The sequence below is a fragment of the Salvelinus namaycush genome, chromosome 39, assembly GCF_016432855.1.
Source record: "Salvelinus namaycush isolate Seneca chromosome 39, SaNama_1.0, whole genome shotgun sequence".
In the NCBI taxonomy this organism is placed as follows: domain Eukaryota; kingdom Metazoa; phylum Chordata; class Actinopteri; order Salmoniformes; family Salmonidae; genus Salvelinus; species Salvelinus namaycush.
In genome coordinates this window covers 20,541,508-20,602,455 of record NC_052345.1, presented here as the reverse complement: position 1 = coordinate 20,602,455, position 60,948 = coordinate 20,541,508, and the positions used below count along the sequence as shown (strand labels likewise).

The 60,948-nt window shown below is 42.3% G+C and overlaps 1 protein-coding gene, 2 long non-coding RNA genes and 1 pseudogene across 4 annotated transcripts; 2 read left to right on the top strand and 2 right to left on the bottom strand.

Annotated features, from left to right (window-relative positions):
• Window positions 1-499: 499 nt before the first annotated feature.
• Window positions 500-2,596, bottom strand: LOC120032561. The gene is made up of 3 exons (XR_005473839.1): window positions 2,550-2,596; window positions 1,433-1,527; window positions 500-545 (listed from the first exon to the last, which is right to left on the bottom strand). It is a non-coding gene; the product is annotated as an uncharacterized LOC120032561 (long non-coding RNA).
• Window positions 2,597-27,286: 24,690 nt separating this feature from the next.
• Window positions 27,287-28,449, top strand: LOC120032551 (annotated as a pseudogene).
• A 21,388-nt stretch (window positions 28,450-49,837) lies between these two features.
• Window positions 49,838-51,822, top strand: LOC120032558. Of its 2 annotated transcripts, XR_005473836.1 has the most exons (4): window positions 49,838-49,887; window positions 50,558-50,702; window positions 51,024-51,205; window positions 51,563-51,822. It is a non-coding gene; the product is annotated as an uncharacterized LOC120032558 (long non-coding RNA). The 2 variants fall into 2 exon arrangements; XR_005473835.1 differs by having other exon boundaries at window positions 50,558-51,205.
• LOC120032554 (piggyBac transposable element-derived protein 4-like) lies at window positions 50,846-51,562 on the bottom strand. Its single transcript, XM_038978696.1, has 2 exons — window positions 51,371-51,562; window positions 50,846-51,222 (listed from the first exon to the last, which is right to left on the bottom strand). The coding sequence occupies exons 1-2, from the start codon at window positions 51,510-51,512 to the stop codon at window positions 50,987-50,989; spliced, it is 378 nt and encodes a 125-aa protein (XP_038834624.1). The 5' UTR covers window positions 51,513-51,562; the 3' UTR covers window positions 50,846-50,986.
• Window positions 51,823-60,948: the final 9,126 nt, after the last annotated feature.

Here is a 60,948-nt window from a genome sequence, read left to right as displayed (position 1 = left end):
TGTTTCTCTCCTGTGTGTGTTCTCTGGTGTTTAGTCAGACAGCTAGACCCAGTACAGCTCTTCCCACATTGAGCACAGCTATAAGGTTTCTCTCATGTGTGTGTTCTCTGGTGTTTATTCAGACTGTTAGATGTAACAAATCTCTTCCCACATTCATCACAGCTATAAGGTTTCTCTCCTGTGTGTGTTCTCCGGTGTTTAGTCAGACTGCTAGATGTAACATAACTCTTCCCACATTCATCACAGCTATAAGGTTTATCTCCTGTGTGTGTTCTCTGGTGTGATATCAGGCCGGTTGACCAATCAAAACTCTTCCCACATTGAGTACAGCAATAAGGTTTCTCTCCTGTGTGGATTATCTGATGAATTTTAATGCCTGCTGATGAGGTGAATCTCTTCCCACAGTCAGAGCGGTGAATTATCTTCCCTGTGGGTCTCTGCTGGTGTTTCTCGAGGAGTTCTGATCTGGAGAGACTCTTCTCTGCCTCGTCAGCATCATGAGGTTGTTGAGGCTCCCCAGAGGATCAACGATAGTCACGTCTCTCCTGCGTGAACAACAAAGTCAGACAGATGGTTCAAGGCCCACAAAATGAGCAAGAATAGTCATATTTTGTCTTGTTTTCACATTAGTAGTAACATCGATGATTGAGTTATTCAAGTTATTAAGGTTAAATATTAATGAGGGTTTGTACACTAAGTGTTTGCCAAATTGGCACAAAACTTCACCTAACAACAACACAGATCTACTGTAGGACCCATAACTTCCCCTAACAACAACATAGGCCTAATGTAGGACCCATAACAACAACATAGACCTACTGCGCATACAGAAGTAGGACTAGTCTACCTGGCCTGAGCGCAAATGGAGGCCTATAAATGTGCCTATTTGGGGATGTCTGATAGTATTTCTGATTGTCTTAACGCACCACCACTAATGAGCTGAGGAGCTTCTCAAAGCAAATTTCTCTTCACCTCAAACAGCAAGTAAACAAAGTCTAATCAAAATCAATTGCAAATGAGAATATTTCCTTAAAGTATTTGAAAAATATTTCCAGCTCTCGCCCTTTCGATAACCACTCGGCACAAAAGGGAAAAACGTAATGCGCTGATCCAGTGGAAATGTCAAAATACCTGATAACTTCTTATCCCTTTCACAAATAGCCTACAGCTGTGTCGGTCGAGAACTCACTGGCAGGGGAAACTGAGGGCCCAGAATTATTTTAAACAATGTTTCAAGTTCATTGTAGACAGGCCATGTGATTTACAGGATATTTATTTGCAATGTTTGTATTTGTTGCAATTTTTTACTTAGTTGGCAATGGCAATAAAAGTTACTTTAAGATTTGTATAATTTTCATTTAGATTTATATAGAATTTAGATTAATCACAGACAATGATTTTGAGATACTATTATCAATGAAATGAAACTGACTGCTTGCTTGTGTAGCCTATTACCAGCAACGGCAGAATTTCTGAAGGCCAGCAGGAGAAGGTGGTTCAGGAAGAGTTCTCTCTCTTCTGGTTGGGCTGTATTGATGTAATGGCATGAAAATAAATTGGCTGAATATTATACAATGACTTATCAACAGCTCTAATAACTTGACCCCCACAGGAAATCTTCACTGGCAATTCTAGAATATACTATATATCCTAGAAACCTGGTTAAACTATCATTATGACATCATGGATGGATTCTAGAATATACTATATATCCTAGAAACCTGGTTAAACTATCATTATGACATCATGGATGAATTCTAGAATATACTATATATCCTAGAAACCTGGTTAAACTATCATTATGACATCATGGATGAATTCTAGAATATACTATATATCCTAGAAACCTGGTTAAACTATCATTATGACATCATGCATGGCCAGTCGTTGTATTCATAGTGTATTGAATTCAGGGGGTAGCCCTGAGCTGAACTCAAACCTGGGTCCAGTGACTGTCAAGTCAACACCTTATAACTGTTACGCCAAGATGTCTAAACTTCTTGACGAGGTCGCTAGGTGTTGGGTTACGGTTTCTACAATAGCGTTCTCTATGATTTTGAGAGTGGTTACACTTCTCCTTCCCCCATCCCTCAGCTGTTTACCAAACCAAGTCTCTGGGCAGCCATTTTGTTGCTGTTTAAAAAACCCACACAACCCAGCAAACTGTAGTTCAAACAATAACAAATCTGTCATTCCACCACTGTTATGGTAATAAGATGATTATGGGGTTGGAGAAATGTAACTACAGACAGACCTATGGATGCAAGGACTGACCATCCAAGATATCAACATTATCGTTTCAACCATGATGAGGCGATACAGTGTTGATTTACATTGTTCCTAAACATTGAAGTAAAAAAAGCTTATTTGGGGTTCTGATGGGGTACAACAGTTGAACTAAGCTCAAGAAGCATGTGTTATATTCTTATATAAATAAATAATTTAAAAGTCACAATATGGATGTAGCAATTGCAGATTTCCGCTTTAACACCACACATCAGTTCTACAACTGCAGAGTTTGTGCCTCTGTTTTGTAAGACAGTACTTACTAGTGTTAATCAGGGAACGGTTTCTCAAAACCATCTTATGGCTTAATTCATCGTTAGAACCATTGGATGCCTTAAGATGCGTTTGGGAAACCGGGCCCAGATATCCAGTTTCCTCCTCTTCTTCCTCCTCCTTTTTCGATGTAACAGTCATCTCTCCCTCCTCCTCTTTCACTCCATAAACTGCATCCTCTTCTCCTTTTACTGTAACATCCTCCTCCTCTTTCACTCTGAACGCGTCTTTTTCTTCTTTCACAGTAAAGGCCTCACCTTCTACTTCTTGTTTTACTGTGATATCCTCCTCTTCTGTAGCAGGAGGAGAGTAGCTTAGTGACCGCATGGTCGGGGATGTTAGCTAGGCTAATGCTAACTTAACCATCCCGCTAGCTGACTAATAACAACACCGTAAATATGAAATTAAATCGGATAACTAACTAGACGACAGAAGTGGGTTTAAAACACAGTTGCTACTATACACTAAAGCGTCTAAAGAGCTTTATTGGTTCGGCTATTTTGTCTAGCAAGCTACCGAGGTGGCGGACTTACTGTTGCTGCTGTTGAAAGAAGCGTTCCGTCCACTAGATTATACGTCACACAAGCAGCATTTCCTTAAAGTCACAGACCGCCATCTGCTGACTGGAGTGGGTAACGCAGTTGAGTAAAATGTACATTTTATCTTCAGACAACAAGTTAAAGTGTAGGAAGCATGAGTTTTTACTCACCAGTGTAACAAAACCGTGTGGTTGAAGCCTTGGTAACTTAGTTGTATTGAAGATCTGGTTACCTATAAGCACAAACAGTTATGTTTTTGCGTCATTACATATTTATTCACTTATTTCCAGATATCTTCTAAACTACCCACAATGCACTATTTCTCAACGTCATATTGAGTATGTACTCTGTGCTACAGAGTGTGTATGCCAGCTCGGTAGCTGGCTCAAGCTTGCAAATGTTAGCCATAGTGTTAACATTTTTCATTTTCAACAAATGCACTGGGTTGGTTGAAAAGTGATACTAAACTTACATACCAGCACTATTTTGACATATTGGAATATTTTTTTTTTAACATACAAGTTTTTATTATTTATTATCCCTAATCTATCCCCTTAAATCATCTAAATTTTCCCCAGCCCTAAACCTCCCTTCCACTTCTCCCGGGCAGCATGCTGCCCCCACTTCCTCTCCTCCCTCTTCATCCTCCCCCTCAAAGTTCCTTCCATCCTCCTCACTATCCCCTCCACCCCCAATCTCTCCCTGTCTTTGACACATCCTTCCCTGTCAGTTTAAGGATCCACATTAAGATAGTCCTTCCAAAAGTTTCACGTCTGAATGGCTCCATCTCCTTGTCCTTCCACGCAAAGCGAACCGTATTCGCCAGCCCGATCCCAGGGACCGACCTATTTGAAAATGTTTGCTCCATCTCCACTCCCGCTCTCTTCCAAAAAAGGAAAAACTGAAAAGAAAAGCAAAAACAGCTGAGAATCGTTACCCCCAAAAAACTTTCCTGCCCTCCGGCCTTCGACTTTCAGCTAAGAGGTTACGGTACCTCAGTACCCAACTTGAACTTAGCCACACAGGAGAGAAGCCTTATAGCTGTGATCAATGTGACAAGAGATACTCTCATTCAAGTGGTCTGATTAAACATCAGAAAATACATGCAGGAGATCCACGAAGTGTGGAATGATCTCCAACACCAGACCTGGGTAGTAGAACACAGAGTGTGGAATGATCTCCAACACCAGACCTATATACATCAAATCACATTTTATTTGTCACATACACTTGTTTAGCAGATGTTATTGCGGATGTAGCAAAATGCTTGTGTTTCTAGCTCCAACAGTCCAGTAATATCTAACAAGTAATATCTAACAATACACACAATCTAAAGGAATGGAATTAAGAATATATAAATATTTGGACGAGTGATGTCAGGGGGTCATAGACTAAGATACAGTAGAATAGGATAGAATACAGTATATACATATGAGATGAGTAATGCATAGACTAAGATACAGTAGAATAGGATAGAATACAGTATATACATATGAGATGAGTAATACATAGACTAAGATACAGTAGAATAGGATAGAATACAGTATATACATATGAGATGAGTAATGCATAGACTAAGATACAGTAGAATAGGATAGAATACAGTATATACATATGAGATGAGTAATACATAGACTAAGATACAGTAGAATAGGATAGAATACAGTATATACCAGAGGTGGGACCAAGTCATTGTTTTACAAGTCACAAGTAAGTCTCAAGTCTTAGCACTCAAGTCCCAAGTCAAGACAAGCTATGGGGCGCAATCGGGCGATGTAGGCTTGTACACAATCGCCCAACCTTAACACACATACACACACACACACACACACACACACACACACACACACACACACACACACACACACACACACACACACACACACACACACACACACACCCCCTCTGTGTGTGGTTACAGTAGGCTAACGTATGCCAATGGTTTTAGGAACAGCAGTAACATCAGGCAGGATTTATGCAACGCTGGGGAGGCGAATGGTCAAGTCGTACGTCCTCTGAAACATGACCCGCCAAACCGAGCTTCTTCACACCCGCTCGCTTAACCCGGAAGCAAGCCGCACCAATATGTCGGAGGAAACACCGTTCACCTGACGACCGAGGTCATCCTGCAGGCACCACAAGGAGTCGCTGGAGCGAGATGAGCCAAGTAAAGCCCCCCCCGGCCAAACCCTCCCCTAACCCGGACGACGCTTGGCCAGTTGTGTGCCGTCCTATGGGACTCCCGATCATAGCAGGTTGTGGTACAGTCCGGGATCGAACCCGGGTCTGTAGTGACGCCTCTAGCACTGCGATGCAGTACCTTAGATCGCTGTGCCACTCGGGCAAAACATTTTTTTTACCAATTCTGATGGTTGTTAAAAGTGGAATTTTGACATTATTACCGTTATATCAACACACTAAACACTCCCAACACCCCCAACTATCAATCTCTTTGGCACCGTAGACATCTAGTGACCACTTGATTCCATGTGACCAAACATTCCTGAGGCTGAGTCTTAAATAGTCGCCTGTCCCTTTTAATAGCCGGGCAATGGCACACATAGCAAATACATTTAGGGTATGACTTTATGAAACTGACTTAAAAAAGCTGTGGTAAAAAAATAAATATTCGCACTAATCAATCAACACATTCCTGTCTTTGTATGTCTCAATATAATAGTATTATTTAATTAAATCCATTTAAAATAATCTTTGTCTGAAAATAAAATATGATCCTCAACTGCGTTTCCCCTCCAGTCAGCAGACGACGATGTGCGTCATTCAGGCGACGCTGCCAACGTGACGTATAATCTAGTGGACGGTTCTTCAGAGACAGCTCGTCAACCACCTCGGTAGCTTGCTAGCCAACATAGCCTAAAGATTCAAGCTATTTATACGCTTTCGGTGTATATTAGCTGCTGTGTTTTAGACACACTTCTGTCGTATCTACTTGTTAACCTATTTAATTTAATATTACGTTATTGTGTATTAGTCAGCTATAGTAGCTGGCTGGTTAAGTTAGCACTAGCCTAGTCGCTAATGATAGCTAGCTAGCTAACATCCCCGACCATGAGTTCAATAAACTACTCTCCTCCTGTTAAAGAAGAGGAGGTCTGCTGGACGGAGAAAGAACCTCTGGGGCTGAACATTGTCGTGAAAGAGGAGAAGGAAGAGGAGGATGTTACAGTAAAACAAGTAGAGGGTGAGGCTGTTACAGTGAAAGAAGAAGAGAAAGACGTTTCAGTGAAAGAAGAGGAAGACGCGTTCAGAGTGAAAGAGGAGGAAGATGTTACAGTAAAAGAAGAGGGGGATGCAGTTTTTGGTGTGAAAGAGGAGGAGGGAGAGATTACTGTCACACTGGAGGAAGAAGAGGAGGTTGGAGATCTGTTTAACATCAGTGAGTACCGTTTCTGCAGTCGTTTAACCAATATGCAGTAAAGGGGTTCTACACTTTAATGTTGTTCTGTAGGAATGGCTGAAGCTACACTGTAACGTGTAGAACATCAAGAGTGGACCATCACCAAAACGTTAACAATTGATCAAATGCATCCAATGACAATGCCTGAAATACTGTAGTCCTCAATATCTCTTATTAGATTAGCCCAAGATGTACTCTTAGAGGGGCAATCAACATCCATTTTGGGACTTATACATTCATGATATGTACCCATTGTTTCTTGAAGAAATCACTTATAAATGCCTCATGAGCTTAGTTCAACTGTCGTACCCCATCAGAACCCAAAATATAAGTTTTTTGTACTCCTATGTTTATCAAATGTGTAAACAAACACTGTATATCCTCAAAACATGATTAATCGATTTATTTGAGTCTCAAGCATTTCTAAAACATTTAACATTTTCATTTAATTCTTTAAAAAAAATCTCATTTAGAATAAGTAACGTAACAAAATGTGGAAAAAGGGAAGCGGTCTGAACTTAATGAATGCACTAGGACCCCAACTAAAAAAAATCTTGGGTCAACCAAGAATCGTCTTTTCTTTCTACCAACCGACTGGTAGAAATGTTATAACGTTTATTTTTCCATATATAGACACACCCCATGTGTTTTAATTAAATCAACTATATGTACTGAACTGGTCTGATGCTTTAAGCACGCTGTTTGATTAAATAATTAAGACACACAAATGACTCGGGAGCCAGAGATCAAGATAGCCTAACCATCAGAAAAAAACTCTTCCTCCTCCCGCTGCTGCCGGCCTTTGTAAATTTTGATGTTATGCTCCTATAGTTTCTGGTAATAGGCTACACCAGCAGTCGGCGACCTTTTCCATTCCATCCATCCTTTGGGTTCCTTTTGGCAAACTCCAAGCAGGCTGTCATGTGTCTTTTACTGAGGAGTGGCTTCCGTCTGGCCACTCTACCATAAAGGCCTGATTGTTGGAGTGCTGCAGAGATGGTTGTCCTTCTGAAAAGTTTTCCCATCTCCACAGAGGAACTCTGGAGCTCTGTCAGAGTGACCACCTCCCTGACCAAGGCCCTTCTCCCCCAATCGCCCAGTTTGGTCGGGTGACCAGCTCTAGGAAGAGTATTACATTTAACAATGATGGAGGCCACTGTGTTCTTGGGGACCTTCAATGCTGCAGAATTTTTTTGGTACCCTTCCCCAGATCTGTGCCTCGACATAATCCTGTCTTGGAGCTCTACGGACAGTTCCTTCGACCTCATTGCTTGGTTTTTTCTCTGACATGCACTGTCAACTGTGGGACCTTATATAGACAGGTGTGTGCCTTCCAAATCATATCCAATCAATTGAATTTACCACAGGTGGACTCTGAACAAGTTGTAGATACATCTCAAGGATGATTAATGGAAACAAGATGCACCTGAAAGCAATTTTGAGTCTCATAGCAAAGGGTCTGAATACTTATGTAAATAAGGTATTTCTGTTTTTTTACCTGTTTTCACTTTGTCATTATGGGCTATTGATGACAGCCTAACCATCAGAAAAAACTCTTCCTTAGCCTACTCTTCCCGCTGCTGCTTGCCTTCGTAAATTCTGATGTTATGCTCCTATAGTTTCTGGTAATAGGCTACACCAGCAGTCGTTATGCTCCTAATAGTTTCTGGTAATAGGCTACACCAGCAGTCGTTATGCTCCTATAGTTTCTGGTAATAGGCTACACCAGCAGTCGTTATGCTCCTATAGTTTCTGGTAATAGGCTACACCAGCAGTCGTTATGCTCCTATAGTTTCTGGTAATACACTACACCAGCAGTCGTTATGCTCCTATAGTTTCTGGTAATAGGCTACACCAGCAGTCAGCAACCTTTTCCATTTGTAGTGCCAATTTATCTGACCATTTCTACTGATCTGGTGCCAGTTGGGATTTTCCTATTCACATTTTACTGGAACAGTTTCATTTAATTTATAATAGTAATAATAATTATAATAGTCTTTGTATCTCAACATCATTTAGAATAACAAAATATTACAGAGTAGCCTAGTGGGATTATTCACAAAATGATCTGTTGATCAGCTTATGAAATGTCACAACAAAGACATTTTATTGTCCATGTTTCACATGAAATATGACATTATTTATAGTTATATGTGTATGTTGTTAGGTGAAGTTATGGGTCCTACAGATCGATAGTGTAATGTTCAGAATACATTGTGAAAAACTAAAACTTCCGCATTAAATGGAGGAGTTTCTACAACCAAATTTCGTTAGCATCCTGACGCAATTTTAGCAAACACAGAAAAGGGCCTATATTGGAGACCAAAAGTCGTCTGGCACACTGCTTAGGATTTCAACAACTTAAATAACTTATTTCTAGCCAACAATCATCGATGTTACTACTAATGTGAAAACAAGACAAAATATGACTTGTTGCTCACTTGACTGTATTAAGACAATTGTCAAATAATTGAACAGACGTCAGTTGTTGTAGAACTTCATGGGTACGCTCTGAGCATCACCTTTTACCTCAAATAAACAGTGGATTTCTGCTTTTGGGGGCCTTTCACCATCTGTCTGACTTTGTTGTTAACACAGGAGAGAGATGTGGATCCTCTGGGGAGCCTCAACAACATCATGATGCTGACGAGGCAGAGAAGAGTCTATCCACATCAGAACACCTCAAGAAACACCAGCAGAGACCCACAGGAAGGAAACCTCACTGCTGCTCTGACTGTGGGAAAGATTGTAAATCTTCATCAAAACTTAAAATACACCAGAGAGTACACACAAGAGAGAAGCCTTATAGCTGTGATCAATGTGGGAAGAGTTTTACTCAGTCAAGCTCCCTGAAATCACACCGGAAACTACACACAGGAGAGAAGCCTTATAGCTGTGATCAATGTGGGAAGAGTTATTTTACATCTAGCCATCTGACAGTACACCACAGAACACACACAGGAGAGAAACCTTTTCGCTGTGATCAATGTGGGAAAAGATTTATTAAGTCTAGCCATCTGACAGTACACCACAGAACACACACAGGAGAGAAACCTTATAGCTGTGATCAATGTGGGAAGAGATTTAATAAATCTAGCCATCTGACTACACACCAGCGAGTACACACAGGAGAGAAACCTTATAGCTGTGATCAATGTGGGAAGAGTTTAACTACATCTAGGAATCTGACCCTACACCAGTGGACACACAAAGGAGATAAACCTTTTAGGTGTGATCAATGTGGGAAGAGTTTTGTTAGGTTTAGCCATCTGACAGTACACCAGAGAACACACACAGGAGAGAAACCTTATAGCTGTGATCAATGTGGGAAGAGATTTAATAAATCTAGCCATCTGACTACACACCAGCGAGTACACACAGGAGAGAAACCTTATAGCTGTGATCAATGTGGGAAGAGTTTAACTACATCTAGGAATCTGACCCTACACCAGTGGACACACAAAGGAGATAAACCTTTTAGGTGTGATCAATGTGGGAAGAGTTTTGTTAGGTTTAGCCATCTGACAGTACACCAGTTGACACACAAAGGAGATAAACCTTATAGCTGTGATCAATGTGGGAAGAGATACTCTGGTAAAAGATCTCTGATCAAACATCAGAAAATACATACATGAAGGAGTTGTTTCATGATGTCAATGAAATAATGTCACAATGTAGAATGTTTTTAACATTGTAGTAGGAGTATTTTAAGGAAATTCACAATGTAGAACCCTAAATGTTTGCCCCATTCAATTGATTTCAGCATGATTTGGATATTAGCCTTGGGAAAAATCCAGGCTCTGAATTGAAAGAGTACTATTTATGTGATTTAACAAAAAGTGACTCACACAAAAAAAAGCTGTGTTACACTTACCATGTTGGTGACCCACTTGAATCAAAATGCAACACTTCAAAATGTAGCTAGCTGTTTTCTACAAATTGTCCTCTAACCTGTGATGTACACATTATTCCTAGATTCCGTGTGGTTTTTGAGCTGTTAGTTTTAACAAGACGTGCAACCTCATCTCCCTCCTCTCGGCATAATTGATTTCAACATGATATCGATGAGTGATGACAAATAAGTGTTGTGTTCCTTTGTTTAGCGACCCCTAGATTTAAATGCGTCACTCCAAAATGTAGCTGACTGTCTTCTGCAGGTTGTCCTCTAACCAGTGAGGTTAAAGATATTGTCAGAGATTGTCACACCCTGACCATAGTTTGCTTTGTATGTTTTATGTTTTGTTTGGTCAGGGTGTGATCTGAGTGGGCATTCTATGTTGTGTGTCTAGTTTTTCTGTGTTTGGCCTGATATGGTTCTCAATCAGAGGCAGGTGTTAGTCGTTGTCTCTGATTGGGAACCATATTTATGTAGCCTGTTTTGTCATTGTGGGTGATTGTCTATGTTAGTGTTTTGTGTCAGCACTATATTATTCATTAGCTTCACGTTCGTCGTTTATTGTTTTGTATAGTTTCGTCAAGTGTTCTCTGTGTTTATTAAATTCAAGATGAACACTTACCACGCTGCATATTGGTCCTCCGATCCTTCAAACCTCTCCTCCTCAGATGAGGAGGAAGACGAACGTGACAGATCTCCCATTTCCATGTGTTTTTTTTTGTTGCGTTAGTTTCAACAGCACGAACAACCTGATTTCCCCCCTAACCGATATCAGTGATTTATTGCTACTTGTCAAAACAACAGCGTTTTTGGTGCTTGTGCAGTTTATAAGGAGCTTGTTTTAAAAAATAAAATTATTGTGGCAGATATTTGTGTATATACCACATGTTAGGTTTTCAATTTATCCCAAACTGTTTCTGCATATTGGGTATTGATTTGGACACATTAAAACTGTGTTTTGACATTGGGCTATCCCACCTAGCAAAATGTAATTGAAAAGATGTTGAAAATATGACTATGCAATAAAATATTTCATATTTACATTTCATGTAACATTTAGTAATGATAATTATTCATGCAACCAACTGACAATTTTTTGGTACAATTATATTGACATTGTTGCCCTGCTTTTAGAATATCATGGTTTATTCTCACATGTGCCGAACCAAATGTACTAGAGCATGACATTGGGGACTGGGCCCCGATCCAACAACATGCCTATCGAGTGAACCCTGGAAAAAAGAGAGAAGCTCCACAGTGAGGTGGAAAGTTACTACGGATATTGCAGGAGTTTCCTCTTGAAATCAGACATGTCCGTGGCAAGGAGAACTTGGTTGCTGATTGTCTCAAGGGTGGGCAGTCAAAAAGTTTTGTGTTTTGCGTTGAGCCAGTGCGTTGCCATGGATCACAATTTATTTTGACTGCATGTTTTTCTGTATTGGAGATGAGTTTTGTTTTGGCTCGTTCCAAGGGGACCAGAGTTCTAGAAGCTAGTGAGTTTTAGGAAGACGAGAGTTCTAGAAGCCAGTGAGTTTTAGGATTCTATAGAAAGAAAAAGGAGAAAAGATACCATTTTATTTTGAAATACGTGTTTTTAATTGTTGACAGACGGTAGACACCATATTTATATTGTGGAAGGTGAAGCGTTGTAGTTGATTATAATGAGAAATGGAAGTTGTTTTCTGTTGGTGGTGAGCAAACTTGTCCAACAAAAATATAGGATATTTGTTGTCTTAAAGGGAAGGTGTTACATTTCCTTAGTGTGCTCATTAGTCTTTCAGTTAGTCTTCTGTTTGTTGTGTACAAAATATTTCCGTTTATTTTCATAGTTTTTTTCCTGAGAAGCCATTGTGTTGCATTCATGTCTGAAATGTGCTGTACAAATAAAGCTGGATTTGATTTCAACAAATGAACCCAATGACCGACCAATCAACAGACTCTGGGTCCCTCTTAGTATGAAAATCAGTATCAATCCCATATCAAAGGATTCAACTACTGAAAACGGAAACAAACAAATGGATCAAACAGATCAATCCCACTTTTCCAGCCTGCTGAAGGCGTAGTGGAGTGGTAAACACCACCCCCGGCTCTATCAGGGGCTTGAGGTGATCTCCCACAGCTCTGCTTATGTTATGTTCTTTTTTTGGAATATTTTATTTTTGCATTTTCCAATTAACAACATTCAAGACAAACGTGAAAAGATATTAGACAACAATAGGACAAAGTGACAGTAACAGATGAGCGTAACAAAGAGAGAAAAAATAAAACTAATTATATATACAAACATACAATAAAAAAAAAATTATAATGAGACATTGGATCATATGGTCACCTGCCGTAGGCTACATATTATACATTACGTGTGAAACATTATATAAGGATAATATAGAGATTCATTCAATGTGATGTGGGGGGAGATTCTCCATATAGTCAATAAAAGGTTGCCAAATTCTGTAAAATGTATTTAACTTATTCCTCAAGCGGTAAGTAATTTTCTCCAGTGGGATACAACTATTAACTTCTGATAGCCACATTGCAACTGGCAGGGGGGAATCCAATTTCCATTTCAAGGCGATACATTTCTTGGCAATCGCTAGCAATATTTCTGTTAGCTTTATAGTATGGCTTTGCCTAAGATTGGTGTTAGTAAAGTTGCCCAGTAGACAGACCTCCGGGTCTAAAGGGAATGCAACCCCATGAATTGAGGATATGGTATCGCATACCCCCTCCCAGAAACCGTGTAGTTTTGAACACTGCCAAGTGGAATGGAGGAATGTTCCTTCATCTGAGCCACATCTAAAACATAGGGAGGAGATATCAGGGTTGAACTTGTGCAGTCTAGATGGGGTGATATAGAGCTGATGGAGGAAATTAAACTGGATCAGTCTGTATCTGGAGTTCAATGTGGATGTAACACCATCCCTGCATAGGTCACTCCATAGACCCTCATCAAGATCAATACCCAGATCTTTTTCCCATCTAAGTCGGGGTTTATCTAGCCCAGGCAGTGTTAGTCCTGACATAAGAGCATCGTAAACACGGGAAATGGTCTTGGACAGTGGTTGGTCTGCGTGGCAGAGTTGTTCAATAGGTGACATCTTAGGTAGGTTCCATTGTCCCTTGAGAGACACCCTAATAAAGTTTCGTAGTTGTAGGTAGCTAAAGAAGTCCCTGTTAGGCAAGTGGTATTTCTGTTTCAGCTGATCAAAAGACATAAGAACTCCCTCCTCGTAACAATGTTCCAGAAGAGTGATCCCCTTATCAGACCATGGTCTAAAGTTACTATTCTGGAAAAACATAGGAATCAATCTATTGTTCCATAAAGGGGTTTTAGGGGAAAGGAATCCCCCTCGTCCGAACAGCTCATGCAGTTTGCACCATGCCAGGACAGAATGTATGATTAAAGGGTTGTCTGATGGTTTTTATAGATTTTCTGTCCCATTTGTAAAACAATTCTGCCCCAGTGTCATCATTTACCTCAAGCTTTTCAATGTTCAACCATGAGGGAGAGGGACCCTTGTCAAACCTCTGAGCCAGAAACCTAGACTGTGCTGCCCAGTAGTACATTCTAAAATTGGGGAGGTTTAAGCCCCCTTGACTGTAATCCAGGGTCAGTTTATCCAGGCCAACCCTAGGGGTTTTGCCGTGCCAGATAAACCGTCTGGTCATCTTGTCGAGAGAGGAAAAGAATGCTGCGGGAACAGGAATAGGGAGAGATTGAAACAGATATAGAAATCTGGGCAGGACATTCATTTTAATTACATTGATTCTACCCAGTAGAGTGAGAGGTAAGTCCATCCATTTACAAAGGTTACCCTCCACCTTTTGCAACAAACTGGCCAGATTGAGTTTATAGAGGTTGTTCAGGTTACCATCCACCATTATGCCCAAATATGTGAAGCCCATAGGCGACCATCTAAAAGGAAACTTGTGCTTGATGGTATGCTGGTCAAAGGCAGACAACGGTAAGATTTCGCTTTTATCTAAATTGACCTTATATCCAGAGAAAGAACTATAACACTGTAGTAGGATCTGCAAGTGAGAGAGGGAGTGTTCTGGGTTTGTTAGAAATAAGATAAGGTCGTCCACAAAGAGTGATAATTTATGGGTATGGGGGCCCACCTCAAAGCCATGTATGTCAGGGCACGTTCTAATAGCCTCAGCCAACGGTTCGATGGCGAGGGCAAAGAGGTGGGGGCTAATTGGGCAACCTTGTCTGTTCCCCCTATAGAGAGGGAAAGAGGAGGAAGTAATCCCGTTGGTAGCAATCCTAGCTTTAGGAGATTTGTAGAGTGATTTTATCAAATTTACAAACACGGTACCTAAACCAAACTTTTCCAAGACGCGAAAGAGGTATGGCCATTCAACCCTATCAAAGGCCTTTTCAGCGTCGAGGGAGACTGCGACACTAGGTATTTTGTTTTTGTTAGCAAGGTGAATTATATCAAAGAACCTTCTGAGATTATTGGAGGACAATCTATTAATTATGAAGCCAGTCTGATCTGGGTTGACCAACAGGGGAAGACATGACTCCAGTCTCTTAGATAGCATCTTGGTGACCAGTTTACAATCTGTGTTAAGGAGAGAGATTGGTCTATATGAGGCGCACTTTAGTGGATTTTTCCCTTTCTTGTGGATTACAGTAATCACTGCTTGAGAGAAAGACTCTGGAAAGCAGTTGTCTTCCCTGGCTTTTTTAAGTACCTCCATAAGGTAGGGGACCAACAGCTCCCTAAATTCTTTATAGAACTCTGGAGGGAAGCCATCCTCCCCAGGAGATTTATTAGAAGGTAAGGATTTAATGGCCTCCAACAATTCAGGAACTGAGAAGTGTTCACTCAGGCGCTCGCTGTCTTCCCCTGACTGGCATGGGAGGTTGAGAGAGGAGAGAAAGGAGTCGATCTCTGATAGATCATCGCTTGATTGGGAAGTGTAGAGGTCTTCATAGTATTTCTTAAAAGTATTATTAATTTCAGTAGGGTCGAAAGATATCTCATTAGTAAGAGTTTCTATAGCATTAATTGTCCTCTTACTTTCCTCTGCTTTCAGTTGCCATGCCAATACTTTGTGAGCTTTCTCTCCAAGCTCGTAATAACGCTGTTTTGATTTAGTGATGGCCCTCTCAGCTTGATATGTGTTCAGAATATTATATTTCAGTTTTTTATTTACCAAAAGCCTGTATAGATCTTTAGTCGGGCCTCTTTGGTAGGTTTTCTCTAGCTCTGAGATTTCAGATTCAAGGGCACTCAGTTCCGCACCGTGTTTTCTCTTCAGCCCTTTAGTATAGGAAATGATCTGTCCCCTCAGATAGGCCTTCAATGTGTCCCAAAGAATGAAACTGTCAGGAGCGGAGGGTTTGTTTGTCAAAGTGAAAATATTGATCTGCTCTTTGATGAATGCACAGAATTCAGGTTGCTTTAGGAGTGTAGAATTTAGTCTCCATCTATATGCTCCATTTACCTTGGTAGGAATGGAGATTGATAATACCAGGGGAGAATGGTCACTAAGCAATCTGGGGAGATACTCGACATCTAACACTCTATGAAACAGTTGTGTCGATATTAAAAAGTTATCTATGCGTGTGTGTGTCTTGTGTGGGTGTGAATAAAAAGAGTAGTCCCTATCCTGTGGGTGCAACTGTCTCCAGATGTCTAGTAAATTGAGATCTTTCATGAATGACATGGTGAGCTTGCTGGCTTTGGTAAGAAGTGAGGGTTTATCAGAGGACCTATCAAGAACTGTATCTAAACAAAAATTTAAATCTCCTCCAACCAGTAACCATCCTGGTGGTGCTTGAGCAACCTGAAGGAAGACATTCTGAATAAACATATGGTCATCGAAGTTAGGAGCATAGATATTCAATAGGGTCCAAGACTCTGAAAACATATGCCCCTGCACCAAAACAAACCTGCCAGAGGGATCAGAGATGGTGTTGTTGACGCAGAAGGGGATGTGTCTACTTATCAAAATTGCAGTTCCTCTTGCTTTGGAGTTAAAAGAGGACGCAAAAACTTGTCCTACCCATTCCCTCTTCAATTTCTTGTGTTCACTGGCTGTAAGATGTGTTTCTTGTAAAAACACAATGTCAGCCTTTAATTTCTTAAGGTATGTATAGACTCTCTTCCTTTTAATCGGGCTGTTAAGACCTTTTACGTTGAATGTGACATATTTTAGAGGATTAAGCATAGTTGGGTTTCAAATATGTAACTGAATGGAAATCTATCATATGTAGATAGTTAGGAAATGTTTCAACTTTGGTTTGAACACAGAAGTGACCTATGTGTCTCTTTAGGAAGGAAACAATAAACATAGAAAAAAGGGGAAAAAAATAAAGAATCCCACCCACCCCGATTGTTAGACTAAAACCACAATCCCAACAATCAAACATGAATACACTTGTAGAGATACGTTGCTGCTCGCTTTCCATCTTGCTCTTACTAGCTAAACCTTGGCGTAAACTAAAACCTGCGAGCTCTCTAAATTGAAAACAAACGTTGTGAATAGACATTTATGGCTAAATATTTACTGCCCACGGTAAGGGCTGCTTGAGTCTCTTTTCGAAAGATTAACATAAATGAGGGGGAAAGCAGTGGGCCTAAACCCACTTATTTGCTTCGCCCAGTGATATGGACTAAACCAAAATATACTCTCCTGTAAATGTAATAGAACTCACCCCGGAAAGATACGGTTAGTTGAAAATGTACAAATCAATTATAGTGACCGGAGGATATCAGCGGTTCAGTCCGGATAAGAGAAAACAAACAAACTGCATCTTATCCCCCAAAGAGACCGTCCTGGCTCAGACGTTGCTCAGTTCTTTGAGGAAAGTGTACACTTCTCCCGGTGTGTTAAAGAGATGGCTTCGGCCTTTGTACTGAACTTTCATCCGCGCAGGGTGGATGAGGTAGCCGATGATGTTCTTCTCCTTCAGTGCTTTGGCGGCAGGTCTGAACTGCTTGAGACGTCTTGCGAGATCCGCGCTCATATCCGGGAAAAGGCTGACCCTCTTGCCATCAATGGTTATGTCCCCTTTGGCTCTTGCGAGTTGCAGTACCTTCTCTCTGTCTTGGAAACGGAGGAACCTGATCAGGACGGCCCGTGGGGGCTCATCTGGCCGGGGTTTCGGCGCTGATGTTCTGTGGGCGCGTTCGATTTCCAGTGGCTTGGTGAAGTTGATTGTGCCTAGGACATCCGGGATCCATTGAGTGAAGAAACGGACCGGGTCACGGCCCTCGCTGTCCTCTTTCAATCCCACCACACGGATATTACTACGTCTGCTCTGGTTCTCCATCTGATCTACCTTGTTTTTGAGGTAGGCATTGTCCTTTTGCAGTTGTATCAAGACCTGGTCATGTCGAGCGATGGTGTCTTCAACTGTGCTAATGCGCAACTCTGCCTCAGTCATTCTCAAAAGGAGATCATTCATGGAGGATTTCAGGTCGTCAATGGAAGAATGGAGTTCAGCCGTTCTCTTATCGATTTTCATAGAAAGACCTTTGTTACCATCCTGAATTTCCCGGAGGAGAGAAGCCAGCATGTCGGCAGGCTCGCAAGAGGCCCGAGAGCAACAGTCTGGAACTGTCGTTTGAGTTATGAGGGCTAATGCTAATCTTGCTAGCGTTATCGTTATCTTGGGAATCAACGACGTTTTGGTCGTCCTTCTTGCCTCTCGGTCGGCGGTCCATGGCTCTTTGGGAAGGTAAGTACTTGACAATTTATCAGCCGATGTTAGAATATTGTTTCAACGTTGTTATTTAGGTAATAATAGAATAACTTTGAAGAGCTCGGTTTGTCAACGTCTGCTCAGCTCCGCGGCATCACGTGCTCCTCGCTTATGTTATGTTCTGTGGCCTCGCTGTTCCATTTCTTGACTGCCCCTGCAACACAGAAATAAACACATTTAGACATATTATATAAAACATTAAAAGTAATGGATATGGAGCATCTATGGCCTCAGTTACACCTGGCACCTAAATGTGACTTCTGTCATCCGATCACTCCAAGCTGAATTAGGTTCAGATCTACCAGGAAGGGCCTTTGACAGTCTGGACACAGTCAGGCCACTGAATATAAATAAGCAACGTAAAGAGGTGGGGTGAATGAGTGGGGAAAAGTACATTCTACACAAATGACCTTCATAATAGCAAAGAACAAATGTGTGTCTCTAAGGGAAAATTAACTTTCATACAGCCAAAAGGGGCGAGAAATTTTACCAATATCAGTGGACAATTTGCACTAATGTAAATTAACAGATGATGGAACATATTCCCTTTTGCTTACGTGATGAACTGCTAAGAGGACATAAATATTTACCATCTAAACCATGTGTGACCTCTCACCTCTCTGGCTGTAGAAGTGTTCCTCCTAACCAGTCCCTCAACAGCTCGCTGACTGAGCTCCACCCTCACTGGGTCTTCAGAGGAGAGGAAGGCTGAGGAGGGATGGAAGGATGAATGGATCAGTTAGTCAAAGAAGTGTAGAGCTGCTGTCTGACAAAATCACTATTTTAGTAGTTCATAAAAGTAAATAAGGCTTTATGACTGCTGAATACCAACTATCAATCACTTAGATGTGTATTTTCAGGTAGCGATACATCCTTGGGACGTCCCTAGCCCATTGAAGTTGACATTTTCAATGGTTAAGTTAAGGGTTAAGGTTAGGGTTTAGGGTAGGGATGTCCCAAGAATCCCAGATAGCATTGAACATTGTGCATTTGTAACCGATGTGAAATGGCTAGCTAGTTAGCGGGGTGCGCACTAATAGCGATGGTAACGATGTTTCGTGGGAGGCAGTTGTTGATGTGTGCAGAGTCCCTGGTTCGAGCCCAGGTAGGGGAGAGGAGAGGGACGGAAGCTATACTGTTACACATTCTTCGGTCTCTTTTATGTAGCAGGTGTAAAAGAAACACAGACAAGACAAGTAGGCGCTCAGGTCATTATGGTCATTGTAGTTTAAAAAAAATGGCATCTAATTATGCGTAACTGTATGTGGGCTTGTTAGAGAAGAATGTGATTGTCAGCCCTAACAATCCATTCTAGCACCTCAACAGGTTCTGTAAAAGTCTTCATTGATGACGTGTTCCTTCTATTCCAGGGGACAGCAGAGGAACTTCATCGATTCCACTCCTTCATCAATACAAGTAGTGAACATCTGGAATTCACCCTCACCTTTGAGGAGCATGAAACAAGTTACCGGATGGTTGGACTATACTGTTCTCGTCAATCCTCTTAAATACTATACTTAAAAACTGTATATCAACCAATCCTCCATTGTTAACGCAATAGAAAGGTCAAATGCTTTATTATCTAAAAATGTAAAGTGCTGGGCGACGGAGAGAAATACAATGGTGCAGTTTGAGGCCATGTGGCAGACAGCGATGCAGGAGCTGGAGAAGGAGGTGTGTTATAGTGGGTCTGGGCAGGTGTGATGTAGTTAATGGAGATGGAGGTGTGTTCTAGTGGGTCTGGGCAGGTGTGATGTAGTTAATGGAGATGGAGGTGTGTTCTAGTGGGTCTGGGCAGGTGTGATGTCGTTAATGGAGATGGAGGTGTGTTCTAGTGGGTCTGGGTAGGTGTGATGTCGTTAATGGAGATGGAGGTGTGTTCTAGTGGGTCTGAGCAGGTGTAATGTAGTTAAAGGAGATGGAGGTGTGTTCTAGTGGGTCTGGGCAGGTGTGTTGTAGTTAATGGAGATGGAGGTGTGTTCTAGGGGGTCTGGGCAGGTGTGATGTAGTTGATGGAGGTGTGTTCTAGTGGGTCTGGGCAGGTGTGATGTAGTTAATGGAGATGGAGGTGTGTTCTAGTGGGTCTGGGCAGGTGTGATGTAGTTAATGGAGATGAAGGTGTGTTCTAGTGGGTCTGGGCAGGTGTGATGTAGTTAATGGATATGGAGGTGTGTTCTAGTGGGTCTGGACAGGCGTGATGTAGTTAATGGAGATGGGGGTGTGTTCTAGTGGGTCTGGGCAGGTGTGATGTAGTTAATGGAGATGAAGGTGTGTTCTAGTGGGTCTGGGCAGGTGTGATGTAGTTAATGGATATGGAGGTGTGTTCTAGTGGGTCTGGACAGGCGTGATGTAGTTAATGGAGATGGGGGTGTGTTCTAGTGGGTATGGGCAGGTGTGATGTAGTTAATGGAGATGGAGGTGTGTTCTAGTGGGTCTGGGCAGGTGTGATGTAGTTAATGGAGATGGGGGTGTGTTCTAGTGGGTATGGGCAGGTGTGATGTAGTTAATGGAGATGGAGGTGTGTTCTAGTGGGTCTGGGCAGGTGTGATGTAGTTAATGGAGATGGAGGTGTGTTCTAGTGGGTCTGGGCAGGTGTGATGTAGTTAATGGAGATGGAGGTGTGTTCTAGTGGGTCTGGGCAGGTGTGATGTAGTTAATGTTTCTATGATGTTGTTTCTATGAATCGCATCTCTGCATGTCTGGCAGACATATCAGTGTGGATGACGGATCACCACCTCAAGCTGAACCTCGGCAAGACGGAGCTGCTCTTCCTCCCGGGGAAGGACTGCCCGTTCCATGATCTCGCCATCACGGTTGACAACTCCATTGTGTCCTCCTCCCAGAGTGCTAAGAACCTTGGCGTGATCCTGGACGACACCCTGTCGTTCTCAACTAACATCAAGGCGGTGACCCGTTCCTGTAGGTTCATGCTCTACAACATTCGCAGAGTACGACCCTGCCTCACGCAGGAAGCGGCGCAGGTCCTAATCCAGGCACTTGTCATCTCCCGTCTGGATTACTGCAACTCGCTGTTGGCTGGGCTCCCTGCCTGTGCCATTAAACCCCTACAACTCATCCAGAACGCCGCAGCCCGTCTGGTGTTCAACTTTCCCAAGTTCTCTCACGTCACCCCGCTCCTCCGCTCTCTCCACTGGCTTCCAGTTGAAGCTCGCATCCGCTACAAGACCATGGTGCTTGCCTACGGAGCTGTGAGGGGAACGGCACCTCCGTACCTTCAGGCTCTGATCAGGCCCTACACCCAAACAAGGGCACTGCGTTCATCCACCTCTGGCCTGCTCGCCTCCCTACCTCTGAGGAAGTACAGTTCCCACTCAGCCCAGTCAAAACTGTTCGCTGCTCTGGCACCCCAATGGTGGAACAAACTCCCTCACGACGCCAGGTCAGCGGAGTCAATCACCACCTTCCGGAGACACCTGAAACCCCACCTCTTTAAGGAATACCTAGGATAGGATAAAGTAATCCTTCTAACCCCCCCCCCCCCCCCTTAAAAGAGTTAGATGCACTATTGTAAAGTGGTTGTTCCACTGGATATCATAAGGTGAATGCACCAATTTGTAAGTCGCTCTGGATAAGAGCGTCTGCTAAATGACTTAAATGTAAAATGTAAATGTTTGTATGTGTATGTTTTGTATTGTTTATAAAATATAAAATAAAATATTAAATCATTTCCAATGCAAAGTAACACCTCACAGTTCTATGTTTGGAGTTATTATATTAAACCAATCAAAATTCAGAAGAATGCAAAAGTCAGGTGTGAAGTAATATGGAGGACCAGCCTATTCCCTATGATATATACTACAACAGAAATAACTTAAAATGTATAACTTTAAATTAAACCAATAATTTGCGCTCATGACTTGAGTGATTAAAGTAAACCACAGTTTTGGAAATACATAACGCCATCTAACCAAATATCAAAGAATGTTAGCTATATGCAGTTATCTTAGCCAGCCAGCTAACATTAGCTATATGCAGTTATCTTAGACAGCCAGCTAAAATTAGCTATATGCAGTTATCTTAGCCAACCAGCTAACGTTAGCTATTTAGCCAACTAGCTATTAGCCTAACCAGCATAGCCAACCAGCACGGTTATGGTCAGCGAGACCAACTAACGTTACCGGAGAAAAAGTTACAAAACTCCCGTAGTCTAATTCACAGAAAACATGCTGAAAAGTAGTGATGGGGAAACAAAGCTTCCTGAATCATTGGCTCTTTCGAGCCTATTGTATCAAAAATAGGTTCATTACTCAAGGCTTTGAGCGACACAGAATTTAGAACAGCCACATTTTTATAGATGAAGTCACACGCCGTAGCAGCGTAGCCATTATGTCATATATTAAACCACTGGCTGTGTTCGAGAGCATCAAATCCATGCTGCGTTGTGGGTAAAACGGTGACTGGCTGACTGATTTATAAATAATAATGAGTAGTTATTTATGATGCAAGGTGATTTGTAAATTAGTCAGTCAGCAGTCAGCAGCCACCTACACTGTCGGCTGCAATGTCGAACGAGCCCAATACCAAACCAATCAGGTGTTTGACGAAATTATTCTTCAGACATCATTGATCACGTGCTGCTGATAAAGTGACACTGCTTTGAATTATACCTCTTAGCGATTTCAATACATGCCTCATAGCTCCAGTCTCAAACTTAACCCGCTCCTGCTGAAGAAGATACGGTCTGCTGGATGGAGAAAGAAGCTCTCGTGAAAGAGGAGGAGGAAGAGGAGGCTGTTACAATACAAGAACAAGTAGAGAGTGAGGCTGTTACCGTGAAAGAAGAAGAGAAAGATGTTTCAGTTAAAGAAGAGGAAGACGCGTTCAGAGTGAAAGAGGATGTTACTATACAAAAACAAGTAGAGGTTGAGGCTGTTACAGTGAAAGAGGAGGACGACGACGTTTCAGTTAAAGAAGAGGAGGGGGACATGACTGTCACATCGAAAAATGAAGAAGAGGAGGAAACGGGATATCTGGGCCCGGTTTCCCAAACGCATCTTCAGGCATCCAATGGTTCTAACGATGAACGTTCCCTGATTAACACGAGTAAGTACTGTCTGAAAAACAGAGGTACAAACTCTGCTGTTGATGTTTGGTGTTAACAGTGTTAAAGGGGAAATTTGCAATTGCTACATCCATATTTTGACTTTTAAATTATTTATTTATAGCCATTGACTCTTGAAGAATATAACACATGCCTCATGAGCTTAGTTCAACTGTTTGCCCCATTAGAACCCCAAATAAGCTTTTTTTACTCCAATGTTTAGAAACAATGTAATTCAACACTGTATAGCCTCAACATGGTTAAAACTATAATGTTTATATCATGGATGGTCAGTCCTTGCATCCATAGGTCTGTCTATGAATTTGAGAGTAGTTACATTTCTCCAGGCCCATCATCATCTTATTACCAAAACAGTTGTGGAATGACTGCTTTGTTATTGTTTCAACTGCAGATTGGTTGATTGATGTGTGTTTTTTTTAAAGGGACAACCTAGTATTTAAACAGCAACAAAATAGCTGCCCAGAGACTTGGTTTGGTAAACAGCTGAGGGATGGGTGAAGGAGAAGTGTAACCACTCTCAAATTCATAGAGAAAGCTATTGTATCAACCTTAATGCAAAACCTAGGGACCTCGTCAAGAAGTTCAGACATCTTGGCATAACAGTTATAAGGTGTTGGCTTGACAGTCGCTAGACCCAGGTTTGAGTTCAGCTCAGAGCTACTCCCTGAATTCACTACACTATGAATACAAGGACTGGCCATCCATGATGTCATAATGATAGTTTAACCAGGTTTCTAGGCTATATAGTATATTCTAGAATTAATCCATGATGTCATAATGATAGTTTAACCAGGTTTCTAGGTTATATAGTATATTCTAGAATTCATCCATGAGGTCATAATGATAGTTTAACCAGGTTTCTAGGATATATAGTATATTCTAGAATTCCTCCATGATGTCATAATGATAGTTTAACCGGGTTTCTAGGCTATATAGTATATTCTAGAATTCATCCATGAGGTCATAATGATAGTTTAACCAGGTTTCTAGGATTTATAGTACATTCTAGAATTCATCCATGATGTCATAATGATAGTTTAACCAGGTTTCTAGGCTATAAAGTATATTCTATAACTGCCAGTGTATATTTCCTGTGTGGGCCAAATTGTTAGAGCATTATATAATATTCAGCTAAATTTATTCATACCATTTACATTAAAAGTGAAACATACCTAGATTCAATAACATTCATTCTTTGTTTAATTCCATGAATTGGTTTGAAACGTTTGTTTTAAAACCTTCTCAAAGTTGGTGCCTTGACGGTTTTGTAAAAAACGGTTTATCATAAAACACTATTTTAATTTGTTTAAAATTGAACCTTTATTTAACTAGGCAAGTCAGTTAAGAACAAATTCTTATTTACACTAATGGCCTACCCCGGACGACGCTGGTCCAATTGTGCAACGCCCAATGGAACTCCCAATTACGGCCGGTTGTGATACAGCCTGCAATCAAACCAGGGTGTCTGTAGTGACGCCTCAAGCGCTGAGATGCAGTGCTTTAGACTGCTGCGCCACATGGGAGCCCAACATTGACTAACGTTGGCATGCATAACTTCCAGTGAATTAACCTTACTGGTATTCCCCCGGCGTTAGGGCAACCCCATTCCTATTTTACATTTCTGGAGTTTATTGGACATTTTCCAGTACCTTTAGAATTTTCCAGTATCTATACTGTTTTCTTAGAAGTAGTAAGCAGAATCAATATAGGGTTAACCATTAAACATATGGAAGCAGAATCCATGTGATTTTGCAAAGCTGGATCAACACACCTGGGCATTCTAGGTCTTGAGAAGGCCTTTGGACAGGAACATTGGTTAATCATTTGTAAGCACCATAGGCTTGGACTTGTGAAGGCCTTTGGACAGGAACATTAGTTAATCAGTTATAGGCACCTGCAATAGGAGTGTGTATGTCTGTTTATTTTTGTGTCATTGCAATGGTCACGCCACCAATAGAATCTATGCCCGAATGTCTGAGCCAATCAGAGAATGGAAACTAAGCAAAAAGATAAGGGTGGCCAAGGCTAAAGGGTATTAATCATTTACATAAAGGGGAGTGTGTTATGTAAGTGGGACAGTTTTTTTCTATTCTGAAATTCACTCTAACTACATAACATTTAGTGTCTCCTTATGTTACGCTGGGAAAACAGTTTTCATGGGCACAGAAATCCTAAATCATTTCAGAGTTTGCTAAATCCAGTGGTTCTAACCGAGAGTCACCTTAAGTTGATTCACAACACCCAAATGGATACTGTCATTAATGTGGTTCTTCAATAATTACACATAATACTTAATACTGTAGCTGTTTAGTTACAGTCACATGTTCAACTATCATCAGCTGATCCAGGAAATAATTTTCTGAATGACAGTCAAATGACAAACATCACGACATGCAACAACAACCAAAGTGCTTCTTCATTCATTACTCTGGTAAAGACAGTTATGCCGTGCTCCACGTTGGATCCAACATCCCTAACAAATTGATGCTTATAATGTGTTATTGTCTGCTTGATTTACAGTAGGGTCTCATTAGTCTGTTTGGACACAGAAATCCTTAGCTCATAATGTGTAGAGAACTGTTCCTTGATGGATAGGCTATTGTACAACACACAGAGCTATTTTCCTTTATTCAGGACATTTAGAATGACAACACATTACAGAGTAGCCTAGTGGGATTATTCACAAAATTATCTGGTGATCTACAGTAGGTCTATGTTATTGTTTCCAGTCGCCTTGCCCTGATTAAAAGCAGTGGTTCGCGCTTTCAGTTTTGCGCGAATGCAGCCATCGATCCACGGTTTCTGGTTGGGGAAGGTTTTAATAGTTGCTGTGGCTACACCATCACCTATGCACTTGCTAATAAACTCGCTCACTGAATCAGCGTATTCATCAATGTTATTGTCCGACGCTATGTGGAACATATCCCAGTCCACGTGATCGAAGCAATCTTGAAGCGTGGGATCCGATTGGTCGGACCAGCTTTGAACAGACCTGAGCATGGGCGTTTCCTGTTTTCGTTTCTGTCTATAGGCTGGGAGCAACAAAATGGAGTCGTGGTCAGCTTTTAGAGGAGGAGGGCGGGGGAGGGCTTTGTATGCGTCGCGGAAGTTAGAATAACAATGATCCAGGGTTTTGCCAGCCCGGGTCGCGCATTCGATATGCTGATCAAATTTAGGGATCCTTGTTTTCAGATTAGCCTTGTTAAAATCCCCAGCTACAATAAATGCAGCCTCAGGATATGTGGTTTACAGTTTACATAGAGTCCAATGAAGTTCTTTCAGGGCCGTCGATGTGTCTGCTTGGTGGGGATATACACAACTGTGATTATAATCGAAGAGAATTCTCTTGGTAGGTAATGCGGTCGGCATTTGAATGTAAGGAGTTCTAGGTCAAGTGAACAAAAGGACTTGAGTTCCTGTATGTTATTATGATCACACCAAGTCTCGTTAATCATAAGGCATACCCCCCCTCCCTTCTTCTTACCAGAGAGATGTTTGTTTCTGTCGGCGCGATGCGTGAAGAAACCAGGTGGTTGTACCGACTCTGATAACATATCCCGAGTGAGCCATGTTTCCGTGAAACAAAGAACGTTACAATCTCTGGTGTCTCTCCGGAAGGCAACCCTTGCTCGTATTTCGTCTACCTTGTTGTCAAGAGACTGGACATTGGCGAGTAGTATACTCGGGAGCGGTGCGCGATGTGCCCGTCTACGGAGCCTGACCAGAAGACCGCTCCGTCTGCCCCTTCTGCGGCGCCGTTGTTTTGGGTCGTTGTTTTGTTTTGGGTCGCCGGCTTTAATAACTTATTTCTAGTTACCACTAATGTGAAAACAAGACAAAATATGACTTGTTGCTCACTTGACTGTCTTAATTGTCAAATAATTTAACAGACGTCAATTGTTGTAGAACTTCATGGGTGCGCTCTGGGCATCACCTTTTACCTCAAATAAACAATGGATTTCTGTTGTTGTGGGCCTTTAACCATCTGTCTGACTTTGCCATTCACACAGGAGAGAGACGGGACTATCGTGGGTCCTCTGGGGAGCCTCAACAACATCATGATGCTGACGAGGCAGAGAAGAGTCTCTCCACATCCGAACAGCTCAAGAAACACCAGCAGAGACCCACAGGGAAGACATCTCATTGCTGCTCTGACTGTGGGAAGAGATTCCACTCTTCAGGAGACCTTAAAATACATCAACGAATTCACACTGGAGAGAAACCTCATGGCTGTGATGAATGTGGGAAGAGTTTCATTCAGCTACAAACCCTGAAATCACACCAGAGAATACACACTGGAGAGAAACCTTTTGGCTGTGATCAATGTGGGAAGAGTTTTACTCAGCTAAACAGCCTGATAGTACATCAACGGACACACACAGGAGAGAAACCTTATAGCTGTAATCAATGTGGGAAGAGATTTTCAACATCTAGCTATCTAACTATACACCAGAGAACACACACAGGAGAGACACCATATAGCTGTGATCAATGTGGGAAGAGTTTTACTCAGCTAAACAACCTGATAGTACACCAGCGTACACACACAGGAGAGAAACCTTATGGCTGTGATCAGTGTGTGAAGAGTTTTTATACATCTAGCCAGATGACTTCACACCAGAGAACACACACAGGAGAGAAATCTTATAGCTGTAATCAGTGTGTGAAGAGTTTTTATACATCTAGCCAGCTGACTTCACACCAGAGAACACACACAGGAGAGAAATCTTATAGCTGTGATCAATGTGGGAAGAGTTTTACTACATCTAGCCAGCTGACTTGACACCAGAGAACACACACAGGAGAGAAACCTTATAGCTGTGATCAATGTGGGAAGAGTTTTACTACATCTAGCCAGCTGACTTTACACCAGAGGACGCACACAGGAGAGAAACCTTATAGCTGTGATCAATGTGGGAAGAGTTTTACTACATCTCGCCAGCTGACTTCACACCAGAGAACACACACAGGAGAGAAATCTTTTAGCTGTACTCAATGTGGGAATAGTTTTAGTCACCCAAGCACCCTAATATCACACCGGAGAACTCACACTGGAGAAAAACCTTATAGCTGTGATCAGTGTGACAAGAGATACTCTGATAAAAGATCTCTGATCAAACATCAGAAAATACATACATGAAGGAGTTGTTTCATGATATCAATGAAATGATGTCACAATGTCCTGCTAATTCTGAGTTTTATGGTGTCCATGCTTCCTGCAGCTAGTCTGGGTGTGGAAGACATGGGTTTCATTAGAGATGGCTTGAAGCTGACAACTGATTGATGTCTCGTGATTAAAAACCAAACAGCCACATTCCATTCTATGATTAGTGGTGCAGATGAGACATATGTCTCCGGTCTGATTGAGCCTGCATTCCATAGACAAGATATGGTGTATGTTTCGCTGGGATAGAGAGGAGTAGAACAAAGGCCTCAATGGTCCTTAGACATCCTGGCATCTGGGAAATTATGCCAGGGTCTGGGGTTAAGATAACACCTGGGAAATTAGGCCAGGGTCGGGGGTTAAGATAACACCTGGGAAATTAGGCCAGGGTCTGGGGTTAAGATAATACCTGGGAAATTAGGCCAGGGTCTGGGGTTAAGATAACACCTGGGAAATTAGGCCAGGGTCGGGGGTTAAGATAACACCTGGGAAATTAGGCCAGGGTCAAGATAACATCTGGTAAATTAGGCCAGGGTCTGGGGTTAAGATAACACCTGGTAAATTAGGCCAGGGTCTGGGGTTAAGATAACACCTGGTAAATTAGGCCAGGGTCTGGGGTTAAGATAACACCTGGTAAATTAGGCCAGGGTCTGGGGTTAATATAACACCAGGTGCAGATGAGCCCAGAGTGGCTTATGGTGCCCCCCAATCCATATGGGAGGGGTGGAGCCAAGCATTCTGGGTATTAGCAATATAAACTGTGCGTTGTCTGTACAGGGTAGACTCTCAGACTAACAGTCAGTTAAGACTGTTGGGCTGACGGTTTCATTACTGCAATAATTAATCGATATTAAATAAAGATGATTGTTTGACCAAGTCTCTCTCTACTGAATTTCCACGACACCACCCACTTGAATCAAAATGCAACACTCCAAAATGTAGCTAGCTGTTCTATACAAGTTGTCCTCTAACCAGTGATGTACACATTATTCCCAGATTCCGTGTGGTTTTTGAGCTGTTAGTTTTAACAGGACGTGCAACCTCATCTCCCTCCTCTCGGCACAATTGATTTCAACATGATATCGATGAGTTATGACATAAGTGTTGCGTTCCTTTGTTTAGCGACCCCTACATTTAAATGCATCACTCCAAAATGTAGCTGACTGTCCTCTGCAGGTTGTCCTCTAACCAGTGAGGTAAAATATATCTCCCATTTCCATGTGTTTTTTTAGTTGTGTTAGTTTCAACAGCACGAACAACCTGATTTCCCCCCTTATCGATATCAGTGATTTATTGCTACTTGTCAAAACAACAGCGTTTTTGGTGCTTGTGCAGTTAAGGTTTTTGTTAAAAAATATATAAGTAATATGTATTATTGTGGCAGTTTAAAATATTACAATTCATGTAACATTTAGTAATCATAATTGTTTATGCAACCAACTGACAATTTTATCATATTTCAAACATCCACACTGCTGAAGAAGCATGTCTCAAATCACCTACTCATATTTCAAACATCCAGCCTGACAAAAGATACATGTTTTATTATTCCATGCCTCACCATTAAGTTAATTATTGCCAATACATATTAACAAAGGGGTGGTACATTTGGTTTAGATATTTCATATTTACAATTCATGTAACATTTAGTAATCATAATTATTTACTCAACCAACTGACAATTTATGGGTACAATTATATTGACATTGTTTCCCTGCTTTTAGAATATCAGGGTTCATTCTCAGATGTGCCAACCCAAATGTACTAGAGCATGACATTGGGGACTGGGCCCCAATCCAACAACATGCCTATCTAGTGAACCCTGAAAAGAGAGAGAAACTCCGCAGTGAGGTGGAAAGTTACTATGGATATTGCAGGAGTTTCGTCTTGAAATCAGACATGTCCGTGGTAAGGACAACTTGGTTGCTGATTGTTTCAAGGTGGGCAGTCAAAACGTTTTGTGTTTTGCGTTTAGTCAGAGCGTTGCCATGGATCACAACTTATTTTAACTGCACATTTTTCCGTATTGGAGATGAGTTTTGTTTGGGCTCGTTCCAAGGGGACGAGAGTTCTAGAAGCTAGTGAGTTTTAGGAAGACGAGAGTTCTAGAAGCTAGTGAGATTTAGGAAGACGAGAGTTTTAGAAGCTAGTGAGTTAAAAAAAAAAAGATTGTAGAAAACACAGTCATATATATACTTAGAAATGTGTTTTCTTGTTTTTAATTGTTGACAGCCAGTAGACACCATGTTTATATTGTTGGAGGTGAAGCATTGTAGTTGATTATAATGTGAAATAGAAGTTGTTTTCTGTTGGTGGTGAGCAAACTTGTCCAACAAAAATATAGGATATATTTGTTGTCTTAAGGGGGAAGGTGTTACAGGCTTTGGTTTTTGCATTTATGTTTTGAGGTTGGACTTTAGCACGTATAGCTCGTTAGCACAGTGAGGGAATTTTCAGTTAAACCTTACTTCAGTTAAACATCAGTTAAACCTTATGTTTGTGTAGTAAAATATAATTCTTTAAGCCGAGGCATTGGGCTTGAGATTGGTAAAGAACCTAACTCCTATAACATAGAACAGTGTGTTGATAGAGGCCTGTTCTGGGTGTGTAGATGATGTTCGGACACTCAGCCAAGAATATGACAGAAACTGACTGGTTCCTCTTGATCCTCCACAGAGTAAAGGTTATATTCCGCACACCAGTAACAGAGCTGTTGTTTTGGAGCCTGTTTCTGGGGAAAGATTGTGGTGGAGAAATCAGAATTAGCTAAGTAACATAGATAATTACGATGTATTATCTGCAGAATATGCTGATATGAACTATTGACCTCTTGCTATTAGAATGTCTCCTTTCTTTTTATTATTTTTTATACATTTTATCCCCTTTTCTCCTCAATTTTCGTGGTATCCAATCGCTAGTAATTACTATCTTGTCTCATCGCTACAACTCCCGTACGGGCTCGGGAGAGACGAAGGTCGAAAGCCACGCGTCTTCCGAAGCACAACCCAACCAAGCCGCACTGCTTCTTAACAAAGCGCGCCTCCAACCCGGAAGCCAGCCGCACCAATGTGTCAGAGGAAACACCGTGCACCCGCCCCCCTTGGTTAGCGCGCACTGCGCCCGGCCCGCCACAGGAGTCGCTGGAGCGCGATGAGACAAGGATATCCCTACCGGCCAAACCCTCCCTAACCCGGACGACGCTAGGCCAATTGTGCGTCGCCCCACGGACCTCCCGGTCGCGGCCGGCTGCGACAGAGCCTGGGCGCGAACCCAGAGACTCTGGTGGCACGGCCTAGACCACTGCGCCACCCGGGAGGCCGACCTAGAGAGATTTAACCTACTGTAGCCTACTGGCATGACCTACAGAGATACAATCTACTGTAGCCTACTGGCATGACCTAGAGAGATACAACCACTGGTATGCAAGCATTTCTAAACTTTTTTCTCACTTTTATGGGGTATTGTGATGTCATTATGAGGTATTGTCTGTAGATTGATCACTAATAAATGTTGTCATCCATTTCAGAATAGAACGTAACAAAATGTGTCAAAAGGGTCTGAATGCACTGTATGTTCTAGGGCTGTCCCAGATAACAAAAACAGTTCTCTTTCTACCAATTGATTGGTTGAAATGTTATGAGGTGTATTTTTCCATATAGACACACCCCCTGTGTTTAATCAAATCAACTGTATGTGTTTAATCAAATCAACTGTATGTGTTGAATCAAATCAACTGTTTGTGTTGAATCAAATCAACTGTTTGTGTTGAATCAAATCAACTGTTTGTGTTGAATCAAATCAACTGTTTGTGTTGAATCAAATCAACTGTTTGTGCGGAACTTGAACTGAACTGATGCTTGAAGCGTTTGATTAAATAATTAACACAAATGACTAGAGGAAGCCAGAAATCAATTTAACCAGAAGAAAATAACCAACCGACCTGCTGCTGGCCTTCCTAAATCCTGACGTTATGCTCCTGAAGTTTCCGGTAAAATTCCGGCAAACATTTTCCATTTAGAGTGCCAATTTATCTGACCATTTCTACCGATCTGCGTGCCAGTTATGAACGAGTTACAACACCTGTTTGGCCCCGCCAAGAACATTTTACTAGTTGAAGTGTTTAAGTATAAATCAGTTGATTTGAGACAATAACACAAACATATTAAGCAGGTGATTCAAGCCCTACAATTATAATCCATATTTAATGTGAAATGCACTTATAAGCAACCTGGAAATGGAGGCTATTTTTGCAGTCAGCCTATAAGAACTCCCCTGAGTTTTCCCCCACAGTGGTGAATTAGTGAATAGACACAGAGCTTAATATGAGTTTCCTTGAGTAGCACTCCTGATATTGCGCTGTAATGTTCAGAATACATTGGGAAAATCTAAAATCTTCGCTCACCATTTTTGCTCCAGGCAGATATACTACATCCATAACTAGTGGTTTCCTCATTACCAGATATACTACATCCATAACTAGTGGTTTCCTCATTACCAGATATACTACATCCATAACTAGTGGTTTCCTCATTACCAGATATACTACATCCATAACTAGTGGTTTCCTCATTAGCAGATATACTACATCCATAACTAGTGGTTCTCATTACCAGATATACTACATCCATAACTAGCGGTTTCCTCATTAGCAGATATACTACATCCATAACTACTGGTTTCCTCATTACCAGATATACTACATCCATAACTAGTGGTTTCCTCATTACCAGATATACTACATCCATAACTAGTGGTTTCCTCATTACCAGATATACTACATCCATAACTAGTGGTTTCCTCATTAGCAGGGAGGAGTTTCTACAATCAAATTGTGTGTGCTTTGCCCTCGTGCCGCAATTTTATTAAACACAGAAAGGGGTCTATATTGGAGACCAAAAGTCGTCTGGCACACTGCTTAGAGTTTCAACAACATGAATACGTTATTTCTAGCCTACAATCATCGATCGATGTTACTACTAATGTGAAAACAAGACAAAATATGATTATTGTTGCTCATTTTAAGACATTTGTCAAATAACTTTAACATTCATTACAGACGTTACAGGTCATTTACCCAGGTCGTCAGGAGCCAGGTCATTTACCCAGGTCGTCAGGAGCGGTCACCAAGTGAAGATTCACATCCCCAAATGTGGTGGTTAACTTCTTTAATATCAAATGAGGAGAGAAACTTACCACACAAGTCAGAGTTATTCTTACACTAAATCTTTATTCACTTATTAATAAGGGAGCAGGTCAATACAACGTACACATTTAGAAGTGAATAAATTGAGTGTTCTACGATAATGATGGTTGGTCGACCCACAGGACAAAAGTACAACGGTCTTTTATAGCCAAGATACACCCCTTTCAACCTACATGACGAACAACAGATGTATAGAACGGGTCACAAGGTTAAGATTTGTATGAAAGATACTGTCTGCTGAGAATTATAAGTATCTCCTGTAAAAACAGTACTCTGTGTAGATACCAGGGTCTGGCCCTGGGGTCATCTCTCCCTGGTACCATATAGAACATTAACTCATGCTCTGGAATGCGGTCTCTTTAGGTTTTATCACCCAAAAGACATTGTAAATCTCCTGTCAGTGTTATCTCCCAGAAGCCCATCCTCAGTAGAACACACAGACACAATAGTTCTAAGAACCCTCTATTCTGTTGCATTAAACAACCATTTGATGCAATAAAAGTATTATAACATAATGTTGCAGTTTTGCTCTCAGTGTCCACTGAAAGTTGACTAGTAACAACAACTGGGACATAAATGACACCCACCATGAGACCCACTAAATCAGCCCAAGAAGAGGGAAACAAAAGAAAAACCCACACCAAACTTACAGACAGGAAGCAAACCAAAAAGGTAGCGCAACTAAAGGTGTTGACTCTCCACATCTATCAAGACAACTGGAGCACTGGGCCAGACACTCTTAAATAGAACCTGGACCAGCTCAGGTGAAACACCTTCCCACTAACGAGATGGACAAGCCAGCACAGGTGTAACACATACTGACTAACGAGGTGACACCAATCAGTGCGTCCTACGTGCTAACGAGCTATACGTGCTAACGAGCTAAAGTCCAACCTCAAAACATAAATGGAAAAACCAAAGCCTGTAACACCTTCCCCTTTTAGACAACAAATACATCCTATATTTTTGTTGGACATTTTTGCTCACCCCCAACAGAAAACAACTTCCATTTCACAATCAACTACAATGCTTCTACAATATAAACATGGTGTGTACTGGCTGTCAACAATTAAAAACAAGGAAAAACACATTTCTATATAATAATTTACCATAGTATTGTTTTTTAATTCCTTTTTCTTTCAATAGAATCCTAAAACTCACTAGCTTCTAGAACTCTCGTCCCCTTTGAACGAGCCCAAACAAACCTCGTCTCCAACACGGAAAAACGTGCAGTCAAAATAAATTGTGATCCATGGCAACACACTGGCTAAACGCAAAACTTGTTGACTGCCCAGCCTTGAGACAATCAGCAACCAACTCCTGCAATATTCGTAGTAACTTTCCACCTTACTTCTCTCTCTCTCTTTTCAGGGTTCGCTCGATAGGCATGTTTTTGGATCGGGCCCAGTCCCCAATGTCATGCATTTGGGTTAGCACATCTGAGAATGAACCCTGATATTCTAAAAGCAGGGCAACATTGTCAATATAATTGTACCCAAAAAATGGTCAGCTGTTTGCATAAATAATTATGATTAGTAAATGTTACATAAATTGTAAATATGAAAATCAAAACCAAATGTACACCGCTTTGTTAATATGTATTGGCAATACTTCACTTAAATGGTGAGGCATGGAATAATAAAACATGTATTTTTTGTCAGGCTGAATGTTTGAAATATGAGGTGATTTGAATCATGCATCTTCAGTAGTGGAATAAAGACAATTATCATTTGAATGTTGTCAAGAAATACTGGAGTGATGTCAGATTGTTAATAAAATTGATTATAGACCAATTTATTATTAATCATGTGTGTATATACACAAACATCTGCAACAATGATCATATTACATGTATTTTTTAAACAAGCAGCTTTTTCAACTTGTAGAAAACAGCTAGCTACATTTTGAAGTGCTGCATTTTGATTAAAGTGGGTCACCAACCCAGTAAGTGTAACACAGCTCTTTTTTTGTTAGTCACTTTTTGTTAAATAATACTCTTTCAATTCAGAGCCTGGATTTTCCCCTGAGGCTAATATACATATCATGCTGCAATCAATTGAACAGGGCAAACGATAAGGTAGAACATCATTAAAATACTCCTACTACAATGTTAAAACATTCTACATTGTGACATCTTTAAAATACTCCTACTACAATGTTAAAACATTCTACATTGTGACATTTCATTGATATCATGAAACAACTTCTTCATGTATGTATTTTCTGATGTTTGATCAGAGATATTTTATCAGAGTATCTCTTGTCACATTGATCACAGCTATGAGGTTTCTCTCCTGTGTGTGTTCTCTGGTGTGAAGTCAGCTGGCTAGATGTAGGAAAACTCTTCCCACATTGATCACAGCTACAAGGTTTCTCTCCAGTGTGTGTTCTCTGGTGTGAAGTCAGCTGGCTAGATGTAGGAAAACTGTTCCCACATTGATCACAACTATAAGGCTTCTCTCCTGTGTGTGTTCTCTGGTGTATTTTAAGGTCTGATGAATATTTGCAACCTTTCCCACAGTCAGAGCAGAAGTGAGATGTCTTCCCTGTGGGTCTCTGCTGGTGTTTCTTGAGGTGTTTTGATGTGGAGAGACTCTTCTCTGCCTCGTCAGCATCATGAGGTTGTTGAGGCCCCCCAGAGGATCCACGATAGTCACGTCTCTCTCCTGTGTGAACAACAAGTCAGACAGGTGGTTTAAGGCTCACAACAGCAAAAATCTACTGTAAAAAGGTGATGCCAACAGTGTAGCCATGATGTTGTACAAACAATGACGTCTGTAATGAATGTTCATTATTTGACATTTGTCTTAAGACAGTCAAGTGAACAACAATAGTCATATTTTGTCTTGTTTTCCCATTAGTAGTAACATCGACAATTGTATGCTAGAAATACATTTTTAAAGTTGTTGAAATCCTAAGCAGTGTGCCAGACAACGTTTGTCTCCAATATAGGCACCTTTCTGTAGGTCTATGTTGTTGTTAGGTGAAGTTATGGGTCCTACAGTAGGTCTATGTTGTTGTTAGGTGAAGTTATGGGTCCTACAGTAGGTCTATGTTGTTGTTAGGTGAAGTTATGGGTCCTACAGTAGGTCTATGGTATTGGTATAACTAGGGATTTCCGCATTAGCATGGAGGATTTTCTGCAACCAAATTGCGTTTTAGCAAACCGAGGGCAGAGAGCGATGCAGAGAGCGATGCACCTATTTGGGGATGTCTGATAGTATTTACGCACCCCCACTAATGATTTGTGGAGCTTCTCAAAGTAATTTTTTCTTCACCTCAAACAGCAGGTAAACAAAGTCTTCCTAAAATCAATTAGCGAATGACAATAGTTCCTCAAAGTATTTGTAAAATATTTCCAGCTCTCACTCTTGATAACCACTCGACATGAAAGGGAAAATGTAATGCTCTGATCCAGTGGAAATGTCATAAAATACCTAATTACTTCTTATCCCTTACACAAATAGCCTACAGCTGTGTCTGTCCCAAACTCACTGGCGCGGGAAACTCAGGGCCCAGAATATTTTATATCAAGTTTCGGACCAACCTCGGTGATAGAACTTGAAACATTGTATCAACTACTGTATGTAGACAGGCCATGCGCATCCAATGTGATTTATTTTTATCTGGATATTTTCTAGCTGTTTTTATTTGTTGGCTTTATGTAGGCTATTTTTACACAGTTGGGAATGGCAATAAAAGTTATTTAGATTTGTATAATTTTCATTTTGATTTATAAAGAATAATATAATTATTATTATTACTATTATAAATTAAATGAAACTGTTCCAGTAAAATGTGAATATGAAAATCATAACTGGCACCAGATCAGTAGAAATGGTCAGATAAATTGGCACTACAAATGGAAAAGGTTGCCGACTGCTGTTGTAGCCTATTACTGGAAACTTCAGGAGCATAACGTCAGAATTTACGAAGGCCAGCCGCAGCGTGAGGAGAATGCTAAGGAAGAGTTTTTTTTGTTATTGTTAGGCTATCTCTGGCTCCCTCCAGTCATTTGTGTGTCTCAATTATTTAATAAAAACGGGTGATTCCTATGTTGATGATGTAAAAAATATTTGCTGCTCTGTGGTATGTAATGAGGAGCAACCAGATGCTGCACGCATTTATGAAATTGCTTATTCCAGTTACTAATAAGCATGCACCCATTAAGAAAATGACTGTAAAAGCTGTTAAATCCCAGTGGATTGATGAGGAATTGAAAAATGGTATGGTTGAGAAGGATGAGGTAAAAGGAATGGCAAATAAGTCTGGCTGCACAACCGATTGGCAAACATCCTGCAAATTGAGAAATCCTGTGACTAAACTGAATAAAAAGAAAAAAACGACACAATGAAACAAAGATAAATTACATAAAGAATGATAGTAAAAAGCTTTGGAGAACCTTACATACAATTTTGGGGAAAAATTTACTGAAGATGGCTCATTCATCACAAAGTCCACTACTTTTATGATTTTTTCATTGGCAAGATTAGCAAACTTAGGCATGACATACCAGCAACAAACGCTGACACTACACATCCAAGTATATCTGACCAAATTATGAAAGACAAGCATTGTAATTTAGAATTCCGTAAAGTCAGCGTGGAAGAGGTGAAACAATTATTGTTGTCTATCAACAATGACAAGCCACCGGGGTCTGACAATCTAGATGGAAAATTACTGAGGATAATAGCAGACTATATTGCCACTCCTATTTTCCGTATCTTTAATTTAAGCCTACTAGAGAGCGTGTGCCCTCAGGCCTGGAGGGAAGCTAAAGTCATTCGACATGCGCTATGCTCTGCATAGTTAGCTCCAGGTAAAATGTTGCACTTATTCAGCCATTCTGTGACAAAAAACAAGCTACATATGGACAGTACTAAAATAAACTGACTCTGGAAATGACAAAGCGCCTCGTAACCTGGCTGGAAATGGGACAAACGGACCCCTTCTGTGGTAACAGACTGGGACGATTTGTAATCAAATGTAATTCCCAGGAACGGGGTTCAAATGAACCACAGAGACTGTGTGGGATAATAACATGGCCGTGTCCAACCCTGCTTGTTCCCTCGACTCCACTACCAACCACCAATCTCCAACAGGGCCCTTACCCTGTATCACTAGACACTTCATCTACAGGTAGGAATCAGCAATGGATCCCAATAATGAGCCACCTATGGGAGGGGTAACCCTTTGTGGACAAATCTCTCAACGTATTACTGCTACCCTGGGGAGATTGATATACCCCTTGAACATCGGCTCCAACCCTCGTCGGATGTGGTAGGGCTTGCCACATCAGACTACAAAGGGAAGCACAGCCGATAGCTGCCCAGTGACACAAGCCTACCAGACGAGCTAAATTACTTCTATGCTCGCTTCGAGGAAAGTAATACCGAAACATGCATGACAGCATCAGATGTTCCGGACGACTTTGTGATCACGCTCTCCGCAGCCGATGTGAGTAAGACCTTTAAAACCTTTCTGGACTACCCATCCCGGATCCGGGATCATCCTCATCAAAAAAGCTGACTAGCATAGCCTAGTGCCACAGGGATATCATATAATATAATTTCATGAAATCACAAGTCCAATACAGCAAATGAAAGATAAACATCTTGTGAATCCAGCCAACATTTCCGATTTTTAAAATGTTCTATAGCGAAAACACAATATATATTTATGTTAGCTCACCACAATAGCCAAACACACAACGCCATGTTTTCACCGCCAACATAGCTTTCACAAAACCCACAAAGAGATAAAACTAATCACTAACCTTTGAACAACTTCATCAGATGACAGTCTTATAACATCATGTTATACAATACATTTATGTTTTGTTCGAAAATGTGCATATTTACAGGTATAAATCGTAGTTTTACATTGCAGCCACCGTCACAAATAGCACCAAAACAGCCAGAATAATTACAGAGAGCAACGTGAAATACATAAACACTCATCATAAAACATTTATGAAAAATACATGTTGTACAACAAATGAAAGATACACTGGTTCTTAATGCAACCGCTGTGTTAGATTTAAAAAAATAACTTTAGTACAAAGTACAGCATGCAATATTGTGAGACAGCGCCCAGCAATTCTCCACCTTGTTGGAGCCAACATATACCACAAAAATACAAAATAACATCATAAATATTCTCTTACCTTTGATGATCTTCCATCAGAATGTAGTGCAAGGAGTCCTAGTTCCACAATAAATCGTTGTTTTGTTTTAGAATGTCCATTTCTTCTGTCGAATTAGCAACTTTGGCTAGCATAATGGTGCTCACGTGTCCATCATCTCTTGGCGCATGGAACGAAAAATTCCAAAAGTCACAATAAACGTCGAATAAACTGGTCAAACTCGGTTGAAAATCCAACTTTATGATGTTTTTCTCATATGTATCCAATAAAGTCCGAGACTGAGCATTTCGTCGTGTATACCTAACGCATTTCAGAAGACAATGTGGGGTTCCCTGGTGCGCAGTTGAATACTGCCAGTAGGGCGGACCTGTCACTCCAAAAGTTCTCATTCGGTCTCACATCAAGCTAGACACCCCATTCAACATTCTACTGCCTGTTGACATCTAGTGGAAGGCGTATGAAGTGCATACAGATCCATAAATATAAGGCAATTGAATAGGCAAGCCCTGACACAGAGCCCCATTTTCAGAACTTTCACTTCCTGTTTGGAAGTTTGCTGCCAAATTAGTTCTGTTTTACTCAGATATAATTCAAACAGTTTCAGAAACTTAAGAGTGTTTTCTATCCAATAGTAATAATAATATGCATATTGTATGATCTAGAACAGAGTACGAGGCCGTTTAATTTGGGAATGATTTTTTCCCAAAGTGAAAACAGCGCCCCCTATTTCCAAGAGGTTTTAAACAGATTAACATTCACAAGGCCACAGGGCCAAACGGATAACCAGGACGTGTACTCCAAGCATGCGCTGACCAACTGGCAAGGGTCTTCACTGACATTTTCATCCCCTGTCTGAGTCTGTAATACCAAGATGTTTCAAGCAGACCACCATAGTCCCTGTGCCCAAGAACACTAAGATAACCTGCCTAAGTGACTACCGACCCGTAGCACTCACGTCTGTAGCCATGAAGTGCTTTGAAAGGCTGGTCGTGGCTCACATTAACACCATTATCCCAGAAACCCTAGACCCACTCCAATTTGCATACCGCCCCAACAGATACACAGATGACGTAATCTCTATTGCACTCCACACTGCACTTTCCCACCTGGACAAAAGGAACACCCATGTGAGAATGCTATTCATCGACTACAGCTCAGCGTTCAACACCATAGTTCCCTCAAAGCTCATCACTAAGCTAAGGACCCTGGGACTAAACACTGAGCACGCCCCCATTCTCATCGAAGGGGTTGTAGTGGAGCAGTTGAAAGCTTCAAGTTCCTTGGTATCCACATCCTTGGTGTCCACATTATAGGCTTAGTTCACTGGTGAACTGTTGAAATCATGGAAACATAATGACGATTCTAATTCTAGATTTGGAATAGAATGTGCAGCACCTTGAATATATCGTTGTTTGACTACCAATTAATAAACCAGGGAGGAATTACTGACAGAGTAGGAGCGTGGTGGAGACATCCAAGAGAGGGAAATCAGGAAGGGAAATGACAGCAAGTAGTGCAGACGAAAGGGATAACAAGTTGGTGAAGCAACAGATGTGCTGGAATGAGAACAATATAGATGGAATGAGAACAATATAGATGCTACTTTGAGAACACAAACTCTCACATCTTTCACAGCACAGAGCGAGGGAGTCCAGGGGATGACTGGAGGAGCAATGGAGGAAGCATTGTGGGATTCTCTTGGCGCGGGTACAGTTGGTGAGACTGAGTGGACGATGGTGAAGAACAGTGGAGTGAAAAGGGCTAAAGTTGGTAATGAACAGCAGTTTAGGGTCGGAGTGGGAATCATCAGCAAGGATATTTTTGTGGGTGACCTGTTAACGGTCTCAAAGATGGTGATGGATTAATTGGGTAAAGTGGAATCGGTTCGAGTGACCAGGAGCGGTATGAATCTGATTGTGTGTCAACAGCGCAAAAGGAGAAAGCTTTGTGTGGTTTAGGTTAAACATTTCAGATAGACGCACGTTGAATAAAATTAATGATAGACGGAAGGTTTTACTGTGGTTTGGTGAAGTGGCTCTCCCATCTTATGTAAAACCTGGGTAAGTGAGATATACAGAAGCCGCTGCAGTTTGGACATGTGGCAAGTGTTTCTCGAAGGAATAAATATGTCGTTTCTCGAAGGAATAAATATGTCGTAGTCAGATGAAGCATGTTGTAATTGTGATGGGAATCACGTTCCCGGAGTGCCCTGTACGAATGAAGGATGTCACAGTAGCTAGGATGATCAGGCCCATCCAGCAGGTGTCCTATGTGGAGGCAGTGAAAATAGCTGAAGGAGTAGAAAGGAGAAGGTAGTTCATGTCCATGTCAGTAGGTGGCAGCAATACACCTGATGAGTGTAGTCTGACAATAAACCTCAGAGAAGAAGACATGGTAGGAACCAAAGTGTTGGTCAGTGTTTCCAGTTGACCCTAATTAGATGTTACATTACATGTTGTTTTCTTACTTCATGTAGCCGGCTAGCTACCCAACATATTCATACTTCTCTTACTCCTCTCTGATAAGATACCGCTGCACAAACATGCTTATCTAGGCCTACACCAGCACTGGTACCAGGCAGTATTAGCTAGCTACGTTTGCTCTGACTCTTAATACATTTAGCAAGCTAGCTAGCCCGCTAACTAGCATTTAGCAGCTAACATTATTTGAGCAACACCTTGCTAAGAAAAGACAATCTTTCGCCTTTAATGTAATGGCATGAAAACAACTGTATTACCCCGACCAGAAACCAAAACATAAGCTTGTATAACGCTACTGTTTGTAAACAAATACTATATGGCTGAGGAGTAGGGTCGATCCAAGCGTTCTGACCTCACAATGACAGTAAAGCAACCAAGTTAACTGGCTAACGTTGGACAGCTTGCTAGACACAAATCAGAGAAAACCTCACTCTTACCATTTTACTTGCCCTAGCAGAGCTGGTTAGGCTGTTTTCATGTTATCCAGAGCGTTGGTGACTAACTGTGCTGCTGGCAACAATTTAATTTGAGCTTTTTTGCAGATGTTTACTGACACCGGCCATATTCAACGTTTGTTGAGCGTTATTAAATTCATTGGTTATTCTGCGCTCTAATCAAGTCAATAAACATTGGGTAGTTAGTTTGAATATAGTTACTATACTGGCAAGTTTGATGTATAAGTAGCCAACTAACGTTAGGTAGCTAGCTCCCATACTGGTACATACTGCTGTAAAGATATGCTATGCGTTTTGTAAGGATAGTGTAGCTAACATAACGTGTAACGTAACTTATTTGAAAAGTCATTACTTTATTGCATTGCTCAACATTTGTCATAGTTATTTAAAGCAGTTCATTTGTATCTGCTCTCTCGGACTTCGGCTGCATATTTTCCCCCATTTTCTTCAAATCTGAAAACGTTGAAGCCACAACCATTTCCTGAAAAATTGCATTATGGGCCCTAAAGTACTGCGTGTATACTTCGTATTTCGGCGAATTTAGTACGACATCCGGGAACTTTTGGCATACTAACTACATCATACTATGACCAATAAGCATACTATATACTCAATTAACATCACAAATAGTGCAGTTAGTCGGAGTATTCTAACACAGCTCAGGACTCTGGGCAGCCATTTTGTTTGTTTAAAAACTAGGTTGCCCCTTTAAAAAAGCCACACAACAATCAACCAATCTGCAGTTCAACCAATAACAAAGCTGTAATTCCACCACTGTTTTGGTAATAAGATGATGGATGGGGCTGGAGAAATGTAACTAGTCTCTAATTCATAGACAGACCAATGGATGCAAGGACTGACCATCCATGATATCAACATTATAGTTTTAACCATGTTGAGGCTATACAGTGTTGATTTACATTGTTTCTAAACATTGGAGTAAAAAAAGCTTATGTGGGGTTCTGATGGGGTAAAAACAGTTGAACTAAGCGCATGAGGCATGTGTTATATTCTTCAAGAATCAATGGCTATAAATAAATAATTTAAAAGTCAAAATATGGATGTAGCAATTGCACATTTCCCCTTTAACACCACACATCAGTTCAACAATCGCAGAGTTTGTGCTTCTGTATTTAAGACAGTACTTACGAGTGTTACTCAGGGAACGGTTTCTCAAAACCATCTTATTGCTAAGTTCATCGTTAGAACCATCGGATGCCTGAAGATGTGTTTGGGAAACCGGGACCAGATATCCAGTTTCGTCCTCTTCATTTTTCGATGTGACAGTCATATCCCCCTCTTCTTTCACTGAAACGTCGTCGTCGTCCTCCTCGTCCTCTGTAACGTCTTTCTCTTCTTCTTTCACGGTAACAGCCTCACCCTCTACTTGTTTTTGTATTGTAACAGCCTCCTCCTCCTCCTCCTCCTCTTTCACGAGAGCTACTTTCTCCATCCTCTTCTTCAACAGGAACGGGGTTAAGTTTGAGACTGGAGCTATGAGGCATGTACTGAAGTCGCTAAGCGGTATAATTCAAAGGAGTGTCACTTTATCAGCAGCACGTGATCAATGACGTCTGAAGAATAATTTCGTCGAACACCTGATTGGTTTGCTATTGGGCTCGTTCGACATTGCAGCCGACAGTGCAGGTGGCTGCTGACTGCTGACTGATTAATTTACAAATCACCTTGCAACATAAATAACTACTCATTATTATTTATAAATCAGTCAGCCAGTCACCGTTTACCCACAACGCAGCATGGGTTTGATGCTCTCGAACACGGCCAGTGGTTTAATATATGACATATTGGCTACGGGAGTTTTGTAACTTTTTCTCCGGTAGTTGGTCTCGCTGACCATAACCGTGCTGGTTGGCTACGCTGGTTAGGCTAATAGCTAGTTGGCTAAATAGCTAACGTTAACTGGTTGGCTAAGATAACTGCATATAGCTAATGTTATCTGGCTGGCTAAGATAACTGAATATAGCTAATGTTAGCTGGCTGGCTAAGATACCTGCATATAGCTAATGTTAGCTGGCTGGCTAAGATAACTGCATATAGCTAATGTTAGCTGGCTGGCTAAGATAACTGCATATAGCTAACGTTAGCTGGCTGGCTAAGATAACTATGTAGCTAACATTCTTTGATATTTGGTTAGATGGCGTTATGTATTTACAAAACTGTGGTTTACTTTAATCACTCAAGTCATGAGTGCAAATTATTGGTTTAATTTAAAGTTATACATTTTAAGTTATTTCTGTTGTAGTATACATCATAGGGAATAGGCTGGTCCTCCATATTACTTCACACCTGACTTTAATGTAATAACTCCAAAAATAGAACTGTGAGGTGTTACTTTGCATTGGAAATGTTTTAATATTTTATTTGATATTTTATAAAGAATACAAAACATACACATACAAACAACATCATAGAAACATTAACTACATCACACATGCCCAGACCCACTAGAACACACCTCCATCTCCATTAACTACATCCCACCTGCCCAGACCCACTAGAACACACCCCCATCTCAAGCGATCGCATCAGCACCATTTTATTTCTCTCCGTCACTTTAAACTTTTAGATAATAAAGCATTTGACCTTTCTTTTGAATTAACAGAGGATTGGTTGATTTCCAGGTTTTAATTAAGTATAATATTTAAGATAATTGACGAGAAAAGTATCATCCAACCATCGTGTAACGACTTTCTTCCTGGGGTGAAGTAGAGGACCAAAATGCAGCGCGGTTAGTGTTCAACATGTTTAATTTGAACATAAATGGTGAACACTTACAACAATACAAAAACAACAAATGTGAAAGTCGAGACAGTCCTATCTGGTGCAGAACACAAACACAGAGACAGGAAACAAACACCCACAAAATCCCAACACAAAACAAGCCTCCTATATATGAGTCTCAATCAGAGACAACGACTACCATCTGTCTCTGATTGAGAACCCACACTAGGCTGACATAGAAACAGACAAACTAGACACACAACATAGAATTCCCACCCAGCTCACGTCCTGACCAACTAAACACATACAAAACAACAGAAAACAGGTCAGGAACGTGACAGAACCCCCCCCTCAAGGTGCGAACTCCGGGCGCACCCCTAACAACTCAAGGGGAGGGTCTGGGTGGGCATCTGTCCGCGGTGGCGGCTCCGGCGGTGGACGAGGGCACCACTCCACCATTGTCTTTATCCACCTCCTTAGCGTCCCTTGAGTGGCGACCCTCGCCCCCGACCATGGTCCAGGAACCTTCACCAACTCCCCTCTACAATAGAGGAGACAACTCAGGACAGAGAGGTAGTTCAGGACAAAGAGGTAGCCCAGGACAGAGAGGTAGCTCCGGACAGAGAGGTAGCTCCGGACAGAGAGGTAGCTCCGGACAGAGGGACAACTCTGTACTAATGGCAGCTCCGGACTGGGTGGCAGCTCCGGACTGGGTGGCAGCTCCGGACTGGGTGGCAGCTCATGACTGGAGGGCAGCTCATGACTGGAGGGCAGCTCATGACTGGAGGGCAGCTCATGACTGGAGGGCAGCTCATGACTGGAGGGCAGCTCATGACTGGAGGGCAGCTCATGACTGGAGGGCAGCTCATGACTGTAGGGCAGCTCATGACCGTAGGGCAGCTCATGACCGTAAGGCAGCTCATGACTGTAAGGCAGCTCATGCAGCTCCTGACTGGCTGGCGGCTCTGGTTGCTCCTGACTGGCTGGCGTCTCTGGCGGCTCCTGACTGGCTGGCGGCTCTGGCGGCTCCTGACTGGCTGGCGGCTCTGGCGGCTCCTGACTGGCTGGCGGCTCTGGCGGCTCCTGACTGACGGACGGCTCTAGCGGCTCCTGACTGACGGGCGGCTCTAATGGCTCGGGACAGACGGGCGGCTCTAATGGCGCTGGGCAGACGGATGGCTCAGACGGCGCTGGGCAGACGGACGGCTCAGACGGCGCTGGGCAGACGGACGGCTCAGACGGCGCTGGGCAGACGGACGGCTCAGACGGCGCTGGGCAGACGGACGGCTCAGACGGCGCTGGGCAGACGGACGGCTCAGACGGCGCTGGGCAGACGGACGGCTCAGACGGCGCTGGGCAGACGGACGGCTCAGACGGCGCTGGGCAGACGGACGGCTCAGACGGCGCTGGGCAGACGGACGGCTCAGACGGCGCTGGGCAGACGGACGGCTCAGACGGCGCTGGGCAGACGGACGGCTCAGACGGCGCTGGGCAGACGGACGGCTCAGACGGCGCTGGGCAGACGGACGGCTCAGACGGCGCTGGGCAGACGGACGGCTCAGACGGCGCTGGGCAGACGGACGGCTCAGACGGCGCTGGGCAGACGGACGGCTCAGACGGCGCTGGGCAGACGGACGGCTCAGACGGCGCTGGGCAGACGGACGGCTCAGACGGCGCTGGGCAGACGGACGGCTCAGACGGCGCTGGGCAGACGGACGGCTCAGACGGCGTTGGGCAGACGGGCAGTTCAGGCGCCGCTGGGCAGACGGGCAGTTCAGGCGCCGCTGGGCAGACGGGCAGTTCAGGCGCCGCTGGGCAGACGGGCAGTTCAGGCGCCGCTGGGCAGACGGGCAGTTCAGGCGCCGCTGGGCAGACGGGCAGTTCAGGCGCCGCTGGGCAGACGGGCAGTTCAGGCGCCGCTGGGCAGACGGGCAGTTCAGGCGCCGCTGGGCAGACGGGCAGTTCAGGCGCCGCTGGGCAGACGGGCAGTTCAGGCGCCGCTGGGCAGACGGGCAGTTCAGGCGCCGCTGGGCAGACGGGCAGTTCAGGCACCGCTGGGCAGACGGCAGACTCATGCCGGCTGAGACGCACTATAGGCCTGATGCGTGGTGCCGGAACTGGAGGTACCGGGCTGAGGGCACGCACCTCAGGGCGAGTGCGGGGAGGAGGAACAGGGCTCTGGCGATGCACTGGAAGCCTGGTGCGTGGTGTAGGCACTGGTGGTACTGGGCTGGGGCGGGAAGGTGGCGCCGGATATACCGGACCGTGAAGGAGGACACGCGCTCTTGAGCACCGAGCCTCTCCAACCTTACCAGGTTGAATGGTCCCCGTAGCCCTGCCAGTGCGGCGAGGTGGAACAACCCGCACTGGGCTATGCAGGCGAACCGGGGACACCACCTGTAAGGCTGGTGCCATGTACGCCGGCCCGAGGAGACGTACTGGAGGCCAGATACGTTGGGCCGGCTTCATGACATCCAGCTCGATGCCCAACCTAGCCCTCCCAGTGCGGCAAGGTGGAATAGCCCGCACTGGGCTAAGCACGCGTACTGGGGACACCGTGCGCTTTACCGCATAACACGGTGTCTGACCAGTACGACGCCCTCTCACTCCACGGTAAGCCCGGGGAGTTGGCTCAGGTATCCAACCTGGCTTCGCCACACTCCCCTTTAGCCCCCCCCCCCCCCCCCAAGAAATTTTTGGGTGAGCCTCTCGGGTTTCCAGCCACTCTGCCTTGCAAGCGCCTCATAATGCCGCCTCTCTGCTTTTGATGCCTCCAGCTCCGCTTTGGGACGACGACACTCCTCTGGCTCTGCCCAGGGTCCTTCTCCGTCCAGAATCTCCTCCCATGTCCATTCCTCCTTGTACTGCTGCTGCTGTTGCTGCTGCCCGTTGCCACGCTGCTTGGTCCGGGTTTGGTGGGTGTTTCTGTAACGACTTTCTTCCTGGGGTGAAGTAGAGGACCAAAATGCAGCGCGGTTAGTGTTCAACATGTTTAATTTGAACATAAATGGTGAACACTTACAACAATACAAAAACAACAAATGTGAAAGTCGAGACAGTCCTATCTGGTGCAGAACACAAACACAGAGACAGGAAACAAACACCCACAAAATCCCAACACAAAACAAGCCTCCTATATATGAGTCTCAATCAGAGACAACGACTACCATCTGTCTCTGATTGAGAACCCACACTAGGCTGACATAGAAACAGACAAACTAGACACACAACATAGAATTCCCACCCAGCTCACGTCCTGACCAACTAAACACATACAAAACAACAGAAAACAGGTCAGGAACGTGACACATCGGGTATCTCACTGCAACCTTAAATGCCATGTCTTGAAATATACAGACAGACAGATTAAAAGTAATTTTACATTGTATAACTGTACTTCTGACAGCCAACTTTCTAACTCCTCCCATAACTTTATGACGTCATAACATTCCCAGACGGATTATTGAGTCATTGTTAGTTTTACACTTAAGACATGACTCTGCCGTTGTGCTGTAGAATTTGTGAATTTTGTCTCTTGTATAATAAGGGACTATCATTTGTCCCAACATCACAGGCCTCAGACTTTGATGCAGTTAACTTCCAAAAGTTTTTCTGCAGTTTAACCCTTTCATGCGTGAGTTCCAAATATCTCTAACGGTCGCCCCAGCGTGAGTTTTTTTATGCACGTGATGTTAGAATGTTCTCTCCATTCCAGAATGTGATTGATACGTAACAGTACATTTTATCCGCGCTGCCCTCAAACCAAAGCACGCAGTCTGTTTATATTTATAGGCTGTTTCAACTTCAATTTCAAATTATTTTCTAACAAGTTTTTATTTTCTAAAAACAGTTTGAATTTAGGTGTGTTCCGCCTCCTCATTCATTCACATAAAAATAGTAATTTTTACTTTTGCGGACAATTACATTTTTGGGACATTTCTGACACGGACAAAATTCCCCCAAGCACTTCCCAATTGTTTGTGCAGTTCACGTCTGCAGACATTTGCTCATCTCCCGTCAGAACATGATCTGCACACGTGTTCACATTTTCTATCTGTTGCCCTCATTGCAGTCATTGTTTTCGTTAATAATAATAACTTTGGAAATGTGTGCGTTTCTATCAAAGTAAGTGCATTATTACGTTGTAATAGTTTCTGTATGTCGTTTCTATTGTAGCGTACTGTATGTATGGAGCGTAATATATTTGTGTATATTCTTTATAACCGCGGACACGTGAGGTAACGTTACTCATTTTATAACCTTTATGGTGTTATAGTCAATCGTGCTTATGTAGCTACATTATTCTATTAGCTCTGTAAAACAATGCTAATTGCGTCAGAGAAGTACTATCTTGTGTTGTATTTTGAAGCTACATGGCCTTATGACTCCCAAGTGACGCAGCGGTCAAAGGCACAGCACATCAGTGCTACAGGCGTCACTACAGACTCCCTGGTTCAAATCCAGGCTGCGTTTCTATCAAAGTAAGTGCCTTATTACGTTATAATAGTTTCTGCTGTAGCTCACTGTATGTATGGATCATAATATATTCCTTATAACCGCGGACACGTGAGGTAACGTTACACATTTTATAACCTTTATGGTGTTATAGTCAATCGTGCTTATGTAGCTACATTATTCTATTAGCTCTGTAAAACAGTGCTAGTTGCGTCAGAGAACTATTAGCTTGTGTTGTATTTTGAAGCTACCCTGACTTTATGACTCCCGAGTGGCGCAGCGGTCTATGGCACTGCATCTCAGTGCTAGAGGCGTCATTACAGACACCCTGGTTCAAATCCAGGCTGTATCACAACTGGCTGTGATTGGGAGTCCCATAGGACAGCGCACGATTGGCCCAGCGTTGTCCGAGTTTGGCCGGTGTAGGCCATCATTGTAAATAATAATTTGTTTTTAAATTACTTGCCTAGTTAAATAAAATAAAAAATATGACCATGGTTTGTTTATTTGGTCTATTCAGCATAGCTCTGTTCTGCCCTGCCTTGCCCCCCTGTTGAGCTCAAAAGTTAGTTTCTTAATGCAATAAACTATTTTTTATAGCAGTGTTTATTATGTTACTTCTTTGTAGTATTGTTTTATTGCTATATCCTTATATTGTATTCTAATTAATAATTCCTCTTTCTTCTGTACTTTCAGAAACCACAAACATTATTTGCCAATATCATAACTGGAGCTGGACATCTTTGGAGCAGAAGAATGAGGACAGCTTTTGTATGCTAACGTACACTCCTTAACAGTCTTACTGGATGAAAAGACAGCAAGAAAACACATATGCCAATATGTAATAGTCGTCTATTTTATTGCAGTATTGGTAGTTGGTTCAACAACATACTAGAGGACAAAAAACTGAAAATGCATAACCCATATTTAATATTCATGCAGTGACTGAACAACAACTGCATTTCCACCCCCCCCCCCCCCCCCCCCCCACCTCTGAAGGCATAGTATCATGGCAGTCAGTCACTTATTGCTGCAGATGTGCTCAATAATGCTTGAGCATGTGATACTCCTCAAAGCATGGTGAAATACATAGAGGTGTATCACAAGCTAAACACATGTATTTTGTCATCTTCCTCTGCTTACTTCTCCTGGTGCCAGACAGGCAGACTTTGCAGTGCCTCCTTGTGCGACTACCTTGAGCAGCAGTTTGAGGGACTTTGCAGGGAAATGCCGTGCAGTAAGGCGTAGGGGATTGTTTACAGCAGGACGACCCCCAGTGGATGGGCGCCGAGGGGTGTGGTGCTCCTCCAGCAGCTCTCTCATTAGGTTCTCTCTGTATTTTTGGTAGGTAATTACTTTACCTAAGAGGGAGTGGGGAGGATGAAGAAAGTTAGAGGATGATGAGGCAGTGGGTAGGTGGGTGAGATATTGTCACTATAATTGCATAATGGATTTGTATGTGAACTGTACATCCAATTACAAAAATAGCTTGTTCAGTAATCAACTCACCTGTTAGTTGGCGGTGAACTATGCTGCCATTGAGGGCAGCAGTGTCGATCAGATGGAAAAATATCTTCTTGTACCACTTGGTTGTTTTCCGAGTGCATTCCACAAAGCTGTTTATCATGTCTGCCTTATCCACTGCCCCCATTTTGAGGTTATAGTCGAGCACACAATCTGGTTTGATCTTTCTCTCTCCAGTCAGGTGATCCACCTTCCCTGTGGCCGACATGGTTGCTGTATGGACAGTGGAGAGGACATGGACATCTCTTTTGTCATGCCACTTTACTGCCAGCTGTTGACCATTCTCCTGGAACTCCACCTCCCCTCTCTGCATCTTCCTGCATCCGAATACTGGCATCCCCTTCCTGTTCGACCTGACTGTGCCACAGGCCCCTGTGCTGTTGGAGAGCAGATGCTGGAAGAGTGTGGGACTGCTGTACCAATTGTCCACGTACAAAGTGTGTCCCTTGCCGAGATGAGGAGCCAGCATGGTCATCACTACGGACCCGGACACCCCAAGCCCCTCATAATGTTTGATGTCAGTGGTGGACCCTGTGTAAACTATAATATCCTGGACAAATCCTGTCTTCACGTCGCACATGACAAAGAACTTGACTCCAAACCTGTGCCTTTTGGAGGGAATATATTGACGGAACGCCAGCCTACCTTTCCATAACATCAGGGACTCATCAATGCATAGGTCCTTGTATGGCACAAAGACCCGACCAAATGCTGATGTCAGGCTGGTTAGAACATTTCTTATTTTGTATAACGGGTCACTTAAGATGGCAGTAGCATTGTTGACGAAATGCAGGCATCGCAGCAGAACTAGGAAGCGGTCTTGGGAAAAGAGGGTGGCAAAGAAGGGAGTTGCAAACATAGGATCTGTGCTCCAGTATTCTCTTAGGGAGTTCTTCTTTACTATCCCCATGAGGAGGACTGTCACCAGGAAGGTATACATTTCACTAATTGTGGTTGTCACCCATTTAGCGAGTTTCCCCCTCACTCCTGGCTCTCTCTTCTCCTGTAGCTCCAAGGCATAGCGATTGGTCTCCTCTACTATGTCTCCCACCAGCTCCTCTGTCAGAAACAACTTGAAGCACTCTGCCTCAGTTGGAAATGGCAAGGGGCGTTGCACTCCAGACTGGGACTCGTCAAAGCAAACAGCAGGGCCAGGAGGGGTGAAATTACTGGTGGCCTTCCAGCTACCACAGAACTCCTGTACTTCATCCACTGTCGGTCTGCCTCCATCACCACCAGCATCTTCAAAGGGAACTGGTACTTCGTCAGTGGACAAGGGAAATTCAGATTCAGGGTTCTCAATGGCTACAAGGTTGGAGGGCAGCTCCTCACTGTCACTGTCAGAATCTGATTCCTGACTTTCATACTCAGACTCATTGTCAGAATTTAAAAAAATCTCCAGAATTTCCACATTTGTGAGTTGTCTCCTTTTGAAAGACATTGCTAATGCTACAGCTTAGCTCACTAGCTACATACATAAACAACAACACTGAATGGCTCAGAGGAATGGCTCAGAGTGAGAGGGTACGTGTTTGACTACTGGCACGCGCCACTTGTATCAATAAATCACTATCAGAAAATGTTTCGTGTGGCAATTATTTGTGTATTTACGGTTTTATTCACATGTTTTCAATTCTAGGTGACAAATCATGCATTCCGATTCTTGCACAGATTGTAATGGGCACATATTATGTGTGTAAAATAATTTTTTTGAAGGTTGTACTGATTATGATGAGCTAAGCTAATTCCAGCTGTGTAGCCATGTTTGTTGACATACAATGCATTCTGGGTTTCACGTAATCGTCTGTTTGACCAAAGATGTTATAACAAAATGAGGTGAGTAAGAGTTCACAAATTCTTTGAGGACTTCCGGAAATGAATGGTGGGATGTGAACGACGGTAGATGACACACCCCTTCAACATGCATACTATAAACAGACCAAACTCATCTCGTCTTCTCTTATTATCTTCGGTTTCTGTGAGGAAAAATGCATGGCTGCGCGCTGAAACTAATCATCGGATTACTTTCGATTTCTATAAAGTGTTTTACCTAATTATTTCGATCAATGGTGAGCTCACTCGTGATGTCATTAATTATACATAGTAATTGCTATTAGCTAATTCATATTGTAGTTTATGTCAGCCTAGAGTTAGAAAATATGACTGCTTGTGTTGGGTCAATCTTTCCTCAGTTAGCGCTAGGACTATTGTAGCCTACATTTTCCCGGTTAGGATGATTGTGTTATGCTATATATACTTCTGTGAATATCTGAACATTGAATCCAAAAAATAAACTGCTCACATTCTGGACATAACTTTGTAAGGACTGTGTTTGTGTAAATAGTTTCTGAAAAAAGTGTGGCCAGCTCAAACGCTGATTGTTGCGTCATTCGAAACTGGCCGTTCTAAACGAGCGTTCTAAATGAGTGTTCTAATCACACGGGTGTGATCGTACGCTTCAGGGACCACTGTAGAACGATCACACCCGTGTGATGGTACGTGTGAAAGGGTTAAGATCAACTGAGTTTTAATTAATGGGGTTTCTCCCTGTGCACCTGCCAATGTTAATCCATTGAACGAGACAAGTTACAAGACAGGACATATTGCTAATGTTCTTCCCATTGACAACCTGAAAGACAATTCACTTGTGGGCGGTGGTGGTGATGACGGCCTATTGGATGACGTCGTCCATCAGGATTCCCCAAAAAAGAAGACACTCTGGAGTCAGATGTGAAGGAGGAGGTTGATCATCAGGAGTCAGGTGTGAAGGAGGTTGTTGATCATCAGGAGTGAGATGTGAAGGAGGAGGTTGATCATCAGGAGTCAGATGTGAAGGAGGAGGTTGATCATCAGGAGTCAGATGTGAAGGAGGAGGTTGATCATCAGGAGTCAGATGTGAAGGAGGAGGTTGATCATCAGGAGTCAGATGTGAAGGAGGAGGTTGATCATCAGGAGTCCGATGTGAAGGAGGAGGTTGATCATCAAGAGTCAGATGTGAAGGAGGAGGTTGATCATCAGGAGTCAGATGTGAAGGAGGAGGTTGATCATCAGGAGTCAGATGTGAAGGAGGAGGTTGATCATCAGGATTCAGATGTGAAGGAGGAGGTTGATCATCAGGAGTCAGATGTGAAGGAGGTGGTTGATCATCAGTGAACCTCTAGGATTGTTGCTGGGCTGGCGTTTACACTTCCACCGTGGTCATATATTTTGATACATTGAATGTTGATATTGTGTTATATGTTATATATTTGTACCTCCTGTTTCATGAAGTGATGTCACAAGTACTGCCCCTTTATACACAGTGCATTCGGAGGTTTTCAGACCCCTTCACTTTTTCTACATTTTGTTACGTTACAGCCTTATTCTAAAACGGATTAAATAATTTTTCCCCCCTCATCAATCTACACACAATATCCAATAATGACATGACAATATCCAATAATGACATGACAATACCCCATAATGACATCACAATACCCCATAATGACAAAGCAAAAACAGGTTTTTATAAATGATAAATGAGAAAATGTGATTTTCTTTAAAAAACAAGGACATTTCTAGGTGACCCCAAACTTTTGAACGGTAGTGTACTGTTACACCATGTAGGAGCAGTATAGACCTAGTCTGTTCATTATATACATCTAGACGATTTATTGTTACACCATGTAGGAGCAGTATAGACCTAATCTGTTCATTATATACATCTACATTATGTATTGTTACACCATGTAGGAGCAGTATAGACCTACAGTAGCTAGCTACTTATTTAGATTTAGTTTGACTTAATGAAACTGCCTTAAATGTGCTGTAGTAAAAACATTTTTTTTGCACTAATCGATCAACACATTCCTGTCTTTGTATGTCTCAATATAATAGTATTATTTAATTAAATCCATTTAAAATAATCTTTGTCTGAAAATAAAATATGATCCTCAACTGCGTTTTCCACTCCAGTCAGCAGACGGCGATGTGCGTCTTTCAGGCGATGCTGCTGCGGTGACGTATAATCTAATGGACGGTTCTTCAGAAACAGCTCGTCAACCACCTCGGTAGCTTGCTAGCCAACATAGCCGAAAGATTCAAGCTATTTATACGCTTTCGGTGTATATTAGCTACTGTGTTTTCGACACACTTAGGTTGTATCTACTTGTTAACGTATTTAATATTACATTATTTTGTATTAGTCAGCTATAGTAGCTGGCTGGTTAAATTAGCACTAGCCTAGTCGCTAATGATAGCTAGCTAGCTATTATCCCCGAACATGAGCTCCCTAAACTACCCCCCCTCCTGTTAAAGAAGAGGCGGTCTGCTGGACGGAGAAAGAAGTTCTTGTGAAAGAGGAGAAGAAAGAGGAGGAGGATGTCACAGTAAAACAAGAAGTAGAGGGTGAGGCTGAGGCTGTTACCCTGAAAGAAGAAGAGAAAGACGTTTCAGTGAAAGAAGAGGAAGATGAGAAAGAGGAGGAGGATGTTACAGTAAAAGAAGAGGAGGATGAGAAAGAGGAGGATGCAGTTTTTGGTGTGAAAGAAGAGGAGGTTGGAGATCTGTTTACCTCTTGAGCCTATGGGGGGTGCTATTTCGACTTTGGAAAAATGTGTTCCCAAATTAAACTGCCTCGTACTCAATTCTTGCTCGTACAATATGCGTATTATTATTACTATTGGATAGAAAACACTCTCTAGTTTCTAAAACCGTTTGAATTATTTCTCTGAGTGAAACAGAACTCATTCTGCAGCACTTTTCCTGTCAGGGAGTGAGATTTCAGAAATCGAGGTCCCTGTTCTGAGGTCAGTTTATAAGTCCCCATGTAAGCCATCGGGCTACATGCACTGCATACGTCTTCCTCTAGATGTCAGTAAGCGGGGAGAATTTGAATGGAGTGGATTGCGCAATCTGGGACCTTATATAAGACCCTGGAGCGGAAGTACCGTCCTTTTCAACGGTGCGCCTGGCGCAGTAGGGACATCAGAGTGGGCTCCTGCCAAGCTTTCGTTTTGCCAGTTCTATATCTCCGGTCATGTTTTTATTCGTTATAGTTGTTAAAGACATCATAAGGTAGTTAATTTAAACCGACTTATAGCAATTTATATCAGTTTATTGCGATTTTCTGGCATTTCTTTGTGACGCGCTTTCAAGAGTTGGACACCTTTCCGGCACATGCCGAACGTTAGCGGCTATTTCGACAGGACAAGAGGACAGCTTTCAACCAAAAGACGATTGTTCTGGACAAAGGACACCTTTCCCAACATTCTGATGGGAGGTCATCAAAAAGTAAGAACTATTTATGCTGATAAATCGTTGTTCTGTTGAAAAATGTTAAATGCATAAGCCGCCATTAATTTCAGTGTAGCCTTGCTTTAGCGCACGCTGTATTGCGCAATAACGTTAATTTTAAAAATGTAACAAAGCGATTGCATTAAGAACTAATTTGTCTTTCATTTGCTGTCCACCCTGTATTTTTTAGTCAAGTTTCTGATTATTTATTGATTAGAATAGGTGCCTCTCCAAGATGGCGCCCGACATTTTCTGGGCAGCTTGGCAACTTTTCTCATTGTATAACCACGATTTGTGCCGCTAAATATGCACATTTTCGAACAAACTCTATATGCATTGTGTAATATGATGTTACAGGACTGTCATCTGAAGAATTCTGAGAAGGTTAGTGAAAAAATTAAAATATTTTGGTGGTGAATACGTTATCGCTATGTTTGGCTGGAATCAATGCTGTTGTGTGGTTTGCTATTGTGCTAAGCTAATATAACGCTATATTGTGTTTTCGCTGTAAAACACTTAGAAAATCTGAAATATTGTCTGGATTCACAAGATCTGTGTCTTTCAATTGCTGTACGCTGTGTATTTTTAAGAAATATTTTATGATGAGTAATTAGGTAATACACGTTGCTCTCTGTAGTTATTCTAGTCGCTTTGGGGAGAGTTGTGATGGTGGCTGCAATGATAAACTATGATTTATACCTGAAATATGCACATTTTTCTAACAAAACATATGCTATACAATAAATATGTTATCAGACTGTCATCTGATAAAGTTGTTTCTTGGTTAGTGGCTATTTATATCTTTATTTGGTCGAATTTGTGATAGCTACTGATGCAGTAAAAAAATGGTGGAGTAAGAAAAGTGGTGTCTTTTGCTAACGTGGTTAGCTAATAGATTTACATATTGTGTCTTCCCTGTAAAACATTTTAAGATGCTAGTATTTACTTGTGACGCTATGCTAGGCTATGCTAGTCAGCTTTTTTACTGGTGGGGGTGCTCCCGGATCCGGGTTTGGGAGGAACTAGAAGTTAACACCAGTAAGTACCGTCTCTGCAGTCGTTGAACCAATATGCAGTAAAGGGGTTCCACACTTTAATGTTGTTCTGTAGAAATGGCTGAAGCTACACTGTAACGTGTAGAACATCAAGAGTGGACCATCACCAAAACGTTAACAATAATCAAATGCATCCAATGACAATGCCTGAAATACTGTAGTCTACAATATCTCCTATTAGATTAGCCCAATACGTAGTCTTAAAGGGGCAATCAGCAGTTGTTACATCCATTTTGGGACTTATACATTAATGATATGTACCCATCTGTTTCTTGAAGAATTCACTTATAAATGCCTCATGAGCTTAGTTCAACTGTTATACCCCATCAGAACCCAGAATATAAGCTTTTTTTTACTCCAATGTTTGTCAGTAAATATAAACAATCACTGTATATCCTCAAAACATGGTTAAAACTAGAATGTTGATATCATGGATCGTTGGATTTCTCCAGCACCATCCCTCAGCTTTTTACCGAAACAGGCAGGGAGTACGCTTTGTTATTGTTTCTACTGCTGATTGCTGCCCCCGTTACTCCTCAAGGTCCAAGGACTGTATGTTATTTTCAGAGGTAGACTGGCTCTGGCAGCTAAAATAGTAAAATATTCCATCTAAATGTGAGTCCGTTCTCAATTGCGATACATTTCTAGAAACATAAATCGCTGTACTTTCATATCAATTGTAATAAATACCATTTAAAATAACACAAGCATATTGCTATTACGTTGTTATAACTAACTTCTTTCAAAACAGGGTTTCTCACAAACTCATAAGCAGATACTGAGACCCACACACACCCAGAGACAGATGGCTGGCACAGACCTTTCATAAACACTGATAAGAAAAGGGTGCTTGGGTCTGCATTTCACGAGATACTGAGACACACACATACCCAAGGACAGAGGGCTGACGTAAACCTTTCATAAACACTGATTAAAACAGGAATATCTACGCACACACAAAATCTCCTGCTTAGCTGAACATTTGGTAACAAAGAACTTTTGCTGCAAGACTCAGAAGGATGACGCATCAGGACCAATCTGAGAAGACAACAACCTGTCCAGAACCAACCAGAGGACCAGAACTTCCAGACTCAACCTACTTTCTGTGCTGTATAAAATGTCTATGCACTCTGTTATCTGGGCTCTTTCTGCTGGTTCCTTATGAGCTGAATGAACGAGTCCGTATACGCTTGTACCAGATATCTTTACTCTTAAATTAAACTGTCGCTTGTCATACAATTTACCACCTTGTCTGAATCGATCCTTGACCTCGCCCTTCTCCATATCCCATTATCAACAGAAACTTGGTAAACAGAGGATGGTTGTCTAGATACCCGGTCCAGAGTGGTTGATGTGGATGTGAGGGGGCGAGTTGGTGGAAGGACGGTTCACGGAGGACAGGTGAAATCCTTTGGGGGGGAGGACAACAATTCTGCTCAGCTCGGGAAACTGATCTCAAGGTCGACCATAAACAAGGTAAGCAAGACCTGTTAAATCAAACTTTGCATATTGTCGTATAGTCTATCCAAATTTCGATCAGTATTACCGAGTGTGGGTAAGAATTCTTGTTTAAATTTATGTGCATAGATGACATGTGAATGACAGTGAAGTAAATATATGTGGCCATAATTCTATTCAATAAGTCCGGCTGAGACCGGTCCGGCAGAGACCGGTAAGGAATAGAATTGTGTTTTGATAAATCTATTCAATAAGTCCGGCTGAGACCGGTCCGGCAGAGACCGGTAAGGAATAGATTTAATTTGTAATAGACTCATCCAATAGTCCGACTACATGTCCGGTGAAGGGTGTTCTTAATGTGAAAAGTGATAGTTATTCAATAAGTCCGGCTGAGACCGGTCCGACTGAGGTCGGTAAGGGATAGACTTAATTTGTGTTGTGGTAACTGACCTATTCAATAAGTCCGGCTGAGACCGGTCCGACAGAGATCGGTAAGGAATAGGTTCAGAGTGTTCGAGAGATCTCTAATGTAATGTGTAAGTGTTGAATGTATACTGATTAATGTGAAGTATTTTAAGTGATAAATATTGACTATATTGAATGAATGTTTAAATGATGTGTTTAAATGTGCTGATATAATCTGTTGGTTGCGCATTCCACAACGCCGTATAAATTAAATAATACATATAAAATTCTGAGTGTACGAGGGAGGAGCTCTGAGATAAGACAGAGTACGTGTCTCCAAGAATTCATCACGGGTATTTACCAGTGACGGGCTAAGTATATTCAGATAGTCTAAATATAGTGATGAAATTTAATCAGATGATTTAAAATATAGAGATAAAAGTTAAAATATAAAATACATGACAATATGACGACCCCAAATACTCCAAAGCTAAAATTTAACGATTTTCTAGATCAGAAGATACAAGACAGGTCAGGGGGAAAAGAACAGTGGAAGTCTATAAAGAAGGTTTGGGAAGGGTTGAAGTTGAAATGGACACAGGCAGGTTATCTAGGAGGGGGGCCGCCAAGCAGGGCCCAACTGAGTACGATGGAAGGTGGACTGAGAGAGGGAGTGCAGGAAGCTAGGGACAGGGAGGTAGAACAGAACAGAAGGCACTTGTTTAAAAAGGAAGGGACTAAACAACGAGAGAGAGCAGAAGCAGAACTAAAAATAGGAACATGGGCGGGGGAGGATGCTAGGTCGGTCATTAAGTGGCTGCAAACAGAACTCATACCTAGGTATGGTATCCCACGACAAATCCGATCTCAAGGCCTCGTGGAACGCGCCAATCAAATTTTGAAGGCTAAGATAGCCAAGGCATGTGCAGGTTCGAAGTTGACATGGGTTGAAGCCCTGCCTCTGGCGTTGATGGCCATGAGAGCCTCTCCAGGGGCAGGCACCCATCTCTCTCCTCATGAGATAATGACTGGAAGAGTCATACCTGGTCCACCAAGAGAGGGAGGTCATATGCCCGCTCTTGATGTAAATATGTGAAAAAACTGACGGAACTTTCTGCAGCTCTCTCCAAACAGATTCACAAGGTCCGAGAGGGGGAGCTGCCAGGAGGCACGCCACCACTGAATGTAAAATGGTGACTGGGTGGGGGTTAAAGTCCACAAGAGAAAGTGGCTGGAACCCAGGTGGACTGAACTGTACGAAGTGAAGGAGGTTACTTCACACTCAGTTCAGGTCAAAGGTAAATCAGGCGCACCTTGGCACCACCTCACACATTGCACTCCAGCTCCAATTCCTTCCAGAACACTGACAGA

Bases quoted from the DNA above. Each gene is read 5' to 3' on its own strand.
- LOC120032554 (XM_038978696.1), bottom strand. From the start codon at position 51,512: ATGGGGGCAGTGGATAAGGCAGACATGATAAACAGCTTTGTGGAATGC. The intron at 51,223-51,370 runs GTGAGTTGATTA...ACTCCCTCTTAG, and splicing joins AGTTCACCGCCAACTAACAG to GTAAAGTAATTACCTACCAA.